The sequence below is a fragment of the Lycium ferocissimum genome, chromosome 1, assembly GCF_029784015.1.
Source record: "Lycium ferocissimum isolate CSIRO_LF1 chromosome 1, AGI_CSIRO_Lferr_CH_V1, whole genome shotgun sequence".
NCBI lineage: Eukaryota > Viridiplantae > Streptophyta > Magnoliopsida > Solanales > Solanaceae > Lycium > Lycium ferocissimum.
Window position 1 is genome coordinate 69,549,535 of NC_081342.1, and position 67,848 is coordinate 69,617,382.

Here is a 67,848-nt window from a genome sequence, read left to right on the forward strand (position 1 = left end):
AGCGTTCCGTTAGATAGGAACAGATTTGATAAATGCGATAACTCTCGGATAGAGTATTAGAACGGAAAGATCCATTAGATAATGAACTATTGGTTCTAAGCCATCTCTCGACGATTAATCAACAATTCGAAGTGCTTGTCTTGCGTATTCTTGATAAACCGGCGTTTATATATAGATGTAGGAGGATCTGTTTGGGAAGTAAGAAGCCCCTTTGACATCTCTTCATCCGCAAATAATTCTCGATGTGAAAACACGAGCTGTGGGGCTGATCTTTGAATAGGAAAAAGAGTGGATGCAGGGTCCCAAATGAATTGGCTTATTCGAAAAGGCCTTGTTCTTTGGAAGATCTATCTCGTGTCCGGTACCGCATGGTTCCACTCTACAAGAACCCCGAATCATTCTCTTGAAGCGCATCCTCTTCATCATAAATGATCCGCTTGCCCCGAAATGACTGGACCAATAGTGGAAATCCCAATTCATTGGGCCTTTCGATACAATCAAATAGAAAGCCCCAAGGGCGCCATATTCTAGAGCCCAAACTATGTGATTGAATAAATCCTCCGCGGGTCAAGGGCTCCTTCTCCCTCCCCTTCTTCAAACTCCGATTCATATTTTTCATAGAGAAATCTCTCGATCAAGGATAGAACAAGAGCCCTTTTGCATCATATCTAAGGGATTCCTCGGTTCAGGCCGAAGAGGCAATGTCACTCGATCATTATCAAACTGACTGCAATCTTTTTCTGAACCTACAAGATCTAGTTTCGTTCAAGTAACGGATTCTAGCCAACTGAAAGGATCTTATGATCAATCCAGAGATCATTTGGATTCCATTAGTAATGAGGATTCGGAATATCACACATTGATTAATCAAAGAGAGATTCAACAACGAAAAGAAAGATCAATTCTTTGGGATCCTTCCTTTCTTCAAATGGAACGAATAGAGATAGAATCGGGGCCGATTCCCGAAATGCCTTTACGGATATTCCTCAATGTCGGCTATTCACGGAACGTGAGAAGCAGATGATTAATCATCGTTTTCGGAAGAAATCGAAGAATTTCTTGGGAATCCTACAAGATCCGTTCGTTCTTTTTTCTCGATAGATGGTCGAACTTCATCCGGGTTCGAATCCTACCGAGAGGTCCACTAGAGATCGAAATTGTTGAAGAAACAACAAGATCTTTCTTTTGTCCCTTCCAGAGATCGGAAAAGAAAGAAATGGTTAATATATTCAAGATAATTACGTATTTACAAAATACCGTCTCAATTCATCCTATTTCATCAGATCCGGGATGTGATATGGTTCCGAAGGATGAACCGGATATGGACAGTTCTAATAAGATTTCATTCTTGAACAAAAATCCATTTTTTGATTTATTTCATCTATTCCATGACCGGAACAGGGGAGGATACACGTTACACTACGATTTTGAATCGAAGAGAGATTTCAAGAAATGGCGGATCTATTCACTCTATCAATAACCGAGCCGGATCCGGTGTATCATAAGGGATTTGCCTTTTCTATTGATTCTGCGGATTGGATCAAAAACAATTCTTGAGTGAGGCCGAGGGATGAATCGAAAAAGAAATCTTTATTGGTTCTACCTCCTATTTTTTATGAAGAGAATGAATCTTTTTCTCGAAGGATCGAAAAAAATGGGTCGGATCTCTGCGGGAATGATTTGGAAGATCCAAAATCAAAAATAGTGGTATTTGCTAGCAACAACATAATGGAGGCAGTCACTCAATATAGATTGATCCGAAATCTGATTCAAATCCAATATAGTACCTATGGGTACATAAGAAATGTATTGAATCGATTCTTTTTAATGAATAGATCCGATCGCAACTTCGAATATGGAATTCAAAGGGATCAAATAGGAAAGGATACTCTGAATCTATTTCTTGGAAGAAAATAAGTTTCTTGAAATTTTTCATCTCGAATTGTATTCCCACGAAAGGAATGGTGAAGTTGAAAAACTAATCCTTCAAATCTTTGTTGTGGAGTCGAGAAATTATACGCCCTTTCGTTGAATCATAAGGACTTACTTCAATTTTGACTCTATCTCTGGCAGTATCCGTATAAAACTATGTCGGATTCTTCCCGAAACAGAATTTAGAATCAGATCTAAACGAACCCGGAACAGACCGTTGGGAAGCGATTCAGTAATTAAAGCTTCATGACTCCATTTTGGTTCTTAAAGTTCCCTTGAGGTATCAACTAATGAGAAAGATATTAGACAACCCCCTTTTTTTTATTTTTAACAAATTTCACAAATAGGAAGTTTCGAATCCAATTTGGATATTATAAAGGATTACCAGATATAACACAAAATTTCTCCACCTATTCCTTCTAGTCGAGCCTCTCGGTCTGTCATTATACCTCGAGAAGTAGAAAGAATTACAATCCCCATTCCACCTAAAATTCGTGGAATTCGTTGAGAGTTAGAATAGATTCGTAGACCGGTCGACCGATTCGTTTTAAATTTAAAATATTTCTATAGGGTCTTTTCTTATTCCTTCTATGTCGCAGGGTTAAAACCAAAAAATCGTTGTTGTTTTCTCGATGTTTTCTCACGTTTTTGATAAAACCCTCTCGTAAAAGTATTTGAACAATATTTTCGGTAATATTAGTAGATGTTATTCGAACCACCCCAAATAGGCTTTCTACATATGCATCGTCTAAAACAACGATTTTTATCAGCTGTAGCAAAGAAAGAAACTTGATAGAAGTCAAAATAGGAAAAAATAAAAATGCCTAGCAACTTTTTTCTATGGATATAAGGCTTTAATTGATAGAGATAGAGGAAGCACCGTAAAGATCAATTTGCGAGGTTTTGGGCAGATACAATAATAATCGCGTACTTATCTCATGATGTGAGATAAAAATTAGGAATTAACTTATGTAATAGAGTCGATCCACTAAAGTCTTGAGCGACGGTGTAGGATCGGATCCCAAAGATAGTAAGTATTTTCTTTCTTATGAAAGAAAGTCTTTTCAAAGATTCTATATAAATTTATCTATGAAACCGAGATAGTTACCTTTCATAAAATTCTAACACTAGTAGAAAAGCCTATGCTTTATTCTTCGAAGGTGGGAAAAAAGATAAAACTAAATAAACGGATTATTCATCCAAATTTCGAGTTTGAAACTCATGTAATTAACCTATTTTTCTTTTGGTTAACCCTAAAAGCGGGATAGATCCATGAGAAATCTCATTAATTAGATATGGTATAGATCAAAATGGGACACCAAAAGAATTGACCGCCGAGCCGTATTAGGTAAGAAATTCTCAAGTACGGTTCTAGGAAAGGAATTGAACTACCTATTCCGGCCGGGAGAATGTGCCATTCAACGGGGAGATTCGAAATTGCGGAGGCTTGGTTTGATCAAGCCGCTGAGTATTGGAAACAGGCTATAGCGCTTACTCCCGGTAATTATATTGAAGCGCATAATTGGTTGAAGATCACGAGACGTTTCGCCTTTGGTGTCATTGACATAACAGATGTCGTTTCTAGTCTATCTCTTTCTATTTCTTTTCTATATATGGAAAGTTCAAAAATCATCATATAATAATCCGAAATTGCAATAGAAAAGAAATAAGGGAGGTTTGTGATGATTTTTCAATCTTTTCTACTAGGTAATCTAGTATCCTTATGCATGAAGATAATCAATTCGGTCGTGGTCGGACTCTATTATGGATTTTCGACCACATTCTCCATAGGGCCCTCTTATCTCTTCCTTCTCCGAGCTCGGTTATGGAAGAAGGAACCGAGAAGAAGGTATCGGCAACAACCGGTTTTATTACGGGACGACTCATGATGTTCATATCGATCTATTATGCGCCTCGCATCTAGCATTGGGTAGGCCTCATACAATAGCGTCCTAGCTCTACCATATCTTTTGTTTCATTTCTTCTGGAACAATCACAAACACTTTTTTGATTATGGATCTACTACCAGAAATTCAATGCGTAATCTCAGCATTCAATGTGTATTCCTGAATAATCTCATGTCTGCTTTTCGTGAAAAAATACCAATTGAAGTGGAGGGTTTCTTCAAACAACAAGGGGCTGGGTCAATTATTCAATCAAATGATATTGAGCATGTTTCCCATCTCTTCTCGAGAAACAAGTGGGCTATTTCTTTGCAAAGCGTGCTCAATTTCATATGTGACAATTCCGCCAAGATCTCTTCGTTAGTTGGGGGAAGAATCCGCCCGAATCGGATTTTTTGAGGAACGCATCGAGAGAGAATTGGATTTGGTTAGACAATGTGTGGTTGGTAAACAAGGATCGGTTTTTTAGCAAGGTACAGAATGAATATATATATATATACTTTCATTTTTATTCAGCATTTAAGTTGATGAACTAAACCAGATAGTTATATGAGTGAAAGAAAACGGCTTCTAAATTTGCAATAAAAAGGTTGAGTCTCATTTCCTATGTACAAGAATCAAATGGTGAAAAAAGTAAACATAAGCAATAGAGATTGTTTACCTCAAGATTGGTGAATTGTCATGATAGCTTGAAGCGGGTTCAAAAGATCAACCGTATGGAGTTTTTACGTCTATTACCATAGATGGATTTCCACAACGGGAGGTTGAAAGCAAAAATGAGTGGATGGTTAGGAAGACCAAGATACACAAAGGATTAGTAATTGAGATTATGTAAGTTATCCAAGAGGATACTTCGTACATAAAAGGAATTCGAATTGGGCTTTACGTTCGTAGAAATGGTCAAGAAGTACTCCCCATGATTCGATCCAGAGTATGTTCCTATCCACCGAGTAAGTAAATAACTATCAAGAACGAAGTAATCTTTTACTTTGGTTAAAGGCCCTTTTTCGAGAAAGGAGAATAGGGATGAAATAAAATAAATCGAAATAGAAAGAAAAGAATCTAATTGCAAAAGCAAAAAGGAGGGATGTCTTGTTTTTTTCTTCCTTTTTTCTTTTTTTGTTTTTAGTCTTTCTTTCCTATAATTCAATTTTTATTTCTATTTAGAGAGATAAAAATTTTGTCATGATTCGAGAACTAATGGACTCTCTAATTTTTTTTTCATAATTGAAAATTCGAGGTTGAAATGTATATGTGATATTGCTATAAAGCGCATTTTATTTAATGATAAGGTTATTAATCAACAAAGAAAAATTAAAATTCTTAAAAGATGAGATCAATTCGAAGCATTTGTTTATTAGTTTTAAATATAGCGACAGAATTCCATTGGTCTAATTTGGGACCTTAGGATAGATTTTGATTCTATCCGACAAACATATAAAGATAAAGAATAGGAAAGGGCCCTTAGATTTATTTGTGACCTCCGAGGAGCCGTATGAGGTGAAAATCTCAAGTACGGTTCTATAATAGCGATGGGCACGGTGATGTTATCATCGACTATGATTATCTAACAGTTCAAGTACGATTGATATAGTGGAAGCGCGAGTCAAAATATGGTTTTTGGGGATGGAATTTGTGGCGTCAACCCATCGGGTTTATCGTTTTTCTAATTTCTTCTCCACCGAGTGTGAAAGATTACCTTTTGATTTACCGAAAGCAGAAGAAGAATTAGTAGCAGTGGTATCAAACCGAATATTCGTGTATCAAATTTGGTTTATTTTACATTGCTTCATATCCGAATCTACTAGTTTCTTCATTATTTGTAACAGTTCTTTTTACTTGGGAGGTTGGAATTTTTCTATTTCGTACATATTTGTTCCCGAGCTATTTGGCATAAATAAAAGGGGTAAAGTCTTTGGAACACTAATTGGTATCTTTATCACATTAGCCAAAACTTATTTGTTTTTGTTCATTCCTATTGCAACAAGATGGACTTTACCGAGGCCGAGAATGGACCAACTATTAAATCTTGGGTGGAAATTTCTTTTACCTATTTCTCTAGGTAATCTATTATTGACAACTTCGTCCCAACTTCTTTCACCGTAAAAGACCACAATATTCTAGATTCACGACTTGTCTCAAACAAGAGAAAGAAACAAGCATAAAATCTTTTTTATAGATATTCTAAATATGCTCCCTATGATAACCGAATTCATAAATTATGGTCAACAAACAATACGGGCCGCCAGATACATCGGCCAAGGTTTCATGATTACCCTATATATATATATATATATATTTTGATCAGCTTGCAGACTTCTTTTGTCTTCGTCAATTTTTTTCCTTTTAAAAACTAGCTAAACATTATATTCGAATGATGGGTGAATGTCACTAATAGGTGAGAGTATAATTCATATTATCTTCAATTCTATCATTGATCTCCTTACCTAATAAATTTATTTATTTTAGAAAAAGAATGACGGTTGACTAGTTCTAATTCTGTTTCTCTTAATGATTCGATGAATTATTGAAAACAGCCAAGGTAGAGAGTGGAAATTTTTCCATCCAATTTTGTTTTCAAATAATTCATAATGAGATAGCAACAAATCCTGAATATTGCTTGGTTGAAGATATGTGCTTTCTCTTATCAGTTTATTTAATCAAATGAAAAAAGGTAAATTACAATTTTTTTGTATATGCTCGTTTGTTCCTTCTCCTTTTGCAATAACATATATAATGACCCAGAAAGTGAATTTAAGGGATTAATTTCATGAATTCTCACTCAACTTTCATTTTATTGCATCAAAGTTATTAAATAAGTTTGTGTAATGAAAAAATCAATCAATTCTACCTAAATATTGTTAGATGTTGCATCCATTCATCGCTTACAATTTTCTAGAATAAGTTGTTTAGTTATTAGAAGAGTCTAATAGTTGATTTAGCAAAATATTCAATTTCTTAGTTTCAGTGAGAATTTAATACTTTAGCTGTAGGAGGAATCTATTACTTTGCTTATGTGTCTATATAAAGACTTATGATTAATAAAATTTATATGAGATAGATTTTCATTCATATTTCCAACCTTGCTGCTTGCATCTCTCCAAAATTACTTTTTTTGTGAGTAAAAAGTCACTAAACTTTACGTAAGTATAAAAAAAAATAGTCACAGGGAGGAAACAAAAGAAACAAGTAATTGAGTGGTTTTCTTTTGTACAAAAAATTGGAGTGAATTCCCATGATATTTAAGCAAGTTAAACCTTTTTATTATAAAAAAGTAATTTAATAACTTTGATATAATAAATAAAAATTGAATGACCATTACTAATATTAGCCCTTGAATTAAATTGCCCAAAAAAAAAAAAAAATGAAGTTGCGAGATTTGTTTCTATCACATAATTCAGACTGGCAAGCATTGAAGTAGCTATCTGCCTATCTCAAGAGTCAAGACAAATACATTTCAATCTCTTTCTTTCTTTCGTGTTATCTCGTTTAATTTTTCCTTCTTTTTGTTTTATGCATGATCAATAAAGAAATATAATACTATTATTATTCATAAAAAGACAACGTATGATGATTAGCCTTAGGAATTTGAATCTTTTACCACTACACAATATTCTTATAATCAAGTTATATTTTTATGTTAACACATGTTTCATATCACCTAGTTTTAAACATTAGTAACATGGTTGTCTGAAAAACGCAATAAGATATAGTATTCAATTTTGGATTACTAGAAAAGTTAGTTTTAATAGGAACACATTTCATGTGTCATAGTTCGTATTTTAATTGATTCTTTGAATAGAGTGGTCAGCTCTCGGAATTTGTGATTCCCTAATTATTTATTCAATTTCAGAAAAAGAAGAAAAAAAAGATGAGAAAACAGCCATTGTTGATTCATAAGCTACGCCTATTGTGGCTTTTTTAAAAGTTGAAAACAAGAAAATATTTTTAACTTGCAAATGGCAGTATTTTTTGTACTTGCATTGTTGAGTTTCCTCTCATTTATGGTTTATTTTATCACAAGGGTTTGTTAGTCAATCAATTATGACATGCTAGTTATTTATACTAATTTGTACTCCCTCCGGCTCAAAATAAGTGTTATCTTAGCAAAAATTACACTAATTAAGAAATCAATAAATACGCTGTGATGTTTACTATACGACCCCTTTTTATTAGATGTTTTTTGAGAATTGAATAACATTAAAGAAGAGTACTTCTTTAATGCTAAGGGTATAGTTGGAAACACTTGTCAATTTGTGTCTTGAATTTCTAATGTAACACTTTTTTTTTTTTGACAAAATTCTTTGCTAAGGTACGTGACACTTATTTTGGGACGGAAGGGATATCAAATAATTACTGCTTATTATAAAAGTTTTATATGTAATTACCTTAAAGTCAGTAGCCTGACTCCAAGAAAGGGACTATAATCGCTGCCGGGATTAAATATGTCAAGTCGAGTGACAAAAATTCTCTGAAGTTAGTTGAACAGGTTGACAATTGGCAAAAAATGCTAATTAAAGCTACTGGTCTAAAGAGTGAGGCTAATACGCAATATTTGATCGTATAAATATTTTTATACTAACCACACATAGAATTTGAATGCATTAGTCATGCGGTTACTTTTTCAGTGTGAAAAATGTTACTCCCCTCCGGTTGAAAATAAGTGTTCACTTAGCCTTTTTATTTTGGTTCAAAATAAATGTCCTCTTACAAAATCAAGAAGAATTAACTTTATTATTTTTTCAGATTTGCTCTTATTTATTCAAGGCAATAAATAAGCAAAGTCTTATCAATTAAACATAGTTTAGTCAAAAAATAATAATTTAGAAGCTATTATTTTTTAAGGGATGTGAAAAAGATTAAATGGACATTTATTCTGAACGGGAGGATCTTGTAATTAAATCTTATGAGAGCGCATTGATTACACGTTTTTGGTGTATAACAAAGAGTGGGAATTACCATTAAAAAAGAAAAAAGGATAGATACTTATTGTTATTTTATTAGAAGAATAAGCTCAGTAGAACCCCAACCACCAGCAGTTTTAGACTAAAATAATGTAACTAATGTGAATTCAGCTGTTTTTTTTTTTTTTTTTTTTTTTTTTTTTGGGTGAGAACTCAAAGCTAGTCTTTCGAAGTTCCATTTCACATTTTCATTGGCTTGCAACTGTAACATTCTTACTTTATATTAAAGATGTAATTAAGCTAACTTTTTATCGCATTTGTAAAGCAAAAAGTATTATAGTTTCTATCAATCAACCTGATTTTAAAGTTAATCTCTTACTACACATATTTAGTCCGCATCCAAATTTATATCCAAAATATTAGTCGTTCTTTTCCTCAATGAACTACGTACAAAGATTTTATATATATATATATATATATTGTCACTTTTGTAAATTTCTACTATTGTACATGGATCCATTTATGTGTACTTATTAGAAGAACGTTATGTCAATTCGAGTTTTTCGATCTGTTTAATTAAGAGTGTATAATACGATTGCATTCTCTAGTATTGCAATTGTTGTTCAATTTTCATTCTGTAATTCTCATTTATATATTCACAACGTCAGTCTGATTGCTTCTTTGCATGCACTTAGTTTTGGTGTAGCGCACAACTATATTTCGATTCATCCTCTATTTTTCAAAGGCTTCTCATAATGGGACCTTGAAAACATTTCATATGATGAGAGTTGCCGCCTTATTGGTGGATTTGGCGTTGCTTTGCTATGCGACATTCATCGTGCTACCATAGAAAAGACTTTTGTGATGGTGCATGTGCGTGCGAAGATTTCCTACGGGTAAGGTTTTTTGGAACTAATGTTTAGTGTATTTCGAAAACTTCACCTATTTACTAACTATACATTGTCTAACCAAATCCATTTTTCTCTCGATACGTTCCTCTATAAATTCGATTCGGGCGGATTCTTCTCCCAATTAACGAATAGATCTTAACAGAATTGCGCCCACACATATGAAATTGAACACAATTTTGCAAAGAATTAGCCAACTTATTTCTCAAGAAGAGATGAGAAACATGCTCAATATCGTTTAATTGAATAGTTAGCTACACCCGTTCAATATAGATACGCCAAGTTAAATGATGGATTAGTGTACCGTAATAGACTATTCATTTTTACTAATCTTTGATTAAGTGCTGCTCAAACTATCAAATACAATGGGAATTTAACATTTGCAACTATAGCGATTAAATGTGAATCATGAACTCCAAAACAGAGTTTTGCCACTAAGTTGTACTCTTTGGTCACCACAAAAGAGTGTGAACAAGCACTTTAAGGACACACTCTTTTTGAACATAATATAATGGGCCATAGGATGGCATCATGATAATATTTAAACAAAGCAAAAGTGATTTTGTCTGACTCAGGATGATGTGGAAGGACTAAGCGAGCTTCATGACTTGGGAAAGACTTCATGAGGTGTGACAAAAAAATTTGGGAAGTAGACTTTATGGCTAAAAGAAAGATGAAAATAAGAAGAAAACCCAATTCCCAAGCACTTAAAAGATTTGGCCTAGTGATGACTGAAAATGCTTGGTGATTTTTTTCTCATCTATCTAAATCTCGAAAACAAAGTTACTTGTTATTGTGATACTGTAGGGCCCCATACCTATGCTGATAGATACATTACTAGAAACATAGGTTTTTCCCACCGATATTTAGTGAAAAATTTATGCTATAAAATATGATTTTCCCACTTCATTCCCACCGAACCAGCTCACCGGCGAAAAGCAGGGTGGGAAAGGTTCCCATTGAAATATTGGGAAACTTCCTAATTATTTCGTGTGAAAACACTTTTTAAGTTTTTCCCATCGACATTCAGTGGGAAATAGCCACTGAATATTTTTCAGTGGGAAAATAGATATTTCTTAGTAGTGATAGCATCAAATACTTAAAGAAATAGTCGAGGTGGTCTAGCAGGTACCCGCAAGCCCGATGGTGAACGATAGCATATATCTAGTGAAATAATCAAGGTCACGCAAACTGACTCGGAAGCACATACCTAGTGAAATAATTGAGGTGGTCTAGCAGGTAGCCAGGTACGCCCAGATTTTGATGCCTGTGCTGATGGACAATCATATATCTAATGAAATAGTTGATGCATATGAAAGTTGGCTTGATAGCAGATACCTAGTAAATAGTTGAGTTGGTCAACCATATACTCGCATCCCTGGTACATATGTTGGTGGACAATAGCATATGTCTAGTGAAATAGTCAAGGTGCATGCTTGCTACCCCGAAGAGACACCTAGTGAACTAGTCGAGGTGGTCTAGCTGGCACATTGCACCGGTACATTTGCTGTGGATAGTATCGGATACCTAGTAAAATACTCGAGGTGGGCAAGCTGCTCTGAAAAGAACTGTAAGCCTACAAAATTCTAATTGTCACTAGTGCTTACTTTGGCGGGAGATAACTGTTTTTAGGTGTGAACTGATTTTTTGATTTTGGTGGGGTCATTCTTGATAGAATTTATTGTAGCCTCAAACAAGCTATAGTAACCTTTTGGTGTTTTTTTTTTTCGGACTATAGGTTTCTCCATAGCCTATAAAAACCAATCAATACTCAAATCCTTTTTTCCTCTACACAAATTTTCTTCTCTTAATAGTCATCAGATTTTGCTACTTTTGAAAAGTTCACAACTTCTTCTGTCATTTTCAAGGTATTTTACAATCTGGGGTTTCAATTTCCACTTGAAACTTACTTTCTTTATCAATTTCCAAGATTTATCACAATTCTTGAGTTGCTAAAAGTTATTATTTTTGGATCTTTCAGATTTTCAATAGGTATTAGGGGCACTTAGTTAAGTGGAAAATTAGTTTTTAAATCCCGTTATTTGAATTTCTGGCTCCACTGCTGGCTGTAACTATACTAGTTAGTTTCAGATATTTTGTTTAGGACTTGAGAAAATTAGTTCATGGCAGGAGCATCATTGCCTCCAGGATTTCGATTTCATCCAACTGATGATGAATTGGTTGGATATTACCTGAAAAGGAAAACTGATGGACTTGAAATTGAGTTGGAAGTTATTCCAGAAATAGACTTGTACAAATTTGATCCATGGGAACTTCCAGGTATATGCATTCTTGACATGTATAAGCATTCATTCGTATTGGTTCACACGTATGATAAAATAAATTTCACTTGTATACACTGATGGCATATTTTTTTTTTACTCGATCAGTATATTTTAGCCTGTTGTAACATGTAAATTGCCTATTTTCCAAGTCACGGATCCCGCTCTTTATGGATGGTTTGGCTTTTGTTTTCTTTTATGTGATGTAATCGGATAAAAATTCTTTTGTACTGTCAGTATATAGAAGTTAAAACTCTAATAAGAAATTTAACTGAACATTGTTGCAGAACCTTTTACACGATACCTTAGTCCATATGTCATGTATGATTTTTTCTTTTTCATTTGATTGGTTTTATTGTTTGGTTGAAAAGCTAATAATAATGAAATTGCAGCTTCATGATACGTTTGAACCGAAAAATGTACTGAAAGTTGTTGCTTTATTTTTTAAAATCAAAAGATGGAGTGTTCTGTGGGGCATCTCTTTTTTTCATACTAGAAAGTTAATTATTATCTAAAGATGGAAATTAAAGCATGGCTAAAGCATTATAAGTTTCTCATTATGATTGATTCATGATTGCTTACGTGGAATCGGAACTCGGGATTCTGACATCATGAAGAGTTAGATTCAGGATTTAAACTTGATCGGTTCAACCTTTAAGATTTTTAACACTAAACTCATTATACATTTGAAATTACGCGTTCGGAACTAGATATTCTTTTTTGAATTTCTAGTAGTTTTTCACGTATATATCTGTATTTCGTGGTGGACCTACAAAACATAGGCTCTATCCACCTCTGACAACATGTCCGCAAAAATAGCTTATCTGAAATTGGAACAGGGATTCTGGCATCATGTAGAGGCAGATTTAGGATTTAAACTTGATTTATTCGACCTTTATGATTCTTAACACTAAACTCATACTCCCTCCGTCCCAATATATGTGCTATAGTTTAACTGAGTATGGAGTTTAAGAAATAAAGGAAGCCTTTTGAATCTGCTAGTCTAAAATAAGCCAAAGATATTTGTGTGGTCATATATCATCTCGTCAAGCGTAAAAGGTAAAGTTTAAAGTTAAATAATTGCCAAATAAGGAAATGTATCATTCTTTTTGGGACAGACTTAAAAGAAAAGTATATCACATAAATTGGGACAGAGGGAGTAATCAATTTGAAATTATGCGTTCAGAGTTATTTAATTATTATTATTATTATTATTATTATTATTATTATTATTATTATTATTATTATTATTATTATTATTATTATTATTATTATTATTATTATTATTATTATTATTTGGTAGTTTTTCACTTATATATCTATGTTTCATGTAGAAACTACTGCATTCAGTTGGACCTAGGTTCAATCGCCCTCTGACATCATGTCCTTACAAATGCAGAGAAATCGTTCCTTCCAAAGCGCGACATGGAGTGGTTCTTCTTCTCATTGTCGGACAAGAAGTACCGAATGGCTCACGAACCAATCGAGCCACTAAGGCCGGATCATCGGAAAGCAACCGGGAAAGATAGGAAGGTTACCTGTCATGATCAGCCTGAAGTTGTTGGATATCGAAAGACATTAGTCTTCTATCATGGACGAGCTCCTCAAGGGGATAGAACAGATTGGGTAATGCACGAGTATCGTCTCTGTGATGATGTTTCACAAGCCTCTCCGAATTTCCAGGTTTGATTCACCAAAGTCATCAATGTTTTTCTTTAATTTAGTAAATGCACGAGTTCAAGAAGTTGACCATATTCTGCAATTTGAATATGTTCAGGGGCCTTTCGCTCTCTGTCGTATCATCAAGAGAAACGATAACTCGCTAAAAACAAGTGACACTTTTGTAGCAATCTCGAACGAGCTTGTTGTTCCAACTGCTGATATGCCAACTCAAACGACGTACACGTGCAACGATAGAAACTATTCGATTCCTATTACTTCTCCTTATAATACATCACATGATATGATTCTTGATTCTTCAAAGGTATTGAAATGTTCCATTTTTTTTTCTCTGTATTCAAGTCTGGTTTTTTCTTTGAACTTTTTACTGATTTTGGTGGGTTCGTGTAGGAATGTCTTCGAGGCCAGAGTGCATGTGGAGATGTTCCGCACTATGAGTTTCCAAACGTAGCATCGTGGCAACCAAACGATCTAATTGAGATCACTTCAAGATCAACTTTCCCAAACTTTAGAGGGAACGTTGAACGTTCTGGTGTTCTCAGTAGCTATGGCTGTGTATCTCCCTACTCGGTTCATGGAACCTACACGGGGATTTACGATAATAGTACTACGTCATATGAAGGTTATGGCCAAAATCAACTCCTTCAGAAAAAACATATCTTTTTCTGATAAATGAAAGGGAAAAACTAATGTAAGCCTTTTTCTATCTTTATCGTAGGTGTGAAGGTTGGAATCAAGCTAATTTGGGAGATTTTAATGGTTTATGGTCGCACGAAGATAACTTTCAGTAACTGAATCATCAACGCGATTCAGTCAGGTTTAAGAAACTCTATTGTTATCTGAGACGACAGATTTTTTATATGTTCGTCTCAGAGCTACCATTCAATTACAGCAACTCAAGTTTATTAGTTTCGCGAGTGCAATTCTAGCTAGTACATTTGACACTGTTGTCGTTAATGTATGAGATAACTAGCGATGATCCTATTTAACGATCGATCAGACATTCTCTTTCTGATCAATTTTAATGTATGGAATACCAAGCATCAAATGTAGCAAAATATTTAGCAGTGAACTATATGAACCAATGGTTTTGACCACATTAAGCAATTTAGAAATATGTTGCTCAGACTCTCCAAAATGTCGACAGGTGCATGTCGGATCCTCCAAAAGTATTGCATTTGTGGAGGATCCAAGACAGTGTGGCCGAAGATGTCGCAGAGTTCGAGCAACATAGGTTCAAAATATCATAATGATTCATTCAAGGTTGAAATGCATATGTTTTAACTAAACTTGTTGTACCTATTGTGAAATTTCTACTTATTATCAGCAATGTTTCTTAATTAGCAATTATTTGTAACAGCATTCTTCAATGTTATTGGACTTGCTAAGAAAATGGTTCTTGCTCCTAACTCCACCCAAAACTAGCACATCAGGTGAGAATCACCCGAGACTATGTAAGGAGATAATGTTCTATTCCCTCAACCAATAAAAAGTAGAATGTAGTGTAATGCACGATTTACAAATCTTTTGGTTTATTTCTTGATCAGCTTGCAGACTTCTTTTGTCTTCGTCAATTTTTTTCCTTTTAAAAACTAGCTAAACATTATATTCGAATGATGGGTGAATGTCACTAATAGGTGAGAGTATAATTCATATTATCTTCAATTCTATCATTGATCTCCTTACCTAATAAATTTATTTATTTTAGAAAAAGAATGACGGTTGACTAGTTCTAATTCTGTTACTCTTAATGATTCGTGATGAATTATTGAAAACAGCCAAGGTAGAGAGTGGAAATTTTTCCATCCAATTTTGTTTTCAAATAATTCATAATGAGATAGCAACAAATCCTGAATATTTCTTGGTTGAAGATATGTGCTTTCTCTATCAGTTTATTTAATCAAATGAAAAAAGGTAAATTACAATTTTTTTTGTATATGCTCGTTTGTTCCTTCTCCTTTTGCAATAACATATATAATGACCCAGAAAGTGAATTTAAGGGATTAATTTCATGAATTCTCACTCAACTTTCATTTTATTGCATCAAAGTTATTAAATAAGTTTGTGTAATGAAAAAAATCAATCAATTCTACCTAAATATTGTTGGATGTTGCATCTGTTACTGCTACAATTTTCTAGAATAAGTTGTTTAGTTATTAGAAGAGTCTAATAGTTGATTTAGCAAAATATTCAATTTCTTAGTTTCAGTGAGAATTTAATACTTTAGCTGTAGGAGGAATCTATTACTTTGCTTATGTGTCTATATAAAGACTTATGATTAATAAAATTTATATGAGATAGATTTTCATTCATATTTCCAACCTTGCTGCTTGCATCTCTCCAAAATTACTTTTTTTGTGAGTAAAAAGTCACTAAACTTTACTTAAGTATTAAAAAAAATAGTCACAGGGAGGAAACAAAAGAAACATGGAATTGAGTGGTTTTCTTTTGTACAAAAAATTGGAGTGAATTCCCATGATATTTAAGCAAGTTAGACCTTTTTATTATAAAAAATAATTTAATAAATTTGATATAATAAATAAAAATTGAATGACCATTAATAATATTACCCCTTGAATTAAATTGCAAATTAAAACAAAAAAAAATGAAGTTGCGAGATTTGTTTCTATCACATAATTCAGACTGGCAAGCATTGAAGTAGCTATCTGCCTATCTCAAGAGTCAAGACAAATACATTTCAATCTCTTTCTTTCTTTCGTGTTATCTCGTTTAATTTTTCCTTTTTTTTTTTTTTTTTTATGCATGATCAATAAAGAAATATAATACTATTATTATTCATAAAAAGACAACGTATGATGATTAGCCTTAGGAATTTGAATCTTTTACCACTACACAATATTCTTATATTCAAGTTATATTTTTATGTTAACACGTGTTTCATATCACCTAGTTTTAAACATTAGTAACAAGGTTGTCTGAAAAACGCAATAAGATATAGTATTCAGTTTTGGATTACTAGAAAAGTTAGTTTTAATAGGAACACATTTCATGTGTCATAGTTCGTATTTTAATTGAATTCTTTGAATAGAGTAGTCAGCTCTCGGAATTTGTGATTCCCTAATTATTTATTCAATTTCAGAAAAAGAAGAAAAAAAAAAGATGAGAAAACAGCCATTGTTGATTCATAAGCTATGCCTATTGTGGCTTTTTTAAAAGTTGAAAACAAGAAAATATTCTTAACTTGCAAATGGCAGTATTTTTTGTACTTGCCTTGTTGAGTTTCCTCTTATTTATGGTTTATTTTATCACAAGGGTTTGTTAGTCAATCAATTATGACATGATAGTTATTTATACTAATTTGTAGTCCCTCCGTCCCAAAATAAGTGTTATCTTAGCAACAATTACGTCAATTAAGAAATCAATAAATACGTTGTGATGTTTACTATGCTACCCCTTTTTATTAGGTGTTTTTTGAGGATTGAACAATATTAAAGAAGACTACTTCTTTAATGCTAAGGGTATAGTTGAAAACACTTGCCAATTTGTGTCTTGAATTCCTAAGATAACACTTTTTTTTTGATAAAATTCTTTGGTAAGGTATGTGACACTTATTTTGGGACGGAAGGGATATCAAATTATTACTACTTATTATAAAATTTTTATATGTAATTACCTTAAAGTAAGTAGCTCGACTCCAAGAAAGGGTCTGTGATCGCTGCTGGGATTAAATAAGTCAAGTCGGGTGGCAAGAATTCTCTGAAGACAGCTAAACAGGTTGAAAATCGACAAAAAATGTTAATCAAAGCTACTGGTCTAAAGAGTGAGGCTAATACACAATATCTGATCGTATAAATACTTTTACTCTATCAACACATAGAATTTGAATTCATTAATCATGTGGTTCCTTTTACAACGTGAAAAATGTTACTCTATCTGGTTCAAAATAAGTGTTCACTTAACTTTTTTATTTTGGTTCAAAAGAAGTGTCCAGTTACAAAATCAAGAAAAATTAATTTTATTATTTTTTCAGATTTGCCCTTATAAGCAAAATCTTATCAATTAAGCGTAGTTTAGTCAAAATATTTTTTTAGGAGCTATTATTTTTTTAAGAAATGTGAAAAAGATTAAATGGACATTTATTTTGAACCAGAGGATCTTGTAATTAAATCTTATGAGAGCGCATTGATTACACGTTTTTGGTGAATAACGAAGAGTGGGAATTACCATTAAAAAAGAAAAAAACGATAGATATTTAATATTAGAAGAAGAATACACTCAGTAGAACCCCAAGTCTCCAACCACTAGCAGACTAAAAATAATGTAACTAATGTGAATTCAGCTTTTTTTTTTTTTTTTTTTTTGGTGAGAACACATAACTAGTCTTTTGAAGTTCCATTTCACATTTTCATTGGCTAGCAACTGTTACATTCTTACTTTATATTAAAGATGTAATTAAGCTAACTTTTTATCGCATTTGTACAGCCAAAAGTATTATAGTTTCTATCAATCAACCTGATTTTAAAGTTAATCTCTTACTACACATATTTAGTCCGCATCCAAATTTATACCCAAAATATTAGTCGTTCTTTTTCTCAATGAACTACGTACAAAGATTTTATATATATATATATATATATATTTCCTTTTTCAGTGTGAAAAATGTTACTCCCCTCCGGTTGAAAATAAGTGTCCACTTACAAAATCAAGAAGAATTAACTTTATTATTTTTTCAGATTTGCCCTTATTTACTCAAGACACTAAATAAGCAAAGTCTTATCAATTAAGCGTAGTTTAGTCAAAATATTTTTTTAGAAGCTATTATGTTTTAAGGAATGTGAAAAAGATTAAATGAACATTTATTTGAGGATCTTGTAATTAAATCTTATGAGAGCGCATTGATTACACGTTTTTGGTGGAAAACAAAGAGTGGGAATTACCATTAAAAAAGAAAAAAAGATAGATATCTATTATAAGCTCAGTAGAACCCCAACTACCAGCAGTTTTAGACTAAAAATAATGTAACTATTGTGAATTCAGCTGCTTTTTTTTTTTTTTGGGTGAGAACTCAAAGCTAGTCTTTTGAAGTTCCATTTCACATTTTCATTGGCTTGCAACTGTAACATTCTTTACTTTATATTAAAGATGTAATTAAGCTAACTTTTTATCGCATTTGTAAAGCAAAAAGTGTTATAGTTTCTATCAATCAACCTGATTTTAAAGTTAATCTCTTACTACACATATTTAGTCCGCATCCAAATTTATATCCAAAATATTGGTCGTTCTTTGTCTCAATGAACTACGTACAAAGATTATATATATATATATATATATATATATATATATATATATATATATATATATATATATATATATATATTCTCACTTTTGTAAATTTCTACTACAGTCAAACCTCTCTCTCTCTCTCTCTCTCTCTCTCTCTCTCTCTCTCTCTCTATATATATATATATATATATATATATATATATATATACTTTTTGTAAATTTCTACTACAGTCAAACCTCTCTATAACAGCATTGTTGGGTCCGAAAATTTTCAGCTGTTATAGAGCATGGCTGTTATACACCTATAACAGCATTGACATTTAAATAATATTTCGCTGTTATAGCAAAAAAAAGATGCATAAAGTCTAATTTTCATTTATTTAATTGTCAAAAATTCTAAGCTTAATCACACTTTGTGTAACGAAGGAAAACCGTTTAATGATGAAAATATATATATTCATATGATATTTTTTGTCATAAATAGTGTATTAAATGATCAAATTTTCAGTCAAAATCTCTACTTTTATTATTGATAATCATATATATTCTATTTTTATAAAGATGGTTAATTATTATATTACTAAAAAAAAGAAGATAGCTATTATATGGGGGCTAATTTTACAAAGAGCATACTGTTATAAAGTTGGTTGTTACTGTTATAAAGTTGGTTGTTACTGTTATAGGTGAAATGCTATTATAGAGAAGTAAAATATAACATAAAAAATCGGTTCCGATGAAACTTGGTACGTTATAGAAAGGTGCTGTTATATGCAGGTGCCGTTATAGAGAGGTCTGACTGTATTGTACATGAATCCATTTATGTGTACGTATTAGAAGCACGTTATGTCAATTCGAGTTTTTCGATATGTTTAATTAAGAGTGTATAATACGATTGCATTCTCTAGTATTGCAATTGTTGTTCAATTTTCATTCTGTAATTCTCATTTATATATTCACAACGTCAGTCTGATTGCTTCTTTGCCTGCACTTAGTTTTGGTGTAGCGCACAACTATATTTCGATTCATCCTCTATTTTTCAAAGGCTTCTCATAATGGGACCTTGAAAACATTTCATGTGATGAGAGTTGCCGCCTTGTTGGTGGATTTGGCATTGCTTTGCTATGCGACATTCATCGTGCTACCATAGAAAAGACTTTTGTGATGGTGCATGTGCGTGCGAAGATTTCCTATTGGGTAAGTTATTTTGGAACTAATGTTTAGTGTATTTCGAAAACTTCACCTATTTACTAACTATACATTGTCTAACCAAATCCAATTTTCTCTCGATACGTTCCTCTAAAATTCAATTCGGGCGGACTCTTCTCCCAATTAACGAATAGATCTTAACAGAATTGCGCCCACACATATGAAATTGAACACAATTTTGCAAAGAATTAGCTGACTTATTTCTCGAGAAGAGATGGAAAACATGCTCAATATCATTTGATTGAATAGTTAGCTACACCCGTTCAATATAGATACGCCAAGTTAAATGAAGGATCAGTGTACCGTAATAGACTATTCATTTTTACTAATCTTTGATTAAGTGCTGCTCAAACTATCAAATACAATGGGAATTTAACATTTGCAACTATATCATTAAATGTGAATCATGAACTCCAAAATAGAGTTTTTCCACTAAGTTGGAGAGCCCGTTTGGATTGGCTTAAAGGTTTTCGAACTTTTTTTGAGTGTTTAATTTATGAGACTTAAAACCATCTTATGCTTAAAATAAGCCAAAAAAAAATTAATTGGCTGGTTTAAATTTACCTTATCTAAAGTAGCTTATAATTTGAAAACAGCTTATAAGTATATAAAAAAAAAAAAAATTGAGGAGCCCAACTTATTTTTTTTTCCTTATAAGCTGTTTTCAAATTATAAACTGCTTTTTTTAAGCCAATCAAACAGGCTCGTACTCTTTGGTCACCGCAAATGAGTGTGAACAAGCACTTTAAGGACATACTCTTTTTGAACGTCATATAATGGGCCATAGGATGACATCATTGATAATATTTAAACAAAGCAAAAGTGATTTTGTCTGACTCAGGATGATGTGGAAGGACTAAGGGAGCTTCATGACTTGGGAAAGACTTCATAAGGTGTGACAAAAAAAATTGGGAAGTAGACTTTATGGCTAAAAGAAAGACGAAAAGAAGAAGAAAACTCAATTCCCATGCACTTAAAAGATTTGGCCTAGTGATGACTAAAAATGCTTGGTGATTTTTTCTCATCTATCTAAATCTCGAAAACGAAGTTACTTGTTATTGTGCTACTGTAGGGCCCGATACCTATCTTTGATAGATATACTACTAGAAACATAGGTTTTTCTATCGCCATTCAGTGAAAAATTTATCTTTATAAAATATGATTTTCCCACTTCATTCCTACTGAACTAGCTCACTGGGGAAAAGCAGGGAAAAGCAAGGTGGGAATGGTTCCCATTGAAACGTTGGGAAACTTCCTAATTATTTCGTGTGAGAACACTTTTTAAGTTTTTCCCATCGACATTCAGTGGGAAATAAGCAGAATATTTTTCAGTGGGAAATCAGTGGAAAAATAGAGATTTCTTAGTAGTGATAGCATCAAATACTTAAAGAAATAGTCGAGGTGGTCTAGCAGGTACCGCAAGCCGATGGTGAACGATAGCATATATCTAGTGAAATAATCAGGTCACGCTAAACGACTCGGTAGCACGTACCTAGTGAAATAATTGAGGTGGTCTAGCGGTAGCCGGAGTACGCCCGGATTTTGATACTGTCTTGAAACGGACAATCATATATCTAGTGAAATAGTTGAGGCGTATGAAAGTTGGCTTGATAGCAGATACCTAGTAAATAGTTGAGTTGGTCAACCATATACTCGCATGCCCGGTACATATGTTGGTGGACAATAGCATATGTCTTGTGAAATAGTCAACGTGCACGCTTGCTGACCCGAAGAGACACCTAGTGAACAAGTCGAGGTGGTCTAGGCAGCACGTTGACCGTACATATCGTGGATAGTCTGGGATACCTAGTAAAATACTCGAGGCGCGCAAGGGCGAAACAAGCACTATAAGCCCGGGGCGGAACTACGGGGTGCAAGGGGGTATCGATCGAACCACCGTCGGAAAAATTGCATATATATCGGGGTCAATTTTTTTATTCATGTATAAATATTAATGTTGCATCCCTTTATATAATGGAGAACTCGGCTCGGTAATTTGAGGTGCTTACTATTGAGCCCATGGTTGCGGGTTCGATCCTTTGTAACAACACTTTTTTAACTCTTTTTCATTCAGTCCCTTTTTCTTGAATCCCCTTATCAAATGTTCTGGCTCCGCCCCTGGCGGGGACAGTTGGGGAAGTAGCGAAACACCTAATTCCAGCTGTATGCCTAAAGGAAGAAACAAAGATGTAACCGGAAACTCGGGCATAAAAGCAAATTCAGAAGATGACATTGAAGTTTTAGCTAGAGGTGTCTAAACGACAAATAGGATTACATGGAATCTAACATCTGTTATACAAACTCAAATACCTCATCGAAATCCTTAGCACTACAAAAATATACAACCCAACATAATATATTACACCTATATAGCCATATTTTCAGTTTACATTCGCATAAACAACTTCTTTTTTCCTCAAAAGTGCTTATACACGCAGTATACAACATTATGCGACATTATACTAACATCACACAACATTATACACTTATGGTAAACAATGTGTCCACCTTGCATAAAAGTGTATAAGAGGTGTTTAAGGAAAAACTGGGCTAAACCGGGTAACTATTCTTTCCCAGTAGACATAGAACGTAATTTTCCCAAAAACGAGAGATCAGATCCTAAGGAGCACATTACACATTAACTAAACGGAACACATACGCAGTTTAAATCTCCCATACTCGGGAAAGTTGACACAGAATAGTTGAAAAAAGTAACATACGTAAAATGGTTCATTTTCATTTGTTCCAGAGATACCATGACAAACAGGGCTCTATGAGGCACTACATCATCTTTAATTTTACCTCATTCATAAGCACCACTCACATTTTGCTAGATACCTCATGTTTTAACTGCAAAAAGAAAAATTATTTAGGCACAAGTAATAAATAAGAGAATACTATTGCGAGCCAGGGAATTTCTCAATTCTAACACAAGATACTTATTAGATTGAATGTACTTATTCGATATAATAGAACGATTTTGCCATATCCAGACTAATACCAATCCAAGTCATTTCATAAATAAAATGTGACCAATTAACCAACAAAGTCTCTTTGGTTACTTCATCCGCAAAAAGGAAGTTAAAGGTATAGTTAAACAGTAGCTGTAACAGCTATAACTACTATAAAATGCATATAATTCTTTCACTTGTGCATTGCCATACTTTTATTTCTTTCTGTTAAGCTTCAATGTCATCATTATTAAGAATATAATCAGTGTCCTCTTAATTGTGATATGATAGGCTTTGGGGCATCTTGTTTTGTTTCCACACTTGCTAGACTGCAAATACAAAATAATGACACTATATTTTGCTATAAAATTATTTAGAATGAACATAAAAAATACAAACTCATATATTTGTACTAAATAGCAGATCAGACATATAACCAATATTTAAGAATCAACGCTAGTTAACTTATGGTGAGAATATCGTTACTTATTTCCATGCCAAAGTAACTTACATTAGGCACTACTTAAGTAGAAAATTTTCATATTGGCGTTTGAACAAATAACCACATACATGTACAGAATCTACCAAGAAAGAAAGAACCATATATCCATAAATACAAAATCATCAATACTGAACTAAAATTAAATTAAAATAATTAAAGTACAAATGCAATAGAATTTCAGAGGCAGAATGAATTCTTAATGAATAAACATAAGAATGAAAAAACATAAGAAAACCAAGCATAATTGAGAGAACACGTGGCTTACTAAAACGGTAGTTATACACGTTTTCACAGTTGAAAGCAAAGAAATTAGTTTGCCAATGAGATAAGCCCAAATTCTGTAGTACAATTAACAACCCTCTTTGTACAACTATTCATTTCGTACCCCTCATTTCTATTATATAAAATATAATATAATACTTCCTTTATTTTAATTTATGTTAACCTATTACTATTCGAGGAGTTTATGAGGTGATTCTTTAACCGCGTTTTCCTTATATTTTTTCTAAATTATTTGAATTTTAAATTTTCATGATTCATGACTTATAACACTTTTTATGTAGTTTTTAAATATATAAATTTCATTTTCACAATCTTTAAAAACTATGTCAAAATTTACGGTTAATTTTTTTTAAAGTTTGAACCTCATACTCCGAAAAGGTTCACATAAATCGAAACGGAGGGAGTAATAATAAAATAATAAATATAGTAAGAAAAGTTGAATTTCACATTAGTTACATTATTTTTAGTCTAAAATTGCTGGTAGTTGGGGATCTACAGTCTACTGAGCTTATTCTAATGCACTAATAAATATCTATCCTTTTTTCTTTTAATAAATAATAATTCCCACACATTGTTATGGACAAAAACGTGTAAAATGAAGTTTGGATTAAGAGATAAATGTGATCTCATAAGATTTAATGACAAGTGTTAAATCTTTATTATTCACCCTCGTTTTCACGTACTTATTTTGATTTTACAATTCCAACATCCTCAAGAACAAAATACTATGCTAGGATGACCTCTACATTTCGTCAGCTGAGTTGATTTATCCACGCTTCTGTAATTTATTTATTAGAGGCGGATCCAGGCCCAATTATGTGATTTTAATTCAACTTATTGCATAATTTTTGTTCGAACTAGATATACATATGCGGTTTGATTTGATATTGTTATTTGCTCTTGTCCGTTTTGAGGTGGTTTTCATTTACCGGCTCCACGTAGGTGTTGTAAATTTCTATGAGGCCGAATCTTTCGGCCTAGGTGAACATTTTTTTAATATATTAAAGAGAGTCTCTCTAACGGTGAAAAAGTGGTTTATGTCCACGAACGATTATTCAGGCTCGGTTCCGATAACGCGATATATAGGAGGAGTCGGTAGTTAGGCATTGGATCGGGGGCGAGCTAGGTTGAGCCAAGGGTTCACCCTTCGGGAAAAAATTACACTGTATATACTAGGTTAAAATTATTTTTCTATTCATGTACAGTAGATGTTGAACCCCCTGGCTTCTTCGTGTGTTTATTTCTTTATATTTTTGAACCTCCTAGGTAAAAATTCTAGCTTCGCCACTGCATTGGATCCCTTCGGACCGTTACGCTCTTCAATAGGCAGATTGCACTCTAGGTGGCTAGGAACACTCTTCAATATGATATGACCATACTCTTTCTGAATCATTGACTTTAGATATTAGATTAGCCTCTATATCTATGCTCTTTCAAAATATTTAAGCTTCTTGTGTTTCCAGCTTGCTCCCGATAGTAACCCTTGCCCTTCTGTGTAATACAGTGGCCACTTTCAAATAAGGGTGTCAACCGGTTCCAACCGGAACCGGTTATGGAACCGGTTAATGAACTGCCTGTTCCGGTTAAAAACCGAACCGCTTAACCGGTTCCGGTTTAACAGTTCCGTTTAACGGTTCCGTTTACCGGTTTAAACTCCAAACCGGAACCGGTCCGGTTTGGAGTGTTTAAAATATGTTTTTTTTTTGTTTTTTGTATTATATATATATATATTATAGTATTTATTTGTATATTGTAGGTATATATTTACATATGTTATACAACTTTATAATTAAAGTTTAAATATTTTCGATAAGCCCAATAACAGAAGTCAAAGAATAGAATAGTGTTTTTCGATATATATATGTATAACTTAATATATATATAGTATATATACTTATATATATATATACTTATATATATATATAACTTAATATATATACTATATATATATGTATAACTTATATATATACTAAATATATGTATAACTTAATATATATACATATATACTATATATACTTAATATATATACTAAATATGTGGATAACTTAATATATATACTATATATATGTACTATATACTATATATACTTATATATAGGTATAACTTATATATATATACTATATATACATATATACTATATATATACTATATATATTAATATATATACTAAATATATGTATAACTTATATATATATATAGTATATATATTAAGTTATACATATATATATGTATAACTTACATATACTTATATATATGTATAACTTAATATATATATACTTATATACTATATATACTTATATATATGTATAACTTAATATATATACTATATATATATGTATAACTTAATATATATACTAAATATATGTATAACTTAATATATATACATATATATATATATATATATATCTATATATACTTAATATATATATAAATATGTGTATAACTATATATACTTAATATATATACTAAATATATATAACTTAATATATATACTAAATATGTGGATAACTTAATATATATATACTATATATACTATATATACTTATATATAGGTATAACTTAATATATATACTATATATACATATATACTATATATATACTATATATACTAAATATATGTATAACTTAATATGTATACTATATATATATTAAGTTATACATATATATGTATAACTTACATATACTTATTAAATAGAATTAATTTAAATCACAATCAAATAAATCACAAGAAAATAAATTACAACAAATTAAATTGCGTAAATTAAATTGCGTAAATTAAATTGCGAAAAATAAAGATAGAGTTGGAACGAAGGTACCAAATTGTCGGATTAATTTCCAAAGAAAGTCAAGGCGGCTAGAATTGCAAATCCACCAAAGCTACTTCGGATTGTTGCAAAATCACCAACTCCACCAACAATATTATAATTGCAAAATTAATAATTGAAAGTTGAAACTATAATAAGACTTTGTGGCTAGTTATTGCAAAATAATTATAATTGAGAGATTGAGATTTGAGAGAAAGATGAAGAAGAGTGAATTGGTGTGAATTAAAATGAAAATGAAGAAGGGTTTATATAGGGGTGGGGGATGGGTTAAAGTGTTAAAAAAAAAAAAAAAAATTTGGGGGCCAAAAATTAACAAAATGGCCGTTTGGCAACGGCCATTTTGCAATGGACGGTTGCCAACGGTCCATTAACTACTGCCCAACGGCTATTTTTTTTTTTTTTTTTTTTTTTAATTTTCACCGGTTAAACCGGTTTAACCGGTCCGGTTCAGGTTTTACCTGGCTCCTGGCTCCTAAAATATTGGAACCGGACCAGATACAATTAAACGGTTAACCGGTTCTACGGCTCGGCTCGGTTTCGTTTAACCGGTCCGTGTATCGGTTAAAACCTAAGTTAGGCCCGAACCGGTTGACACCCTTACTTTCAAACTACTATTATTTCCAATAGGACAAAGTAGACCACAACTTTAAACTAAAAGCACAGGCCAAAAAGAGGAAATGGAAAGGAAAAAAAAAAAAAAACAGTACATAAAGAAGATCTAGGTTATAATTTGCCAATGATAAAAGAACCACAAACTACTTTGATTCCCCTCTACCAATGGTGGTATTGCTGTACTTATAATACAGGGGAAGAAGGAATATGGAATTAATTTATACATACTGACAATATAAGGAATATTTGCACTATCAATATATTTTGATTTATTGGTGTTATTGGTGAACTTATAATAGGGGGCAGGAGGCAGCGGCGGAACTAGGATTTTTCCTAAGGAATTTCGAAACATAATATATATACTACGAAGTCAAGGGGAATCAACATCTACTATATATACATAAATATTAATTTTGACCTTATGTACATAATGTAATTTTCCAGTGAAGGGGATCGGGATGAACAGAGACATAGCTACAACATTGTGTATGGGTTTGAACGAACCAACCTTCATTTGCTTAGACCCTGTATTTGTTTTAGTAATGCATTAAGTACATATAAATATTTAATTGCGAAATTAACTAAAACAAGCTATAAGTTTGATGTCGACTTAAGAATCCATACACTTTAAATCGTGACTTCAACTTTGTGGATGAATCCCTTTGCACCTTCCTAGCTCCGCTTCTGACGATTCAAAAAACTGTTATACTATTAGTATTATTTAACTTGTGACCATTAATCCTATGTTTTATGGCAGTAAACTATAGTTATCCTTTAGGTAACCTAATAGTATGAAAATTCTTTTACATTAAATGTATAGAAGTTGAGCCAAGGGAATATTATCAGAGAACAATTAGTTAATGCAGTATTTATTCTCCATCCTTTTCTCTTTATCTTTTAAAATTAATGGATTTTGAGCTTTTAGTTACCCTTTTCTAAACTTTTGTTAGTGTCTCACTTCTTTAGTCATTTTCTCACCGAAGGAATTGAACAAAAGGGTTGGACAACATTCTTTTGACATTGTGTTCAAACAGAATCAAAGCAATAACTGTTGATTCTCTTTTATATTTATGATATTGTTGATTTTTGCAGGTTTCTTGATTGCTGTTGAGTAACTTCATGTGTTAGGTTACCTTGATTCCATATAGCACTAATGTGTTAAAGGCAGAGTTTGATCCCGGATTTGAATTTGGTGAGTTCAATCTCCCTCTTGTTTTTGTCTGTTTTTTTTTTTTTTTTGTCCCAATAGAGATGTAAAAAACATGACCATTACATGTATTCGTGAACTTATAATTATGAAATCGACTCGGATTACAAGTTCATAACCTTAGCTCATTCCCGTTTTGGGCAAAACAAATCTACTAATTCTTTGATTCTAGTTAGTAAGAGAATAATGAACTAAGATACACCCTATAAGCTAAAAGACTATTTGTGAGCAATTGCAATAATCTGGTTTTATTGATATTTACGGTATAGTCGATCTTTGTCACACAACATACAAGCATACTCAATTCATTGGAACTGAACTCATTGTATTTTGAGATTATGGATTCATAATTTTCTTGAAAGTTTAGTTATCTTTCACACATATATGGATATTCTTTGTCGAAACCATAAAGCTCGGTTGCAGAACCGAATCCAAGATTTTGATTTGATATATTCGACCTTTAAGGTTTAATTCTAACATAATATTTGTTGAATTTTTTTGGTTGTAGAACCGAATCCAAGATTTTGATTTGATATATTCGACCTTTAAGGTTTAATTCTAACATAATATTTGTTGAATTTTTTTGTACATTTTCACATAAATATCTATACTTTGGGTTGAAAATATCGGGTTTGAATGAACTTGATGCAAAGCACCGGATCTGCCCTTATCGATTGAACCCATTGGATAAAGGCTCCATCTGCCTCTAAAGGTTAGGAAATAGTTAGTACTTGTAATAATTATTACACGCACTACTAGAATCAAAGGTTTTTCCTACCGATATTCAGTGGATTTTGTGCTATATAACATGATTTTTTCACCTCATTCTCACCGAACCAGCTCACTGGAAAAACGCATGGTGGGAAATAGGTTCCCAATAAAATACTGAGAAACTTCCTAATATTTCCGTGTGAACACACTACAATTTAGGTGGAAACTTCCTATTGAGTTTATAGTGACGGCTATAAACTCAATTCTCAATTTCTTTAAAGGATATTTTATTGATTATTTTTAACAAATCATCCAAGATGTAACTAGAACTCAAAATTAGAGAAGTGGGAAGTGGTGATTTAAATGAAAATTTGGATCATTAATGATTATATGAGATGTAGCATATTAAGTTGGAGAAAGACCAAGGTGATTGAAGTCTCACAAAATAGTTGTGTTAGGAGAATGGTTTTACAAAGCTTTACTCTTTGCTGACTTGCTTTCTGATATCCTTTGCTTGTGAGTTACTTTAAGCTTTTTTTTCTCCTCCAGTTTGACAACATATAGACTCTTTATCATAGTATTTCTTTTATAATGGTGGTGTTTGGTCAGCTTGGATGTATCTCGACTATTCAATAGATACTTGTTATCTCTTGTAAATAAGTAATCGGGTAACTTTTCCCATCATAGCTTTAGACAAGTAGGAGGAAATTACTTGGTATTTTTTCAATGTCTAATGTTAGAATTTGAACAATGATCTCTCATGATTTTCACCAACTTCATTAATTGTAAGGTCACAATGATGGCCTATGCATATTCAGATTATTTATCAAGTTAGTCAGCTAGTAATCAGTAGGTAATTCACTTTTCAGGGCTTTAAACATTTTCTTGTAATCTTGGTCAAACATGTTTAATGCTTCGCATCAGTTGAGAGAACAAGTCGTTGCCTCCTTATACAGTCTTTAGGCAATCCTCACCTCATAAAGTTAGCATTTGGGTGTTGCGTTAGGCCCAATTTTTATTTTCATAACATGGTATCAAAGCAAGACCTAGCTATCTCAGTTCTTGGCTTAACCAACGTTGGACCTCCACATTATATTATTCATGCTCCAACAAGTTTTAGGCATGCCAGCAATGTTAAGTTTCCCACATTGGTTGAGGGAATAGAATATTATCTCCTTACATAGTCTCGGGCGATTCTCACCTGATGTGCTAGTTTTGGGTAGAGTTAGGAGCAAGAACCATTTCCTTAACAAGTCCAATAACATTGAAGAATGCTGTTACAAATAATTGCTAATTAAGAAACGTTGCTGATAATAAGTAGAAATTTCACAATAGGTACATCAAGTTTAGTTAAAACATATGCATTTCAACCGTGAATGAATCATTATGATATTTTGAACCTATGTTGCTCGAACTCTCTGACATGCTGCCACACCCGTCTTGGATCCTCCACAAATGCAATACTTTTGGAGGATCGACATGTACCTATCGACATTTTGGAGAGTCTGAGCAACATATTTCTAAATTGCTTAATGTGGTTAAAACCATTGGTTCATATAGTTCACTGCTGAATATTTTGCTACATTTGATGCTTGGTATTCCATACATTAAAATTGATCAGAAAAAGAATGTGTGATCGATCGTTAAATAGGATCATTGCTAGTTATCTCATACATTAACGACAACAGTGCAGTGCCAAATGTACCAGCTAGAATTGCACTCGCGAAACTAATAAACTTGAGTTGCTGTAATTGAATGGCAGCTCTGAGACGAACATATAAAAAATTTATCGTCTCAGATAACAATAGAGTTTCTTAAACCTGACTGAATCGCGTTGATGATTCAGTTACTGAAAGTTATCTTCGTGCGACCATAAACCATTAAAATCTCTCAAATTAGCTTGATTCCAACCTTCACACCCTGCAATAAAGATAGAAAAAGGCTTACATTATTTTTCCCTTTCATTTATCAGAAAAAAATATGTTTTTTCTGAATGAGTTGATTTTGGCCATAACCTTCATATGACATAGTACTATTATCGTAAATCCCCGTGTAGGTTCCATGAACCGAGTAGGGAGATACACAGCCATAGCTACTGAGATCACCGGAACGTTCAACATTCCCTCTAAAGTTTGGGAAAGTTGATCTTGAAGTGATCTCAATTAGATCATTTGGTTGCCACGATGCTACGTTTGGAAACTCATAGTGGGGAACATCTCCACATGCACTCTGGCCTCGAAGACATTCCTACATGAACCCACCAAAATCAGTACAAAGTTCAAAGAAAAAACCAGACTTGAATACAGAGAAAAAAAAAATGGAACATTTCAATACCTTTGAAGAATCAAGAATCATATCATGTGATGTATTATAAGGAGAAGTAATAGGAATCGAATAGTTGCTATCGTTGCACGTGTACGTCGTTTGAGTTGGCGTATCAGCAGTTGGAACAACAAGCTCGTTCGAGATTGCTACAAAAGTGTCACTTGTTTTTAGCGAGTTATCGTTTCTCTTGATGATACGACAGAGAGCGAAAGGCCCCTGAACATATTCAAATTGCGAATATGGTCAACTTCTTGAACTCGTGCATTTACTAAATTAAAGAAAAACATTGATGACTTTGGTGAATCAAACACTCGGAAATTCGGAGAGGCTTGTGAAACATCATCACGCGTAGACGATACTCGTGCATTACCCAATTTGTTCTATCCCCTTGAGGAGCTCGTCCACGATAGAAGACTAATGTCTTTCGATATCCAACAACTTCAGGCTGATCATGACAGGTAACCTTCCTATCTTTCCCGGTTGCTTTCCAATATCCGGCCTTAGTGGCTCGATTGGCTCGTGAGCCATTCGGGTACTTCTTGTCCCGACAGCAGAAGAAGAACCACTCCATGTCGCGCTTTGGAAGGAACGATTTCTCTGCATTTGTAAGGACATGATGTCAGAGGGTGATTGAACCTAGGTCCAACTGAATGCAGTAGTTTCTACATGAAACATACATATATAAGTGAAAAACTACCAAAACTACTAAAAATCCAATAATAATAATAATAATAATAATAATAATAATAATAATAATAATAATAATAATAATAATAATAATTAAATAACTCTGAACGCATAATTTCAAATTTATTACTCCCTCTATCCCAATTTATGTGATACACTTTTCTTTTAAGTCTGTCCCCAAAAGAATGATACATTTCCTTATTTGACAACTATTTAACTTTAAACTTTACCTTTTACGCTTGACGAGATGATATATGACCACACAAATAGCTTTGGCTTATTTTAGACCAGCAGATTCAAAAGTCTTCCTTTGTTTCTTAAACTCCGTGCTCGCCCTCAAACTATAGCACATAAATTGGGACAGAGGGAGTATGAGTTTAGTGTTAAGAATCATAAAAGTCGAATAAATCAAGTTTAAAGCCTAAATGTGCCTCTACATGATGCCAGAATCCCTGTTCCAATTTCAGATAAGCTATTTTTGCGGACATTGTGTCAGAGGTGGATAGAGCCTATGTTTTGTAGGTCCATCACGAAACACAGATATATACGTGAAAAACTACTAGAAATTCAAAAAAGAATAACTAGTTCTGAACACGTAATTTCAAATGTATAATGAGTTTAGTGTTAAAAATCTTAAAGGTTGAACAGATCAAATTTAAATCCTGAATCTAACTCTTAATGATGTCAGAGTCTCGAGTTCCGATTCCACGTAAGCAATCATGAATCAATCATAATGAGAAACTTATAATGCTTTAGACATGCTTTTCATCTTTAGATAATAATTAACTTTCAAGTATGAAAAAAAGAGATGCCCCACAGAACGCTCCATCTTTTGATTTTAAACAATAAAGCAACAACTTTCAGTACATTTTCAGTTCAAATGTATCATGAAGCTGCAATTTCATTAGTATTAGCTTTTGAACCAAACAATAAAACCAATCAAATGAAAAAGAAAAAATTCATACATGAAAACATGACATATGGACTAACGTATCCTGTAAAATGTTCTGCAACAATGTTCAATTAAATTTCTTATTAGAGTTTTAACTTCTATATACTGACAGTACAAAAGAATTTTTATCCAATCACGTCACATAAAAGACAACAAAAGCCAAACCATCCATAAAGAGCGGGATCCGTGACTTGAAAAATAGGCAATTTACCTGTTACAACAGGCTAAAATACACTGATCGTGTAAAAATTCTTTATGCCGTCAGTGTATACAAGTGAAATTTGTTTTATCATACGTGTGAACCGATACGAATGAATGCTTATACATATCAAGAATGTATATACCTGGAAGTTCCCATGGATCAAATTTGTACAAGTCTATTTCTGGAATAACTTCTAACTCAATTTCAAGTCCATCAGTTTTCCTTTTCAGGTAATATCCAACCAATTCATCATCAGTTGGATGAAATCGAAATCCTGGAGGCAATGATGCTCCTGCCATGATCTAATTTTCTCAGTTCCTAATCAAGAAATATCTGAAACTAACTAGTATAGTACAGCCAGCGGCGGCACCAGAAATTCAAATAACGGGATTCAAAAAGTAATTTTCCGCTTAACTAAGTGCCCCTATACCTATTGAAAATCTGAAAGATCCAAAAAGAATAACTTTTAGCAACTCAAAGAATAGTGATAAATCTTGAAAATTGATAAAGAAAGTAAATTTCAAGTGGAAATTGAAACCCCAGATTGTAAAATGCCTTGAAATGACAGAAGAAGTTATGAACTTTTCAAAAGTAGCAAAATATGGTGACTACTAAGAGAAGAAAAGTTGTTAAGAGTAAAAAAAAGATTTGAGTATTGATGGGTTTTTATAGGCTATGGAGAAACCTATAGTCCAAAAAAAAAAAAATAATAAAGCACACCAAAAGGTTACTATAGCTTGTTTGAGGCTACAATAATTTCGATCAAGAATGACCCCACCAAAATCAAAAAATCAGTTCACACCTAAAAACAGTTATCTCCCGCCAAAGCAAGCACTAGTGACAATTAGAATTTTGTAGGCTTATACAGTGGCGAAGCTAGAATTTTTACTTGGGAGGTTAAAAAATATAAAGAAATAAACACACGAAGAAGCCAGGGGGTTCAACATCTACTGTACATGAATAGAAAAATAATTTTAACCTAGTATATACAGTGTAATTTTTTCCCGAAGGGTGAACCCCTTGGCTCAACCTAGCTCTGCCCCTGATCCAATGCCTAACTACTGACTCCTCATATATACTGCGTTATCGGAACCGAGCCTGGAATGATCGTTCGTGGACATAAACCACTTTTCACCTGTTAGAGAGACTCTCTTTAATATATTAAAAAAAAAATGTTCACCTAGGCCAGAAAGATTCAGTCATAGAAATTTACAACACCTACGTGGAGCTGGTAAATGAAAACCACCTCAAAACGGACAAGAGCAAATAACAATATCAAATCAAACCGCATATGTATATCTAGTTCGAACAAAAATTATGCAATAAGTTGAATTAAAATCACATAATTGGGCCTGGATCCGCCTCTAATAAATAAATTACAGAAGCGTGGATAAATCAACTCAGCTGACGAAATGTAGAGGTCATCCTAGCATAGTATTTTGTTCTTGAGGATGTTGGAATTGTAAAATCAAAATAAGTACGTGAAAACGAGGTGAATAATAAAGATTTAACACTTGTCATTAAATCTTATGAGATCACATTTATCTCTTAATCCAAACTTCATTTTACACGTTTTTGTCCATAACAATGTGTGGGAATTATTATTTATTAAAAGAAAAAGGATAGATATTTATTAGTGCATTAGAATAAGCTCAGTAGACTGTAGATCCCCAACTACCAGCAATTTTAGACTAAAAATAATGTAACTAATGTGAAATTCAACTTTTCTTACTATATTTATTATTTTATTATTACTCCCTCCGTTTCGATTTATGTGAACCTTTTCGGAGTATGAAGTTCAAACTTTAAAAAAAATTAACCGTAAATTTTGACATAGTTTTTTAAAGATTGTGAAAATGAAATTTATATATTTAAAAACTACATAAAAAGTGTTATAAGTCATGAATCATGAAAATTTAAAATTCAAATAATTTAGAAAAAATATAAGGAAAACGCGGTTAAAGAATCACCTCATAAACTCCTCGAATAGTAATAGGTTAACATAAATTAAAATAAAGGAAGCATTATATTATATTTTATATAATAGAAATGAGGTGTACGAAATGAATAGTTGTACAAAGAGGGTTGTTAATTGTACTACAGAATTTGGGCTTATCTCATTGGCAAACTAATTTCTTTGCTTTCAACTGTGAACACGTGTATAACTACCGTTTTAGCAAGCCACGTGTTCTCTGAATTATGCTTGGTTTTCTTATGTTTTTTCATTAAGAATTCATTCTGCCTCTGAAATTCTCTTGCATTTGTACTTTAATTATTTTAATTTAATTTTAGTTCAGTATTAATGATTTTGTATTTGATTTATGGATATATGGTTCTTTCTTTCTTGGTAGATTCTGTACATGTATGTGGTTATTTGTTCAAACGCCAATATGAAAATTTTCTACTTAAGTAGTGCCTAATGTAAGTTACTTTGGCATGGAAATAAATAACGATATTCTCACCATAAGTTAACTAGCGTTGATTCTTAAATATTGGTTATATGTCTGATCTGCTATTTAGTACAAATATATGAATTTGTATTTTTTATGTTCATTCTAAATAATTTTATAGCAAAATATAGCGTCATTATTTTGTATTTGCACTCTAGATAGTATGGAAACAAAACAAGATGCCCCAAAGCCTATCATATCACAATTAAGAGGACACTGATTATATTCTTAATAATGATGACATTGTAGCTTAACAGAAAGAAATAAAAGTATGGCAATGCACAAGTGAAAGAATTATATGCATTTTATAGTAGTTATAGCTGTTACCGCTACTGTTTACCTATTCCTTTAACTTCCTTTTTGCGGATGAAATAACCAAAGAGACTTTGTTGGTTAATCGGTCACATTTTATTTATGAAATGACTTGGATTGGTATTAGTCTGGATATGGCAAAATCGTTCTATTATATCGAATAAGTATATTCAATCTAATAAGTACGTTGTGTTAGAATTGAGAAATTCTATGGCTCGCAATAGTATTCTCTTATTTATTACTTGTGCCTAAATAATTTTTCTTTTTGCAGTTAAAATATGAGGTATCCAGCAAAATGTGAGTGGTGCTTATGAATGATGTAAAATTAAAGACGATATAGTGCCTCATAAAGCCCTGTTTGTCATGATATCTCTGGAACAAATGAAAATGAACCATTTTACGTATGTTACTTTTTTCAACTATTCTGTGTCAACTTTCCGGAGTATGGGAGATCTATACTGCGTATGTGTTCCGTTTGGCTAATGTGTAATGTGCTCCTTAGGATCTGATTTCTCATTTTTGGGAAAATTACGTTCTCTGTCTACTGGGAAAGAACGGTTTAGCCCAGTTTTTCCTTAATTACCCGGTTTAGCCCAGCTTTTCCTTAAACCCCTCTTATACACTTTTATGCAAGGTGGACACATTGTTTACCATAAGTGTATAATGTTGTGTGATGTTAGTATAATGTCGCATAATGTTGTATCTTGCGTGTATAAGCACTTTTGAGGAAAAAAGAAGTTGTTTATGCGAATGTAAACTGAAAAATATGGCTATATAGGTGTAATATATTATGTTGGGTTGTATATTTTTGTAGTGCTAAGGATTTCGATGAGGTATTTGAGTTTGTATAACAGATGTTAGCTAAAACTTCAATGTCATCTTCTGAATTTGCTTTTATGCCCGAGTTTCCGGTTACATCTTTGTTTCTTTCTTTAGGCATACAGCTGGAATTAGGTGTTTCGCTACTTCCCCAACTGTCCCCGCTAACCTCATTTCCTTTTGTCTTTTATCCCAAAGGACATATAGGGTGTGTTTGGTATCAAATAAATGTTTGGCACTTATGAGACTTGTTTTTCCTACTTCCATTAGGGAAATGTATGTATTTTTTATGCTTCTGCGCGAAGTTAAAGATTAAATTTCAATTCCATATTTTTGCAAGATAATGGTAGAGCTAAACAAGGAAAATAACAGGTGTAAAAGGTGAATAACAAGAATAGTGTTATGTGAGTTCCATCCAACTTTAATAGCATCTTCAATCCTTTCTTTAAAATTTCAGAGAAAGCCAATTAAGAAGCATTGTGTTATGTTACTAACTGTCTAACTCAAGTCACACTATTTACGAAAACATATGAAAAGTTGGATGGAATTGAGTGATCCAGTCTGGGATTTTGTCTTCTACTCCTCTTGGACTGACTTTATTGAACCACTTTATGACTTCAGCTCATTTCAAGATTCATGTGTAAGTTTGGACATTTGCTATAATAATCTTGTCTTCAAGTTGAACATTATATGCATGACTATCTCTATAATAAGCTACTAATTGTCATGGACAACCGATCTTATTACATATAGGTGAGAGTAATAGTGAGCTTTCATCATTTGCTTCTTCTGTATGGATGTCGGTTCCATAGTCCTGCACCTATCTTCCTTTTTTGGCTGGATAAATGTGGAAAGGAGAGAGCCCATTTTAAATTTAGTACATCTTTTCTTCTCTAACTGTGCTGAAATTCTGTCGTAGTATTAGCAGGATTTTGAGAAATTAGAATGAAGGCAGTTATTCTTGTAGGAGGTTTTGGTACTCGGCTGAGGCCATTGACTCTTAGTGTCCCAAAGCCACTTGTTGAATTTGCTAACAAGCCCATGATTTTGCATCAGGTAACATTTTCTGGTTAGCCTCATTTATTTTCGTAACTGGTAAAGTTGCTGCCATGTGACCAGGAGGTCAAGGTTATTTGCTGGAAATGACCTCTTAAAATGCGGGTAAGACTATGTACAATAGACCCTTGTGGTCAATGGTCCGGTCCTTCCCTAGAGCCTGGCATAGCGGGAGCTTAGTGCACCCGGCTGCCCTTTTTCACATATCAGTGATTCTTTTATAAAGATTTTTCTAATACAAAACCTACTCATAGAGATGTGCCTTTTAAGCAAATTCCTAATATTGCTTTCCATCGTATTAGTTGTTTATTTGAATTTTGACAACTTCAGCTCATTTGGATTTATATTAGATATAATTGGATTTGGCATACCTTGTCTGTCACAGTCACCCAACATTTTCAAATTAAATTTGTCTAAATGATTCCAAACCTGTCCTCCTCATTTAAAGTTTCAGGGGTCCTATGTCCTGGAATATCAGGGCTTATAAGGAAAATCTAAGTAAGAATTTGCTTTTTGCTGGTGAAAAAGAAATTAAGCTGAAGTATTCGTCTTTTTGTATGTCAGATTGAGGCTCTCAAGGCTGTTGGAGTGACTGAAGTGGTCTTGGCTATTAACTACCAGCCTGAGGTAAGCTTCTTACCATTTAGAGTTCTTAAATATATATAATGAGCAACATGTAAACGCTGTTTGACGCATGCAGGTGATGCTGAACTTCTTGAAAGAATTTGAGACAAAACTTGGGATTAAGATTACCTGTTCTCAAGAAACTGAACCACTTGGGACTGCAGGTCCCCTTGCTTTGGCTAGAGACAAGCTGATTGATGATTCTGGTGAGCCATTTTTTGTTCTTAACAGTGATGTTATCAGTGAATATCCTTTCAAAGAGATGATTGAATTCCACAAATCCCATGGAGGTGAGGCTTCTTTAATGGTGACAAAGGTGAGTTTCCTTTTCTGTTTGAATTTAACTTCCCCAAGATAGATAGATTTATGAGGATGATGCATGGTAAGTAAATATCATTCACAGGTGGATGAGCCTTCCAAATATGGTGTTGTTGTCATGGAAGAGTCGAATGGCCAAGTTGAGAGATTTGTGGAAAAGCCTAAGTTATTTGTAGGCAACAAGATCAATGCTGGCATTTACCTGCTCGACCCTTGCGTTCTAGACAGAATTCAATTAAAACCAACGTCCATTGAGAAGGAGATTTTCCCAAAAATTGCTGCCGAGAAAAAGCTCTATGCTATGGTCCTCCCGGGGTTTTGGATGGATATTGGACAGCCAAGGGATTACATCACTGGTCTTAGACTTTACCTAGATTCTTTGAAGAAGAGATCTTCACCGAAACTAGCATCAGGTTCTCATATTGTTGGAAACGTCATAGTGGATGAGACTGCGAAAATTGGAGAAGGATGCTTGATTGGACCAGATGTTGCGATAGGCCCTGGTTGCGTGATTGAGTCTGGGGTTAGACTCTCTCGTTGCACTGTGATGTGTGGAGTCCGTGTTAAAAAACACGCGTGCGTCTCAAGTACCATTATTGGTTGGCACTCAACTGTTGGACAATGGGCTCGTGTTGAGAATATGACCATTCTCGGAGAAGATGTCCATGTTTGTGATGAAATTTACAGCAATGGTGGAGTAGTCTTACCTCATAAGCAGATCAAATCTAGCATCCTGAAACCAGAAATAGTGATGTGAGGGTAATTTCTAGTGCTAGGAAGCAATAAGTTAGTTTCTTCAAAATGTGTTTTTTCTTTTCCTTTATTTGGTTGGTTTTCAAGTTCATCTTCTTCAATTGTAAAAGTGGGAAAGTCTTTCAATTTCGAAGGTTTGCCTGTTTGTAATTTTCGGTGTATATACAAATAAAGAATTCTATTAGAGGTTCTCTTTAAGTCTTTCGATTAATCATGTATAAAGTTGTGGTTCCAATTTCCTTAGAACTTGTCTGGCTGATTTCTCAGTGGCTTAAAATGGGATAGTTCATTTCCCTTCCTCTTTAAGCAGGCAATGTTCTTTGTATTAATATGATTACTTCTTATAGTAAATGGATTACTAAATCATGAATGCTTCCATTTGTATGGTAATTAACCTCCTTGGTTGAACAGACTAATGTATGTTATTTGTATCTTTTGCGGACTTCCTCAAACAAGTTTGCCATTTGTTTCGATTTATGTTTTACTTTTCTATATATAATAATAACTCTTTAAATAAAATATTCATACGTCATGTATATGTGTTTTACTTTTCTATAGATAATAGTAACTCTTTAAATAAAATATTCATACATCATGTTTAAGATCACAAGATTTAAAGGTCATTCAAACACGACCACAAGATTTAAAGACCATTGGTATATTGCCCTATTTTTAGCTTAAGACCATAAGATTCATAAGCTTTTTCTATTTTCTTAATTTTCAACTCTCCTAGTCCTACTATTTCTTGCCTCCTCCTAGTCAAAATTTTGCTCCATTAATTAAATTCACAATCAAATATTAATAGATATTTAGTATAGTTCTTAATACATATGCAACTCTGAGCAAAAGTTACTAGATTCATATAAACCTATGACTTCTAAACTTGGTCCACCCGTGCCTTTAGAAGAACCTTTCTCCTATGTGACACACAATAAAACATTCAATACCCCAAAACAGAGGCTTAAAACATAAGATTTACAGTAGAGGCTTCTGTTTCATCACTATACAGGTGAAAACATATCTGGACCTTAAGTCACCCTTTAAGCAAAACGCCACATATGGTGCTAGCTCGTTGGTGTCAAGTTCATTAAACTTTTCACATGTACGATCAACAACATTTCGGTGGAGTACAGGAGGTAAGAAATGATCATTTTCATTTACATGGCGCAAAGTAACTACTAATTCTGCAGTAAACTATTCAACATGGTACAAAATGAATTTGATTCATCATTTGAATGTTGAAAGTCTGACTCAAAATCGGCCTGCCCGAATATCTCTGTCAATATGTTCTGCATTAAGGGTTCCTGGAATTTCTCGAAAATCTTCATTGAATACAGAATATGCACTGCAAAAAAGGAAAATGTTTGAGGATGACTATATTTAGAAGAAATCACATATACTATTTTTATGAGGAACTAACAGATCTTAAAGAAGATAAGGTTACAGCATGAAATAAGCAGAACAGAAGTCGTAACGAAATAAATCTATAAGGCAGTAGATGTGTATCTAAGTGGCTCCGACGAAATCCATCTTCTCATCAGTTTAAGAAGAAAAACCAGACACACAAGGAAAAAAGCTTATCAATGTGGAAGTTTAAAGGTAAACAAAAATGAACAAAGAGATTTGTTAAAGGTTCATATTTCCATAAAATCACATACCTAAGTTCTCCCTGCTTCCGGTGTCCAAGATTATAAAAGATGAGGCCGAATCCAGTCGCCAGTAACTGCATTGAGTTAAGAAAAGATTTAATAGTACTTCTATGTTCTTTTTCCAAAACCATACAGGAATTCTTCTCCATGGAGCAGCTTTCTCAAGTTGACAAAAAGTAAAGCAATTTTTGGCTGTTTTAGTAGTTCATGTAACTCCTAGATAGTCAATTCTAAGATTTCCCAGCACATCTGGACATGCTGCAGGTAGTTAGCTGTTCAATTATTCGTAAATATAAACTTTTTTAAGAGTAATAGACATATAAATGGTATGTGGTATATATTCAGCTCCCAAATAAATAAGTTAATCCTTTTATGAACCGAATATGTTTAATTGTTTCTAACTCCTTGTAAATATAATCTGGGTAATTCCAAAGCTGGTTTCAAGGTAATATAAGGATCAACAAACAGCAAAATTAATGTGCCATTATCTTCCATGTATACTTGAGTGCTTATCGAGGAATAGAAGTATCAGTTTCAGCAAAATGTCATTAGTTTTCCCACTTTAATCAAAGCACAAAGAAGCCAACTTTATATGACAGAATCCGCAAAATGACAGTTCAGTCTATTGAACGCTTACAGAAAAACAGGAAGTGACTCATAAGAAGCTAATAGAAAGTCTGAGACTTCCTTTATTTTTTAATTTGGTAAACCCCATCCCCACCCCCCCCCCCACCCCAACCCCGGGGCGCCAACAGCGGCTTTTTCCATTCCGTTGGTGACTAAAACTCACACAACCTCTTGGTTGGAAGTAACGGATCTACCCTAGAACAATCCTCTCTTGTCAGTCTGTGACATCATGACAGCTACTGTAAAACAAAGTAGGATCTGCCCCAATTTATTTTTGTTATAATCCTTCTTTCTATCTAAGTATTTAGAGCCCAACATATGCTCCTAAGCATATGCACATTCAGTCTACATTTTGGGATACTGTTCCCAAAAATCACTGAATCATAAGACAAGTAGATCTGCCATATATAATTATATATCACAGCAAATGATTGACAAAATAGCTGAACTTACAAATAAAGGTGCAACTTCATATCTTCGCGCAATAGAGGCCAGAATGAACCAAGTCAAGATAATAACCCAAGCCTTTGGACTGATGGAGAAAATTACCATCAAAAGCATATCTACAAACAAGTAAAAAGGGAAATGGAACAGGTAAGAGGAATGAAAAGATAGATTCATGTTAACGATAAGAAATGTGAAAAGAACTAGTCAGAGCTTCACCTGGAAATTTCAGTTTTTCACGTAGTAAATAAAAAAGCTTCTTCTTCCACTTACTAGTTGATGGGTGTAACTGAAACCTCTGTTCATAGAAATGGGAACAATAAAACTTGTAAACCATTGCAAAATGAAAAAATGAAAAACTGAAAAAACAAAAGTATGCACACGAGAGCTGGATTCATGTTTCAAAACAGAAAACAACTGAACTTCCAATACATTTGCGGCATTTAGTTACTCCTCACCAGCTCATCATCATCGTCATCCTCAAATTCATCACGAAAATGCTTAGGAGGTGGCTTTGGTTTGACAGCAACAATCAGTGAATCTACAAATAATGAATTCAACTTGTTATTATAGAGAAAGAAGTTTCATTAATTATGATCTTGTAGAATAATGATGAGAATGTGAAAGTGGAACAGCATACAGGAACAAATCAAGCAAATAACTCAGCTGTGCAGCAAAGAAATGTGTGCAGAATACCCAAGACAAAAATTTATGCCATTAGCACTCTTAACACTTGTAACCACTGATACAATTTTTTGTTTTTTCTTTTGATCTCACACGAGTTAGGAGAGGTAGAGGTAGGCCGAAGAAGAACTGGGGAGAGGTAATTAGTCGGGACATGGACAACTTCAGCTGACTGAGGACCATGGCCCTAGATAGAAAGGTATGGAGGTCGAAGACTAGGGTAGAAAGTTAGTAGGTAGCCGAGTGGTGTCACACTTTAGGTGGGAGAGGCAGGGGGTAGCCTCCCCTCCACTTCTCCTTATTAGTAGTATTATTTAGTAAGTAGTTTCTTATTCTTTAATGTGTGTTACTATCCGTTGCTTCATTTGCTTTGTATCTTGCGATTTTGCTGCCATATATTTTTCTTGCAATCCTGCTTCAAATTCTTTTTCTTTTGAGCCGAGGGTCTGTTGGAAACAACCTCTCCACCCCATAAAGGTAGGGCTAAGGTCTGCGTACATCTTACCCTCCCTAGACCCCACTTGTGGGATTACACTGGGTATGTTGTTGTGTTGTTTTTTTGTTATCGGTAAAAGATGAGTATAGATATCAGCATGAAGTAAGTATGAGGAGTACAGTACAGAAACACTGCGGGTTTTGTAATGTGCTAAAAAAATCTAACATGGCTCCTACATCATTAAATGGAGCCATATTGCACCAAAAAAAGAGTAAAGTAATACATCTGAATTTAACAATTGACATAGATTCTTTACAGTTTTCTTGTTTGATCGAGATTTTCTGAGCAGTGCCACTCAATGCAAATTCAGAAACAAACAGAACCTTCGAACTGGTCTACTTTCTACAATTTCTTCAGACTTACATATAACCAAGTTGTTTCCCTATGTCTGCAGAAATTATATATTTAAAACGCCACAAGTTGGAGGATGAAAATATAAGATAACAAGATCTAGCTCCGGCAGAGCAGGAGCCTACACGGAAGGTTGGGGCAGAGGAGCTAGACGAGTATCTGCAGACCCTCTACCTCATCGACCACATCTGTTGTTGTTCTAACTTTATGATGGAAATGTAAAATACAAACTAACTCTGTGGCATATTTGAAAGTGCACCAAATGTGAGCAAGCAATAAGAAAGCTAAGGAAAATAGGAACACGACCAACTAAAAACTACAGCACTTAAAACAGTGACTAGGAGATTCAGATAGAAAAGTAGCATGAGGCACCCTAAATCATGCAAGCAAAGTCCCTTTTTTTCACCATGCAAGCAGAATGAATATGCAACAAAACAGACAGTTCGTTAGAATAATCTTCAAACTTATACATGTGTGCATTTTCCTACTAATTCTAACCACAAGAAGAAAACGAGATCAAACATAACGATACCTCTATATCTCACATACATAAGATCCTCCCCTATGTAGTTGTTAGAATATATTGTGCAAAATGATTATTTCAACTTTGATAATCAATAAGTTCAAAAGGAAAAGGACCTCCGTTGTTGAGTTGGACTGTTACATCATCTCCACTTTCACTATCATGCAATACATTTCCTCGCAGAACAAGTCTTAAGTTTTCAATAGGCATATGTCGATTCCCAGCAATCATCTTTCTCAATTCATGTACCTAGATGCCACAGAAGATGTCAAAGCATACCCAAAACAACTACAGGAATTTAACTTATAGGCATTGAAAATGACAGCCAACAAGATAGGTCCAAAACAATATCTTTTAATGCACTACTACAACCTTTTTCTAATGATTTAGGAAAAAACCAAGACACTGAAGATGTTTCTTTGATTTTTTGCAAAAACTCAGACGAAAAGCCACCTTAGATATCAACACCTTTTAAATTTCTGTATTCAATTTTTTTTTTTTTTTTTTTTTTTTTTTTTTTTTAAATAACAGTGGTCTCTGGGTCATCACACGGCTCACCGGAGGGAAGACAGGGTCACTTGTGAAATAACTAGCTAGAAGGGACCCAGGTTGCGCGCACATCAACTCTTCCACGGGTACTTGTTACCTCCCACCAGCATAGTTATCAGGCAACTCTGCCCACCAAGGCTTAGGCAGAGATATGGGAAGAGATCACCTAGTGTTTTTTTGTCTCTACTAGGATTTGAACCCTCGACTCCAAAGCTTGCACCGACTTCATTGACCTTATGCCACATCCTTGGGGTGCATTCAGTAATCCAAATTCTGTTCTATGTAGACTCTCTATCTAAGTTGCTTGGACTCAGGTGCGGGTGTCCGATACGGGTGAGAATCTAGAGGTCGGATCCTTCATGATCTAAATTTTAAGATTCGGGGATATGGATCCAGTTATGGATACGGGTGCGGGGATTCGGCTAAAACAAATTCAAATATCTAAAAATAGGGTTATAAAACCTAAATTATGAGATATTATGTGGAAAACTTAAGGAAAAATATTGATCAAGGGAGAATCCGGGGAAGGAGATAAAAGGAAAAGGAGTGACATAGAAATTTCTAGATACAAGGTATCCATTTTCTTCAATTTCACCTTAGCTTTTGTTTTGATTAAAGAAATCATTGAATCTGTCCCCAATTTCTCCGTCGATTTTGGTCAAAGTATCCAAATCGGTTGACCAGATCGGGTACGGATCCCACACCCACACCCACACCCATGTCGTGTCGACACTGGTGCGGCACCGAAAGTGAAGAGTCCGAGTAACATAGCTCTCTATAAATAATTCGAATTGTTTGATACTTGTCACATGAGAAATCAGAACTAGCCTATCAGAATACTAAATTGATCTCTCTTGACATCAAATCAGGTCAAACTCACAACTCGAACTAGATTTACTCTAATCTTTGGCTTGACCACAAGGTGACAACCTAGTGACTTACTGCCATTTCGGTTTTGCTTTCTAACCCGCCACAAAGATTCTCAATTAGTTTCAAACTTATCTCATTATCAGACTCTGATTACCTTCGGAAAAAAAATCACACTCTAATTACACATATCCATGTACTAGACGAGGTTCTCTCTAAGGCCATGCTCATTAAGCTAATAATCTTCTCTTGCTTCAGCACATATTACTTTCTTATGCGTCCTCCTTATGCAGTCCTATTGCTCTTTTATTAGTTCAATCCTGATTAACTAGGTATAAATGAAGCATGCCAGAGTTGATTTGTACTTTCATCGCCGCCTTAAGTTCACTAGTTTTGCCATGAAGATCAATCCACTATCCTGCAAACTTTCTCTGTCCAACTATCACAGCATTTATTTAAGGAAAAAGAAAATAACTTTTCAGCATTATACTCCATCTCAAACTTCATACTTTGCACTGATTCGCCATCTTCCTAAAAAAGTTTGCTCATCGGAAAATAGATACACAAACACATTTTCCTCAGTGTGCCTCGAAATAGGAATCATAATTCGATCAATTAATTAACTACACCTCAATTCCACATCAGCTATGAGTTCACTATGTACAACAACAACATAACCAATGAAATCCCACAATGTGGAATTTGGGGAGGGTGGAGTGTACGCAGACCTTATCCCTACCTTGGGAGGTAGAGATGTTGTTTTCGGTAGACACTCGGCATAAGGACAAGTAGTTCAAAGCAGTATAAAAGACATGGAAAAATACTGTAAAAAGCATGATAAAGCTGTCTAGAAAAAAAAGAAGCTATAACTACCACAAAATAATACGACAATTGAAGTACAAGAAATAACAGATAGTAGCAGAAATCGAAGGACAAGAATAATACTATGACTACTAGTATGAAAGAATAAGTAGGACAACGCTCAACTACCTACTAACCTTCTACCCTAATTCGTATCCTCCATAACCCCCTATCTAAGATCATATCCTCAATAAACTGGACTCCCCGATACTTCTTCAGCCTACATCTGCCTCTCCTAAAACCATACATAGCCAACCTCCGCACTGGGACATTCGTGTGCATCTCCTCTGCACATGCCTGAACCATCTCAACCTCGCTTCCCGCATCTCATTCCCCAAACGAGGCCACTCCCACCTTATCCCAGATATCCTCATTTCTAATCCTATCTCTCCTAGTATGCCCACATATTTCTAATCTTTACTGTGTGAATCTTCTATATCCATTATTACACTCTATTTCAAGTCTAGATCATTCCAAAAAAATAACAATTTGCCTTAACTATTTCAATTCCAACTAGTAGAAATTCAATTGTACAATTCTGTGCTATTTTCCTAGATTTTTTCCTCAGTATAATAATTTTGCACGAATATCGAGGCAATAATATGTAGAGGAAGTATGTACCTTGATAGAAGAAGGAACATTAAGGCGACAAGGTGGAGAAGGACCGATTATTTTGAGAAATATTTCTACCATTTTATTCTCCTCAATTTCACCCATTTAATAAAACCTAATTTCAATTGTGAAATTCAGAGGTTTTTTGCTATGGATAGGATCACCGGCACCGAAAAATTGATCGGACGTCAAAACTACGGACTGTTTACCGAATGACTTTGTAAACGGGTTCGTTTTTGACTATTCAATGCAAAGTTGGAAGACCCTTTTCATTGGGCAAAACGGTCAAAAAATACTCCGTCATAAATTTGGGTCAAAAATATCTATCTAGTTTTTCAAATATACTCGTGTCTTAAGGGAAATTCCCAAATCCGTCAAAATAATTCAATTTTATTTTTAAATCCACTCCATTTAAATCCGATCCAACTACGTAAAAAACTCATATGCAACCGAATCCTACATCTGGAGTCACTAGGCACAGGAGCAGGTAACCATATGAGTTTTTTCTTTAATTGGGTCGGGTTTAAATGGAATGGGTTTAAAAATGAAATCGGCTTATTTTGAGAATTTCCGTTAAGACAGGGGTATATTTGAAAACATTAATGACGGGAGGGATATTTTTTACCTAAATTTGTAATTTCCCAAAGTAGAGGGTGTTTTTGACCTTTTTCCTTTTAACTAATTTCCTCGGAAAAAAAAGGGGAAGATATCGAGTGAAAATGACAAAAATGGTCCATTATAGTTGAGGTTAGGTCAATATAGTCCTTTAAGTATGCAGTTGATAGGTTTGGTCCTCTAAATTTGCTAAAACTTAACACTTTTACTCTCCATCAGAAAACGAAATTTGTGATTTTTCCTCATTTGCCCAAGTTTTGGTGGACGATATTACCTGGTATATGTGACTGTAAAAAGTAGCAAGTGCTTGATAAAAATAGTTGATATGCACTCAAATTGACCCGAGATCTATTGGTGGCGACAGAGACAGATTCACAATTTAGAGTTTGAGTTCCTAAAACAACCTCAAATTAATAGTATATAATAATATTGGTTCTCTGTCAACTATTTATAAATATTTAGTAGGTTTCTTATTATTTATACATGATATGGACAAGGCTATTGGGTTCCCGTGAACCCATATACAAGCCTCTAGGTCCGCCCCCGGTTCCATACCCCAAATGGTTATTAGAGAAAAAGAGAAGATCTATTGGCTGTCACTGTCCATAGTGGTCCCATGTTGCCCTTGTGTATCCCAACAAGAAGGATAACAATACTTGTGGTTCAAAGCAGCAGAATTAAGGCTACCCTTTACAGTCATTCTTTTAGGTAGTACTCAAGGTCAATTATCTCTATCTACATTTAATAACATGTTATAATGTTGCATGTTCAGGTCATTACTCTGTCATTACCAAAAAGATAAAGAGTATATAATCATTTGATCTCTCAGACTTTAAGATGAGGCTTTCATTTTCCACCATTCAATCTTAGATAATAATAACCAAAGTATATAGCAATAACCTTTCTATCCCTTTGTGACACTACTAGAAAGAAAATCAGAAATGGCTCTAAGAATGTGGGCTTCTTCAACAGCCAATGCACTTAGAGTCTCCTCCACTGCTTCAAGAACCAATTTCGCCCCTGCTTTTTCACTCACTAGATGCTTTTCTACTGGTAATTCTTTCAACTCATTGGTCTAATCCTTTTTCACAAATAGCCAGCCGGATTTACTGTTTATTTTTCCTAGTCGGTATACATAGATTATACACTGATTACACACAGTTATACACATATTATACATTCGCCGATTATTTTTACTTTAAGAGGTTGAGTGAGTGATTATTTTGGTTAATTTTTCTTTGTTGTTTTTCATATTGAATTTCTTGGATATATTGCAATTCTGCAGTTCTTGAAGGGCTGAAGTATGCATCTTCACATGAATGGGTGAAGCATGAGGGCTCAGTGGCAACAGTTGGAATCACTGATCATGCTCAGGTTTTTCTTGTCTAGAGTACTTTCCGTATAGTTCTCCGCATTTTCTTTGATAATTGAGAAATCCCCGAGAGCTATGACTCAGAGGCGGAGCAGAGATTTGAACCTTATGGGTTCTGAATTGAATTGTAGGATAACAACATCAAGTGTCAATAATTGAGTTCTGAATTTAATTTTTATACGCATTTTGTGAATTTCTTCCATGGGTCATGTGGCCCACAATTCAAAACGTAATAGCCTCACCTCTCTACCCTTCTCCACTAAAATACCACATGTTTCATCTGCATATAGTTCTCTATTGAATGTCAAATATCTAATTTGGGTGGGTTGTGGGTGGGGGTTGGGGGGAGGGGGGTGTGATGAGTTTCACAAGGTGAACATTTTCTGGCACTATAGGTAGCCTAAAACATAACTACAGGTACCAGTCCTTAAAAATGGGATTAGCGATGTGCAAAATATCGGAGATTACCTGCTACAACATGTTACAGTACACTGATAGTGTAAAAATTCTTTACAACTGTCACTGTATATGAGTTAAATCCTTAAGTATATGAGTTAAATCCTTAAGGAAATAAGGGATGTTATTAACAGAATGCTAATGTGAAATTGTAATGCATTTCAACAGATATCAATGTTGAATTCATATTTACATAGTTTGGAAATGTATTTCATTTAGAGCTGTTCTAAGTCTTAAATGGATGTTTTCAGGATCATTTGGGAGAAGTGGTGTTTGTGGATCTGCCAGAAACTGGTACTTCTGTGTCAAGTGGAAGCAGCTTTGGAGCTGTTGAAAGTGTGAAAGCCACCAGTGACATTAACTCTCCAATCTCGGGCGAGATCGTTGAGGTCAACACAAAGCTTACTGAAACACCTGGTTTGGTAAATATCTACTAACTGATATGTATTTCTAGTACTTCTTATTTCTTTCCTTCATTTTTCAGGTAGTGAAATCTATGTTGCTCGGACTTTTCAAAAAACGCCCTTGGTGCGTGTCGGATCCTCCAAGGTAGTGCATTTTTGGAGGATTACTTTGGAGGATCCGACATGGGTGAGGCAACATTTTTGAAAAGTCCGACCAACATAGTTGAAAACTGAAATGTTATATTCCTTGTGATTTTTCATCTTCTGCAAACAAGATCAATATTACAAATTGATGTTCCAAGTTCCTCTTGTTTGTTTTTCCTGCATATTTCGGCTAGTTGAAATCTATGTTGCTTGGACTCTTCAAAAATGTTGTTAGTGCATGTCGGATCCTCCAAAAGTAGTGCATTTTTGGAGGATCCGACACGGGTGAGGCAGCATTTCTGGAAAGTCCGACCAACATAGGTTTGAAAACTTGAAATGACATATTCCTTATGATTTTTCAATGTTTCTTTGTCAACTTCTGCAATAAAGGTAAACTCGAGCCCGTATGAAGACGGATGGATGATTAAAGTGAAGCCGAGCAGTCCATCAGAACTCGAACCTTTGATGGGGGCGAAAGAGTACACAAAATTCTGTGAAGAAGAGGAAAGTCATTAAAACTTGAAGGTGATCTTTGAATTCACCTTTTAGACTAACTTTTGCCTGGTTAAGGCCTGAGATATTGTGATCAAACTTCCTGTCACTTTTTAAAAATTCTACAAACATATATAATAAGATCCACTTTTCTGGTATTGTCTTCGCCTCAGCAGAGTTGTGATTGAATTTTTTTACTTATGATTTTTATCATCCAATAGTTTGTAGTAATTTTCGTCATATTGAAGTTGGTCCACGCAGAAATGTTTTTGACCTTACAAAATAATCATAATCTTGCTAGCAAAATCTTCCTCACTGCTTTGGCCCTATGTTGCTTGGAATTTCCAAAATGTTGTGCACTCGTCTCGAATCCTCCAAAAATACACTACTTTTGGCATTTTTGAAGAATCCGAGCAACATAGCTTTGGCCTGATTCGCATACAAACAGGTTTTAAAATCCCCTTGAGAATACAATGAGAACATGGTACCCCAATGAACAAGAATGTGGTTAAGGCTCAACATGAAATCAAGAAAAGAGGCAATTTTTATTGACATGATGTTGAGATCTTTTTGAGTGTTGCAAGACAATTATCAGTAGGACTAGGAATTGGTAGATATGTCACACTTGTTTCTGGATTAACCCGCTCGAGCCTGCAGCAGAACAAGTTCAAGGCCAATTATGCATTAATACACAAAATCAATTGGATTATGTGAAGTTGCAGAACTGAAATGTGTTTATAATGTTAGTACCTATAGTTGAGAAGAAAGTAGTGAAGAAACACTGAAACTTCAAGCCTAGCCAACTCTGCTCCCGGGCACAACCGAGGTCCTGCTCCAAAGGGAAGAAACGTGCTAAATGGCTTGGTTTCATCATCCTGCACAGAATCAAATGTGTAACTTCCTTAGCCATAAAAGTTAGATTTTCACCTTGACCAAATCTTCCATGGCGAATGTAGCTTATTAGCTACGAGTTCAACCAAAGCCAGTATTTTTGACATAAACATCAATTTCTAATATGAAAAACACAAATTTTTTTGACAAATTCAAAAGTACAAAAAGTTCAGAGTTAGAGAATTTAAAGGATGAATCCATCAAGTTAAAGTCCTGGATCCGCCTCTAAAATCTTGGTTATCATCCTTCTTAGGAGGAGTCTAACGAGTGAAAAAGCTCACTCTATGCAAGAAACAAGCTAGTAACAACTAGTAGAGTTAGAGGATTAAGACCAAAACAATGAGGAAAAAATTGGTAAGGATTTGAAAGGAATAAAGAATATCAATGCAAGCCAACCCAACTTGTTTACTATGAAGAGTAGTTGTAGTAAAGAAAATAAATGCAAACTGACCCTAACTTGTTTGAGATTGAGGCGTAGTAGTTGTTGTTGTAAAGAAAATCAATGTGAGGACCTATATATTGCTTAATACTTACATCCCATCTTGAAGGATTAAATTCTTTGGGGTCCACATGATTGTTAGGATCCAAATGAACTTGCCTTATCCAAGTCAATACCTTCCATCCTTTTGGTATTGTGTACCCTATATCGCCCAAAACAAATCCCTTTTAGTACATAAGACATCTTATTTTGTCAAAAAAAGTTTTGGCAAAAAGAAGGTGAAGACAAGAGGAAAGGGCGAGGTTTACCATTCATGTTGATTGTTCTTTTCGCGTTTCTATAAATCGCTAAGGTGACATTAGAGCAGCGTAGCGTTTCATCGATCACCTTGCATTTACAATACAATCTATATGTTAAAAAAATATTGAACTTTAAAAGGTGCATTCTCATACTATTAGACTATTTTACCTTGGTTAGAAATTTCATCTGTCTAATCTCGTCGTAGCTAAGATTTCTATCCGAATTAGGCAGCCTTGTCTTAACAATTTCCTCTTGTTCCTCCTGAAAACACAGAATTTCTCAAAGGTACATACAAGTTAGTAACTTATAGTCTTATACAGTCAGACATCTCAATAACGGTCATTTTATATGACAACATGTCACTATAGTGGCCTAGTTTTCTTTAGAACCTATTTTCATGTTATGTTATATTATATGATCTCTATAACAACATTGGGCTACAACAGCCAAAAAATATCTAGACAAACGATGTTGTTATAGAGAAGTTTAATTGTAGTAACAAAACACTTGTTTAGAGTACAAATGACTTGTTATAATACCTTTGCTTTTTGTAAGAATTCAGGATGTTGTTCTAAGTACATAATTGCCCATGCTGCAGTATGAGCAGTTGTTTCATGACCTGCAAACGCGTACACGATTAACAAGTCGATGATCTCCTCGTCGCTTAATTTTTTTCCTTCTTCGTCTTCAACGGCCATAATCAAATCCACCATATTGCACTTTGCTCTTGATTCATCCTTCATGTTCATGACTTTCCTTTCATCTATTACTGATTGAAATATCTTCACCAGGTTTTCCCTAGCCTAAATTAAAACCACAATTGGAAAAAAAGAAGAAAAAACACACACACACACAAAAAAAAATGTTAATGACTATAAACTAAAGCTCATCTTCAACCACTTAAAATTTCAGATAAGCATAGTTTTCCATTTTCTCTACTAGGGGAAATGCAGGGGCAAATGTTCAGTTACTAGGCACAACTGGCCTTCAACTTAAACTTTAGACGGATACTTTTTAAATTTTATATGTGATCTTAACATTTTTATCCAGCTGGCTAAAATAAATTTCGCTCGCCTAGCCATATTAGATTATAGATGCCGTCGATGTATACTCAATGTATGATAAGTGTAGACACAATGTATAATAACAGATATATATTCGCAACTGTGGTACTTTGCACCCCACTCATGACTTAAAAGCTTAGCTCTACTCTAGGGAAAGTGTAAGGGCAAGTGTTTGTTTACGGATTCATATACAAGCATTGTCTTCGACTTCAACTCTATATATATTTTAAAAATTTATGTCTATACTAAACTTTGCACCGATTAGTTGTCACAAAAGAGTGGTGAGTCCAGTGGTATTTTGCACCCACTGACTTAAAATTCTGACTCCACCTATGGGAAGCAGGGGCGGATGCAAAATGTCGGCTAAAAGTTCATTGAAATCTGGTACTTTCAACGCAAAATCCAGATTTAAACGTGGAAAACCACTCAAAATCTCAATAATAGTAAGTCTGAACCCATAATTTAAAAGTACAGTCAGTTCAGTACTAAGAACCTTGCATGCCATTGAAAGGAACTAAAGGTAAATAATGGGGAGCTTGCATTCTCCGCTCAGCCAAATATCTTTACAATCGCTAGTTAATATACATATATTATACACTATATATATATATATATATATATATATATATACACGGACGACCTTTAAGTTAATTTCTCAAAAAACAAAAAAAGAAACTGGACATAGATCTAACCTTGAATGCCTTGTGATAAGCAAAACCAGGGAGATTGATTGGTAAAGCCAAAAAACCTTGAAAATAAATTGTGTACACCTTTTCCACCTTGTCTAACCATTGAGGATCAATCTCACTACCCATCATGATTCTTATGATCACTTCAAATGTAGCTTTCTTCATTTTACTAAGAAACTCAATTGGTTCTTCTTCTTTTTCTATGGCAGCCCATTTTTCTAATGAACTCTTAACAACTCCCTCAATAAGCCCAAGGTACAAACACAATGCATATTTGCCTTTTATAGGAGATGTTGTTATTCGGCGAAGACGCTTGTGTTCCTGGCTTGTAATTCCATGGAGGGCTTTTTTTCCAATTAAATTTAACACTGATTTTGGCCAGCCCAATTCAAAGTTGTCATCATCCATCAGGATTTTCTTGCATACGTCCGGTTTTGTGACAATGATGCTTGGTGTTCCAAACATAAATGCCTTGTACATTCCTCCCTGTCCATACCTTCATGATCTCATATTTCAACCAAATATCAAGAATATTAGATAGATTGTTAGCACTACAGAAATCAAATTAATTTAGTTAAGCCATTATGGAGTCTAAGAAAATAGAGTTATCCTTGCGCAAGATGAAAAATCGATGTCCTTCAGAATTCTACTAAGATCAAGAATTGCATGCCTTTAGAGCACGTCTTTCCTCTTTATGAATCAAGACGAAAGGTCGGTAACAAAATAAAAGAAAGGGAAAATGTACAAATTTAGTTTGTCTACTATATGAAACGTATCGGGATTATCATCTGTTATAATTTTTGGTCGTTTACACCCTTGTATTAGCAAATCGTCTCGTTTTTGCCTTGGCCTTAATGGAGCTCCAGAGTGGACTGAGTGGATTCCATGTATCCAAGAACTTCGAGAAATTTTTTCAAATTTGCCCATTTGCTTTTGGTCATGGTATAAAATTGTCCCTTGTACGACATACTTCAGGTTGAAGCTGCGTTAGGATAAATGACAAATGCGAGATGACTTGCTAATGACAAGGGTATGAATAGAGGCAGAGCTAGAGTTAGCTACGGTTCAGCAAAACCAATAGCTTTCGCCAAAATCCTGAATTGTGTTAAGAAATTCACTTAATATGTATAAAAATATTATCTAGAACCCAATATACTACCTTTTCTAGAATCTAGAACTTGTAAACTCAAAATTCTGAAAACGTGCGACCTAAAGTATAAGGAGGGTAAAATTAAGATATTCCGTATAATGGTAGAGTATTTTGAACGTTTTTCCTAAAAGAAAAGGATGATTAAAGTAGGAGACATACGTAGAAGTAAAGTGAGAGATAAATGACTCAGGATCACCATATCTGAATGTTGTAAAAAAAGTAAACATATTCCCAATGAATGGCCAGCTCATATCACCTGGAGGTATGCAATACTTATTTGAACTAAATTTTTTAGTATAAAACCAGTCATTTGCTCTCTTTAGCAAACAATAAATGGAAAAAATCCCAATTGCAAAAGCTGTGAAAAATATTGATCCTAAATGACACTCCATTTTCACTATTTAGGCAAACCAAGAAAGGTTTAATTTTTGCATATACAAAAGATAAGTATGATTCAATTGGTTTTATAAAGAGTTTGTCACATGCATACAGAGCAATTTTGCCATAAATAGACGGCATATAATGACATAACGTTGGAATTAAACAATTATGCCTTGTTTGTGGTGGACACACATTGTTTGAATGTTTCATATGGTGTCATCTGCCGCTTCACCCAAATTTTTTAATTAAATGTATACGACATTCAAAAAAAGAATTTCATGTAATACTAAATGGCTTGAAAAATAATGCAAAGTAGACTTTAGTTTGGATGAAAGTAATCGGGGTCAAAACAAGGATTTTGAGTTTATAGATTTTGAATGTTAAAGAAGACATAAATTCGCCCTGAGGACATTGGGTTTGTTGGCAGTATAAGCAGCTTTGTTGGCGAAGCGGGAAAGAATAATCTCGACCATTTCACTTGGTGATGAACTTTCACTTAAGTTGTAGTCATTACAGAGCTCACTGGGTCCTAAATAATTTTATATACATATTAAATAAATCTTTTTAACACATAAGATCTAGACGAAAGCTATTGGATTCTGTGATTCCACCTAACACGCAGCGGCGGAGCCAGAATTTTTCATTAGGGGGTTCAAAAATATAAAAGTGTAAAAAACAAGAAAGCCAAGGGGGTTCAACATCTACTATTTATATATAAAAAATAATTTTAACCTTGTGTATACATGGTAATTTTTTGCCGAAGGGGGTTCGGGTGAACACCATGGCCACCACTTGGCTCCGCCCCTGCTAACACGTAAGCAGGATAATAGCTTCACCCTTAATTTGATGGTTTGACCTTTAAGGTTTTAAATATATAAATATTGAATTGTACTTCTAAAAACATATGGTTCAGATCTAATATTAATAAATAAAAAATTGTATATTTTCACCTAGATTACTGAATTTGAATAAACCCGATGCCGAAACACTCTATGCACCTTCGAATTGCGAAGCCGGCTTGGGTTGTGATGCATGCATCTGTTAATTATTATTTTTTTAAGGCCCGCTAAATTTAGATTCGCGTTAAAAAATCCTTTAGAGCCTATTTGGATAGGCTTAAAATAAGTAGCTTATAAGTTGAAAACAGCTTATAAGCCAAAAAAAAAAAAAAAAAAAAAGTTGGGGTAGGCTGACTTATTTTTTTTTGGCTTATAAGCTGTTTTCAGCTTATAAGCTCCTTTAGATAAGATACGTCAAATGGGCTCAATTATATTTTTGGACTTATTTTATGCACAAAATAGCTTTAAGCTGGCTAGCCAAACACTCAAAAAAACTGAAAACAGCTTATAAGCAACTTATAAGTCAATCCAAACGGGCTCTTAATCTTATCCTTTCCGTCTTGTAAGTTGTAATCTTACCCAGTATGGAAAGCCAAAAGATGAGGAGTAAGCATAAGATTAGCCGGCAACCGCAGTTGACTTATTCTTTGACAGAATTATATAGAGAATGGCCAAACGCCTAAATTGTAATTAACGTACGTACGTAAGTCATCAGAAGATAAGAAAAGGGGATTCATGTGTAGCCAAATTTTCCTTGTCTTTATTTTCTTGGTCAAAACAAATGAAACTATTTAGTCGGCAACAAGATACATCATAACGGATACACACTGATTAATGTTTTTAATGAACATAATGTTTGATAGATTGCGTTGTTTCACGTCGTTTCATAATGTTACACACTGAATAATAACCTTATAATATTATTTAAAAAATTGATACGAGGTAAAATTATTATTAAAAAAAGATAGGATAAAATGTAAAAAGTAGAACTATTAAGCACGTAATAAATAAGTGCAAGATGAGGGAAAAAAAAGGTAACGACGCGATCACACCAGATGACATTTTTCATCATTATCTAACAACGAGTTAACAATTCAATATAATAAAATTTAAGTTTCCGATCAAAATAAACGTTGTGTTTAAAGTAACAGTACAATATAATGCAATAGATAAAACCAATCCAAACAAGCTGTTAGACTTGACTCATTTTTCAGTCTATATTCGTTTCTTATAGCTGAAAAAGAAACGGGTCCAATCAGAACAACTGATGGCTCTTCTTAGACAAAAAAGGCTGCACGCAAAGTGCAAATTTTCAAGCTTTTGGCGTAGTTCGAACGATTTTTCTCTAAAAGTCTCACACCGTTAAGAGAATTTCCACTTTATTAGGTGTGTTCATATGAAGGAAAACGTGCTTTAGAAAATAAGTCATTTTCTACCAATTAAATACCAAAAAATATTTTTCAAGAAAGATTTTTTTTATAAAAAGGGAAGAACGACTTTTTTCGTTATGTTCTCTTTGATAATCCATTTGAAATAGCTTCTAAATTTTAGGAGGTGTTGTACATTGTTGTTAAAAGCCATCGCTTCATCGCTTAAAGTGATGCAAAGCAAAGGGACTATTGCTTCATAGGCGGAGCTATGCGCTTCAGAAAATTTCAATTGTGTTTTCATGTTCAAACACATATTCAATTTCTAATACTTTTTTTAACTTAACTTCAAATACTACATTTTTCGGATATCAAGCAATTCACCTACTAAGTATTTGAGGAGAGGTGAAGTGGGTGACTGCAAAAATCATCTATGTCTCCTGTTATGGTGGGCAGACTTTTATGTGTCATGAAAGAGAAGTTAAATGTGAATGGTACTCAAAAGTTAGATTCAAAAGTAAATCCTCTTATTTGATTAATTTCAATTAGCATCAAATAGGAACTAAAAAAGGTAAAGCGCACCTTAATAAAATATTCTCTGTTATAAAGAGCTCGAACTCAAGACGTTCACCTTTCTTATTCTTGTGAAATTGTTTCCCAATTTGTAAATATTGGAACACAAGGATCTTTTTGACATGTGAGCAATAAGTTATCTTACAATCAACCAAGTATTTCATTTTCTAATATTATTTGATTCAGATCACAATTGCTTAAACCTCTTTCCCTTTATAAATTTGTTTAATCAAGGAATACTCATCTCCAGAGTATTTAGAACTTGATCCGATAACATTTTAAGAGTCCCAACAACATAGAGGCATCAACCATCCCGGACAGCTTTGCAGTTCTAGAGGATCTTGAACAAGAAGAGACAAAGATGTCAGATGTGGACACTATTAAACCATGAGCTATAGTTCATTGAAAATTTGGAAAAAAAAAAAAAAAAGTAACTTCGCGACCTTAAATTCAAGGTCCATGTCTCTCACATTGAAATCACAATTGAAAAAAGTAAAAGGACAACCCAGTGCGCAAAGCATCTCACGTTCCCGCAAGGTCCCAGGAAGGTTCACACCCTCTTGAGATGTAATGTATGCAGCTTATCCTGACGCAAGCATCAGTGGCTGCTAATTCCAAGACTCGAACCCGTGACCTATAGCTTAGATGAGAACAACTTTACGTCGTCTCAAAGCTCCCATTCTCGACGGAAGAAAGTAACAAAGAAAAATAGAGAACACATTTATAAAGTCTCCGATTAGATGCATATAATTTGCAAATCCAATTTTATTGATAATAATACACCCTTGTAGGCAGTAAACATGATGTATCTCACACCTAAAGGCAGATTTAACCATACAACCAACAAGGTTTATACTACAAGAACTCAACACAACCACAAACATCACAACAACTTAACACACAACGACGACACATACATAGTAATACAACGTGCTCCATCCATAGGAGAGTACGCGACAGCTATACGCTGGCTGCAACATTCATATATAACCATTACACAGAACAGCAACCTCTGAAGATTGAGAATGAGAAATGGACATCAATTGTGACCTGAAATCCTCAGTCCCGTCCCTTGAAGCCGCTATAGTATTGTTTGAGTTGCAAGAATTCTCCACACGAACTATATCAGGTAGCAAGTTGGATATAGCAATGAGCAATTCACGTGCCACCTCGAAAGGAACCTCTTCTCCAAGTGCTCTAGGAACCTCTTCTCCAAGTGCTCTATTTGCCATAAAATGCAGATCCTTCCCCCTGAATTCCCTAACATGTAATATACAATATTAAACTATTAGCGACATGATGACCATGCTTGGACTCTCCAAAAATATTGCGGCACCCCCATCAGATCCTCCAAAAAATACACTAACTTTAGGAGAATCTGACGCACACCCTAGTTGGTGTAAGCATAAACCACACATCACGAGTTTCGCTTTTACCACTAGACCAATGTATGCTACCTGCTAAACTAGTTCCATATTTATACAGCTGGAGGGAAATGATAGATTCAATAAGCAAAAAAAAAAAAAACTTTTTCTGGAAAATTAAATAAATAATAAAAAAAAAAGATGAGATCTTCCACTTTTCTGGTGAATCTTTTTTCTTTCCAAAAACTACATCGAATAGTTTTTACACAGAAATCAGAATTGTCACTCTTTATAAAAATTAAAAAAAAAAAAAAAAAAGATTTGTGACAAGTTACAATTTGAAGGGAAGAAAATGGGGTCCTATGTTATATTTTACTGATCTCATGTAAAAAAGTCATATAACTTTTTCACTATTGTGTTTTATATACGGATCTCCTGTGTATTTTACCGATCTCATGTGAAAAGAGTCATATGACTATAACTTTAGAAAAAAAGGTGAATCTACCAAAGATCTCTGGTGTTACATATAACTAAAATAACATTTGTAACGGACTACATAACCAAATCTTCAATTTAAAACCACTTTTGCCAAATCTAATAGAAAAATGACGTTACAAATAAAAAGAAAAAACACAGAAGAGAAATTTATGAAAAAAGAAGGTACCTTTAAAGAGCCTTTTGATGTATTATTGATATGTACTTTGGATTTGTATAATTGAATGTGGTATCTTCTTTTTTATTTGGATGTGGAAAGTTTACCAATTTCTGCAACTGGATTTTCGGCTAGCCGATCGAATAAAACCCTATTTTTGGTAACTATATTTATTATCTTCTTACCCTTGGATTTGAGTAAATAGCAATTAGGTCCTTGTGGTTTTGGATAAATGTTAGTGGGGGCCCCATTTGGCCATGGGTATATTTCACTTTTCTAGAAAATTGTATTCTGGAAATCTGATTCTAACTTCAAGTTGAATTCTAGAATTTTCTGAAATTAGAAAAACTCAAAAAGCTGATTATTCAATTTCCACTCCAAATAATTGATAAGAATTAAAAAACAACTCCATTTTGCATTCGCGTCCAAATAACCCTTTTTTTTTTTTGCGCGGATTTCCCTTTATACGGACTGTTATTTAATTTTTCCCCCGCTTCTCATTTAATGAAAAATTGTGACAAAAGTATCCTTATTCGTTGGTCTATGAAACCAGAGATTCTGAGTTCTATCACCAGCAGAGTCTAAGAAAAAAAATTACAAGGCAAATGTTTCAGAGAAACTATGTATTTTCGGGTAAAGTTACATAAAAACTATGCCTTGTCTGGCGTTGTTCTGTAGAAATTAAGTTATTCGGCATAAATTGCGTAGTAATTAATTTCTCAAGGCAAAGAAAAATTAAAGACCAATGATTTGAGGGGCAACAATTAAAGATCACCCCAAAATAGGGACATTCGTGCGAATTTCATAATTCGGCCAATTTTCAACTTAAATACGAAAACTACTTTTTTCCAAATTTCATAATTTTTATGTCCAAAACGCCCACGTAGAAATACATCCACAAAAAGTACTTCATTTAGCTTTACAAATGTGAAGGTAGTAATTCACTCATGAAAATATGACTACTCCAAGAAGATTAAATTATGATTTATTTACATTAATTCAATCATTTGACTTCTCCAATTTAGCTCATCTAACAGTTTAGCTAAATATGTAGCTCAATTTGACCATATGAAACTTTGTTAAAACTTTTCTTTAGGAAAACTTGTTTGGACTTTTGACAATAAGTCGGGACTTTGTAATCAAGTTTTGACCCAAAAGTTATTTTTGCTCAACTTATTTAAATAATATTAAAAGTTAAATAGTGATGCGAAAATAACCTTTTTGTACAAATCTCCCTAATAAAAGAGAAAATTTAAAGCCCCATTTGCCTACTTGTCTAGAAGAAATTGCACGATTTGTCCTCAAACGCGCTGGTCTTTAATTTTTGCGGTTTTCCCTTCAAATGTGCTGATTTTATTTTTTGCTCTTTAACAATCGAATTTATATTTAGCGGAGCATAAGTTCTTTAGTCATGTGTAGGCATAACTTGTGAGATATTGAAAATATAAACGTATGCATTATGAGGGGCAAACATGGCTCTCTACTTTGGGAAAATGGCTAAAAATATCCTCCATTACAAATTTGGGTAAAAAATACCCCTCCCGTCATTAAAGTTTTCAAATATAGCCCTGTCTTAACGGAAATCTCCAACATAACCCAATTTCATTTTTAAACCCGCTCTATTTAAATTCGACCCAATTGCATAAAAAATTCATATGCGACCAACTTGTTCTCGAATCCTTTATCTGGAGCCACTAGGCACAGGAGCAGGTAACCCATATGAGTGTTTTAATTAGTTGGATCGAGTTTAAATGAAGCGAGTTTAAAAATGAAATCGGGTTATGTTGGGGATTTCCGTTAAGACATGGTATATTTAAAAACTTTAATGACGGAAGGGGTATTTTTTATCCAAATTTGTAATGAAGGATATTTAGCCCTTTTCCCAAAGTAGAGGGGTATTTTGGACCCTTTACCCAAAATTAAAGACCAATATAAAACAGGTGCATAAGTGGCAATAACCCACCTGTATTTCCATATGTTATGAAAGTAGTAAAACTATTGATCTCTAATTGGACACAGCCCATTGGATATCCAACAGACTATAATATGGGCTTTTCATGAAAATTTGGTTTTCCTAGAAAGTCCATACTCCATAGACCAAAGAAAATCAAACTTAAGAGGAATGTAGCATTTACATTTTTAAAGGGGCCATACGCACGATTGTCCTATCTTGGGGAGGTCTTTAATTTTTGGCCCTCAAATCGTTTGTCTTTAATATTTGTCTCTCGGCACTTTAAGTAATAAAAAAGTGGCCGAAAATATACCTGACATTCAGGATTCGAACCCCAGCAGAGTAAAAAAAAAAAAAAAATCACAAGGCAAGGTATCATCAAACTATGCCTAATCGGGCAAAGTTACGTAGAAAATATGCTTTGTCCGGCATAGTTCTGTAGAAATTAAATTATCCTACAAAACTATGCCACAAGACATAGTTTCTATGTAAGAAATTAAGTTATCCTACAGAACTATACCACAAGATATAGTTTTTATGTAGTTATATAGAAACTATGCCACGTTTTGTAGTATCCTACAAAATTATGCCACAAGGCATAATTTCTATGTAACTACTATGCCTTAAGGTATAACTTTACCCTGAATAGGCATAGTTTATATGAAAAACTTGCCTTGCGATTTTTTTTTTTTTTTACTCTGCTGGGGTTCGAACCCAGAATCTATGATTTCATAAACAAGCTAATAAGGTTACTTTGGCGCACAAAATTTTATAAAAATTAAAGACCATTAATTTAAGGAGCAAAAATTAAAGACCAGTCCATATGAAGGATAATCCACGCAATTTTTTTTTTTTTAAAGGGATGTAACATTTTGTTTTTTTAAGCTTGTGATCAAAAGTGAGCAGATTTGATTTTTCTTTAAATATTTTAACAAATTTTGTCTATTTGATTTGATTGAGCTGTGAGAAAAAGAGATTTAACAAGAAATATAAAAAAAGTCCATCAAATCCTAGAAATCACAACACAAAAACTGCACTAGATACAAAAAAATAGACCTAGAATAGCACAATCGCACCTTAGGAGCTACATCACTCTAGACAACAGACCAAAAATAGCATAAACCAAAAAAAATTGCACTTTGAAATGCAAGTTCCTAGTAAATTCATTTTTTTCCTTATCAGTTCTCTTCAAATATAATAGACAGACATTGTTAAATATTTGAGGGTGACAAAAAATGTTCACTTTTGACAAATTAAAGGATTAAAACTGCTCAGAATTATTATACTTATGGACTAGTTTAAACCTACCTCCAAACATAAAAGACCAACAATTATTTTATCTTTTTTTTTTTTTTTTTTTACTAGCGTACAAATTAACCTGTCTCTTGAAAGCACGCGAAGCACTGCCTCGGAATTAAAACCAAACTTTTTAGGTGCATTACAAAATCAGGAAAATCTTAAACCTGGAGAAGCAATAAACAATATTAATAATATGCTAAATATAAAATGTTAGGCCAAGTGTGGGGAACAACTTTCATAAAAATAGAAATATAGTCAAGAGGAACGAAAGTTAGATTACTAGGTGTTTAATTATACATGGTTAGGAAATGATATTTGTATTGCATAAAGGATAAGTGACCTCTTTTATAAAAGCATCTCCATACTATAGTGATTATGTGGTGTAATCGCCAATGTTATGTTCATATAGACTTGACCCCTTCCTGATATTTATAAGACGTTTGGACATAAAATGTGATATTTGAAAGAAAAAAAGTAGTATTTGAAGTTTAAATTGAAAAAATGCATGTAACAAAATTGAAGTTTTGTTTGGACATGCATTTAACTTGAGAAAAAAATTGAATTATTTAGAGTGAAAAAGATTTTCAATTGAAAAAAAATATATGTCAAAACCACTTTTTCAAATTTGAAATTCATCTTCAGAGATACATTCAAAAAATTAATCAAATTTATAACCAAACACTATTTCTTTTTCTAAAAAACAAAAAAGTCATGGACAAACGACTCCTCATATAACCCTAAAGGGATGTAATTAAAGAAAAATTCTCCCATGATGGAATGTGAAAAATGAGAAAGGTCAATTTGGTCTCTCCATGTAAAAAATTACACTCAATAATAATTGATCTCAATTCCAATAATAATTGATCTCAATTCCCAATAGGATAAAGATTGGTTATATGTAGGATAAAGATTGGTTATATGAATTCTCACTGACAAAATTTCTCTATCTAAACTTGTTTACTCCAATATCCTTACCATTATTTATCAAAACAATGGTTTGGGTGAAGAGAGATAAACATAGTTTCTTAAATTTTTAATTAAATGTAGATTGATAATGTTCAACTTCTTATCAATAAGAACACGCTATGGATCAAGATAAACTTCTTTAAGAATGTAATATTGTTAATTCGTGAGCTTTTAAGACGATGTTGGATAAATACTTTATGATAGACTTGGTGATTATTTATTAATGTGGAACATATGAAAATATCTAGGGTGGCAAAACCTCCAATTTTCTGGCATTAATAATTGTAGAAAGGGTAAAGTTAGTACCAAATTGGAAATGCAATTTGAACAATCTTGTTATTATTGTATAATAATTTCTGTTAAATAAATGGACGTCTAAGGACGCAATTTTGGAAATATTTACTAATTTAGGTGAAGAACATGTTAACTTTTTTATGTGAAACTGGTCGCCAGCTCATGATCCATTATGCAATTTGACCTATTTTTTGTTTCTCATCAGAAAGATCCTTGCAATAGTATTATAACTCTTGCATGGTAATCACGCAACAAACTTGTTATTTCAATTTTAAAATGAGTTTTAAATTCTTTGAACTACCTAATTCTTCGGAAGAAATTCAACTAGGATATGAGTTGTCGTCTTTTTATACGATTATTCACAATCCCATATTATGAGCAAGTTTTGTCAGAGCCAAACTTATCCTGATTTTTTATTTATCCAAAGTTGAGCTTCATTTTATGTTGTTCACACGCTCCAGGAGTCCAATATTGAGCTAGCATGCGAGGGGTGTTAAAGACGTCTCACATTGGTTGAAAAGTGAGTTGTTACAATCCTCAGCTCATGAGTTGACTTTTGAAGTTAAATTAGGTCAAGATCCATTTTCTTAACAATGAATACTTATCCTTAGATAGTTGAATTTAGATCACACCCAGAGACAGATCTAGCTACTCCTGAAAAATAGGAATTACCAACAGACAAATTTTGTAGTTGCGCCAAACAATAAATCCATTGCTAATCCTATTTAGAAATGAATTGTCAAAAAATTGTATGTTAGCTACAAATAGTTTATCTCTAGCATGTTTATCACACAACAAATTTTGTATTTCCGTATTAAAATGAGTTTTAAAATCCTCCGATCTTCCTAATTCTCATGAAGAAGTACAAAGTTCAACTAAGATGTTATGAGCAAGTTTTGGGAATTGAATTAGATTGGAGATTCATTTTCTTAATATTGTACGTATTACTTATCCCGATTCTTAATTTATCCAAAGTCGAGCCTCATGTAATGTTGTTCACACGTTTCAGGTGTCCAACTTTGCGCGTGCGAGAGGTGTTACAATGTCTCATATTGGTTGAGAAATGCGTTATTGCAATTCTCACCTTATGAGGTAGCTAAAATTTGAGATTAAATTAGGTCATCTTCAGCATGCAAGGGGTGTTAAAACGTCTCATATTGGTTGAGAAACGTGTTATTGCAATCATCACCTCATGGGCTAACTTTTGATGAGGTTAAATTAGGTCTTGATCTTGAGCGTGCGAGGTGTGTTGAAACATCTCACATTGATTGAGAAATATGTCGTGTCCTTGAAAATTGGCAACAACACTCGGAAGTCACCAAACGACAAGGACACGCCGTAGCCAGCCACTACCTAGGCCACACGGCGTGTCCTCCCAAACTCTGCCCAGTCCAAGTCGGTTTTGGATTTTATGCAGAGATCCAGCCCATGATCAAATCTTATCATTTGTAAAAACTCATGAGCTAACTTTTGAGGTTAATTAATCAGGCTGAGATCCATTTTCTTAATAAGGAATACTGGATCTTGGACTTAGATCACACTAGACTTATATTTGACCACAGGTGTTTCAAAGAAGAATTTTCTCTGAGGTCGTAAAAAGTTAATACTACCATCAATATTTAACTAAAAAGAATTAACATGAAATAACCTTTTCAGTGCCATGACCTAATGTTGAAATGAGTGACGATCTTCAACAGATATATCAGTTGCTAGCTACCTTATAAGCAGAATGGGTATTTTGCCACTGTGATGATTTATAAGATAGGAAACTAAAGATATAAGTTAACCTACACCATAGAAATATTTTAATAATCAAAAAATATATACATGGACACAAATAAACAAAATTAAATCCGTATCCGAAAGGGGATTTGCTGACCAAAACTATCGAGCGTGCATAAATATTAGCACTTATAAAGCCATAATTAGGTTTAGTTTTTCTTATCCAACCCAATGAAAGAATTCATATATTAACATTTTTCGTTTAACCATCTGAACCTTGAGCACGATCTTAATATTTCTTCTATAAAATATATTTACGAGACTACTTTAAATCTAACCCAAACATAAAAGACCATTTTTGTTATTTTATCCATGTTTCCTTACTCTGACACAGATTTAGTTGTCTCTTGAAGAACACGAGGAATTGGAGCCAAAGTTTTTAGGTGCATGGCAAAATCAAGAAATTCTTAAACTTAGAGAATTAAAGCAATAAACAACATAAATTGCTATCCAATTGTGCAACAACTTTCATAAGAAAAATTAAGAGCAAAGAAAGTCGGATTACTGGGTACTCCCTCCGTTTCCTTTTACTTGTCCAGTATTCTAAAAATAAATTTTCACTTTTACTTGTTTCTTTTAGCATATCAAAAGAATACAATTTATTTTTTCCTGTTTTACCCATAATATTAATTACTCACTTCAAATCATCTTTAAAATCCAATAAATATGCGTCAATTAATATGGGTACATTAATAAATTATGTACTCCATTTATTGTTTCTTAAACAGCGTGAAAAGTTCAAAGCGTGGACAAGTAAAAGTGAACGGAGGGGGTATTTAATTATATATGCTCAGGAATGATATTGTATTGTGTAAAGGACAAGTGAGTCCTCTTTTATAAAAGCATCTCCATAACTACCTATAGTGTGGTTTAATGTTCATATATCTTGATACTTATAACCCTAAAAGGTGTAATTAAAGAATATTCTCACTTGATGGAATGTGAAAAATAAAAAAAAGTCACTTCCAAATATTATATACATATGGTGGTCTCTCAAATAGCTTGCCGAGGACATGACCTTAGATAGGAGGGTATGTAGGACTCAGATTAGGG

The 67,848-nt window shown here is 33.7% G+C and overlaps 4 protein-coding genes and 2 pseudogenes across 4 annotated transcripts; 3 read left to right on the top strand and 3 right to left on the bottom strand.

Annotated features, from left to right (window-relative positions):
* The first annotated feature begins 11,419 nt into the window (after window positions 1–11,419).
* LOC132030993 (NAC domain-containing protein 71-like) lies at window positions 11,420–14,802 on the top strand (annotated as a pseudogene).
* A 15,659-nt stretch (window positions 14,803–30,461) lies between these two features.
* Window positions 30,462–33,987, bottom strand: LOC132030996 (NAC domain-containing protein 71-like; annotated as a pseudogene).
* Window positions 33,988–36,000: 2,013 nt separating this feature from the next.
* LOC132058870 (mannose-1-phosphate guanylyltransferase 1-like) lies at window positions 36,001–39,832 on the top strand. Its single transcript, XM_059451250.1, has 5 exons — window positions 36,001–36,397; window positions 37,826–37,953; window positions 38,518–38,580; window positions 38,654–38,893; window positions 38,981–39,832. The coding sequence occupies exons 2-5, from the start codon at window positions 37,843–37,845 to the stop codon at window positions 39,650–39,652; spliced, it is 1,086 nt and encodes a 361-aa protein (XP_059307233.1). The 5' UTR covers window positions 36,001–36,397; window positions 37,826–37,842; the 3' UTR covers window positions 39,653–39,832.
* Window positions 39,833–40,875: 1,043 nt separating this feature from the next.
* LOC132058875 (uncharacterized) lies at window positions 40,876–47,563 on the bottom strand. The gene is made up of 7 exons (XM_059451264.1): window positions 47,321–47,563; window positions 44,539–44,671; window positions 42,827–42,909; window positions 42,588–42,666; window positions 42,378–42,487; window positions 41,307–41,371; window positions 40,876–40,993 (listed from the first exon to the last, which is right to left on the bottom strand). Exons 1-7 carry the CDS (start codon window positions 47,414–47,416, stop codon window positions 40,900–40,902), a joined length of 660 nt encoding a protein of 219 aa, XP_059307247.1. The 5' UTR covers window positions 47,417–47,563; the 3' UTR covers window positions 40,876–40,899.
* A 1,166-nt stretch (window positions 47,564–48,729) lies between these two features.
* Window positions 48,730–50,952, top strand: LOC132058890 (glycine cleavage system H protein 3, mitochondrial-like). The gene is made up of 4 exons (XM_059451290.1): window positions 48,730–48,979; window positions 49,212–49,300; window positions 50,006–50,176; window positions 50,693–50,952. Exons 1-4 carry the CDS (start codon window positions 48,868–48,870, stop codon window positions 50,816–50,818), a joined length of 498 nt encoding a protein of 165 aa, XP_059307273.1. The 5' UTR covers window positions 48,730–48,867; the 3' UTR covers window positions 50,819–50,952.
* On the bottom strand, window positions 50,769–56,191 carry LOC132058883 (ent-kaurenoic acid oxidase 2-like). The gene is made up of 8 exons (XM_059451277.1): window positions 55,487–56,191; window positions 54,181–54,673; window positions 52,964–53,227; window positions 52,593–52,685; window positions 52,433–52,511; window positions 52,220–52,326; window positions 51,545–51,669; window positions 50,769–51,445 (listed from the first exon to the last, which is right to left on the bottom strand). Exons 1-8 carry the CDS (start codon window positions 55,717–55,719, stop codon window positions 51,340–51,342), a joined length of 1,500 nt encoding a protein of 499 aa, XP_059307260.1. The 5' UTR covers window positions 55,720–56,191; the 3' UTR covers window positions 50,769–51,339.
* Window positions 56,192–67,848: the final 11,657 nt, after the last annotated feature.

Excerpts from the sequence above, each read along its gene's own strand:
- LOC132058870 (XM_059451250.1), top strand. The coding sequence starts at position 37,843 with ATGAAGGCAGTTATTCTTGTAGGAGGTTTTGGTACTCGGCTGAGGCCA. Across the intron at positions 37,954-38,517 it reads AGCCCATGATTTTGCATCAG|ATTGAGGCTCTCAAGGCTGT; the intron begins GTAACATTTTCT and ends TTTGTATGTCAG. Across the intron at positions 38,581-38,653 it reads CTATTAACTACCAGCCTGAG|GTGATGCTGAACTTCTTGAA; the intron begins GTAAGCTTCTTA and ends TGACGCATGCAG.
- LOC132058890 (XM_059451290.1), top strand. The coding sequence starts at position 48,868 with ATGGCTCTAAGAATGTGGGCTTCTTCAACAGCCAATGCACTTAGAGTC. Across the intron at positions 48,980-49,211 it reads CACTAGATGCTTTTCTACTG|TTCTTGAAGGGCTGAAGTAT; the intron begins GTAATTCTTTCA and ends GCAATTCTGCAG. Across the intron at positions 49,301-50,005 it reads GAATCACTGATCATGCTCAG|GATCATTTGGGAGAAGTGGT; the intron begins GTTTTTCTTGTC and ends GGATGTTTTCAG.
- LOC132058883 (XM_059451277.1), bottom strand. The coding sequence starts at position 55,719 with ATGGAGTGTCATTTAGGATCAATATTTTTCACAGCTTTTGCAATTGGG. Across the intron at positions 52,327-52,432 it reads AAGAACAATCAACATGAATG|GGTACACAATACCAAAAGGA; the intron begins GTAAACCTCGCC and ends TGGGCGATATAG. Across the intron at positions 51,670-52,219 it reads TTAATCCTTCAAGATGGGAT|GATGATGAAACCAAGCCATT; the intron begins GTAAGTATTAAG and ends GATTCTGTGCAG.
- LOC132058875 (XM_059451264.1), bottom strand. The coding sequence starts at position 47,416 with ATGGGTGAAATTGAGGAGAATAAAATGGTAGAAATATTTCTCAAAATA. Across the intron at positions 42,910-44,538 it reads AGTCCAACTCAACAACGGAG|ATTCACTGATTGTTGCTGTC; the intron begins GTCCTTTTCCTT and ends CATTATTTGTAG. Across the intron at positions 40,994-41,306 it reads CGGAAGCAGGGAGAACTTAG|TGCATATTCTGTATTCAATG; the intron begins GTATGTGATTTT and ends CCTTTTTTGCAG.